Source organism: Mesoplodon mirus (assembly GCF_964341445.2).
Source record: "Mesoplodon mirus genome assembly, chromosome: 4".
Lineage (NCBI taxonomy): Eukaryota > Metazoa > Chordata > Mammalia > Artiodactyla > Ziphiidae > Mesoplodon > Mesoplodon mirus.
In genome coordinates this window covers 167,443,821-167,515,909 of record NC_138979.1, presented here as the reverse complement: position 1 = coordinate 167,515,909, position 72,089 = coordinate 167,443,821, and positions in this window count along the sequence as shown.

Sequence of the window (72,089 nt, the reverse complement as noted above, 5' to 3'; positions counted from 1 at the left end):
ACCTAATTTCCCTACCTTAAACTTTGCTTCTCCCTAAGGGATTTAGCTCCAACTCCCCATCCCCATCTACCACCCTGTCTGGATCTCTTTCCAATCTAATAGCACCAAGAAAACATGCAGTTAAAGCTGATGGACCCAAACTCTGACTTTGAGTTGTCTGGCCCATCCTGGTCATTTGAGAGAAGACAGGAGATGAAGAATATACTTTGATGACAAATAAGCAGAAGTCACTTATTACATGATAGTCTTACTTTTGGGCAGACAAAAGTAGCTTAAAAGATGAAGTACATAAAATTTATGAAGTACATAAAATTTTCTAATAAGAAATAGTTTGAGAATCACTATCATAATTCAGGTATTCATTTTGGCCTCATGGGAAAAATTTGGAAGAGATGAGTCTTTAAGGTCTGGTCAACTGAAACCTTTCAAAAAGTGATAGCCAATTTCGATTCTGGGTAATCACCAATAAAAAATTCCAAATCCAGAAAAATTTTAAGGCAGAAAAGCTATTTATACAGCCAAATATTAGAAACCATCTAAATAATAATCAATGGTAGACAATCAATTAAGTAGATTACAGTGTAGCCATATGATACAGTAATTAAAATAGTATTTTAGGGACTTTCCTGGTGGTCCAGTGGCTAAGACTCTGCGCTCCTAGTGCAGGGAACCCGTGTTTGATCCCTGGTCAAGGAATTAGATTCCCTGCTGCAACTAACACCTGGCACAGCCAAATAAATAAATAAATGAATATTTTCTAAAATAGTATTTTAGTATTTTATTAACATAAAAGTGCTGATTTGTTAATAAGGAAACAAAATATGGATAAGAAATTTATAATTTATTTTAAGAACCATATTTTAATAAGACCACATATAGAGAAAAGATGACAAGAAAATATTACTAAAATGAACAGTGACTTAATAATAGAAAAATGGGCAATTTTCGTCATCTTTTTATTTTTCAATACTTTCCAAATGTTCTTTTACAAACATTTATGAGCTGCTATACCCAAGGTCATTGCCACATTTGGTTTATTGGCAGCTTCCTTTCAGCCACAGCCTGACACTGGATACAGGGCTTGGCAAATGCTCCCAAGTAAATAAAGCATAATTAGTATGCATAACACCAAACCAGATGAAAACTGAAAGTTTCAAACCAAATAATCCAGATGTTCCAAATTCCCAGATGTTTGTTGGAAAGTAAACTAAATCACCAATCTTTAACTGCTTAGTTTTGTTTTCCATTAGAAGTTGTGGCTTTAAGAAGCCGGGTGTTGAAACAATAGCAGCTGAGATTTCTGAGAAAATGGAGTAGGAAGCTCTGGCAGAGAAGAACACAGACAAAAGTTTACCAAGCACCTGTCTAAACTGCATCTGTGCTAGAGCATAACTGCTGCCAAAGAAAGGTCCAGATTTTTAATAGAAGCATGTCTAGTACAGTAGTTTACAGGATGCCTCTACTGGTCTAGAGAGAAGGGAAGAAATATTGCCATTGACATAAGATGAAAGAATGGTTGCGTTCCATTAGGAATATATTATAAACCTCTAATCTTGTCTTCAAGGACTGTAAAGAGTCACTTAACCAACCACAGGGACTGGGGTTTCCCAGAATAGGCACAGATCCTCAGCTGCCTTCTAATCTCTCACTTGCCTGGAGAGGTGCCAAGGTATTAACATTTAAATCACTAAAAAGGCAATGTAGCCTCTCTCAGTTGTTTCTATCCCATTGAGGCTATTTCTCAATATAGCCTCAAACTTCCCAAGGGGATGGAAAACCTCACTTTATTAGTATCAGCATCAGCTTGCACAGAAACAGCTGCAGCATCCTGGAATAAGAATTAGATGGGGAATCTGGAAGCCTCACTTCTAATTCTAGCTGTGCTGGGAACAACTTTGACCTTAGGCAATCCACAAAAACTCTCAGATTCACAGATTCTTCATCTTTAGGAACTTGATGAGTTGATCTCTAAGGCCTCAATAATTCTATTTTCTTATCCTTAAATGTAACCACCTGGTGGATGTCTGCCACCTGCATGCTCACAGAATCCTCCCAGAGTCCCCTTTTACCTTAAAGTGTGGAAATTCTGGTGCTCTCTCCACATTTTCTGCAAGTTCTCTGGAAATATATATTCTCACAGTCACCTCTTGCTCTAATTTCCTGCATCGCTGCATTTTCAGTCACCTCATCTTAAATCCAGCCATACTTCCTTCCCTCTACACCTTTTCACCCCACAGTGTGGCACTTCCCTTTCTTTTTTATCCATCTCTCTCTGCCCTTTACTCTCCGCCCCCAAAACAGGCAAGGTAAGGTCTGGAGAAAATACAGAATTGAAAACAGAGTCAGTACCCAAAGGAAAGCAGACTGAGGAATCGGGATGTAGGCTGAACAAAATGTCCAGCCTAACAAGGGAGTCTAGGCAGGAGGATGAAAACTAGGTCCAGTTACATAAGTAAAGAATTGAATAAATAAATGTAGGAGAAGAGACAAATCTTTCTTACAGAAGCCTTCCAAATAATTTATGTAGAAACTATAAGGGAAGAAAAGCATTTTTCCCTCTACCCTCCTAAGTTTTTGGACTGGAACTCTGCAAACTAGACTGAAAAAAGACAAATTAACAAAAGAAAAACAAGAAGTTTACTAACACATGGAGAAAGCGTATACATGAAAGAAACTCAGTAATGAGTAACTCAAAGAAGTAGTTAGAATTGGGACTTATGTAGCATCTTGGCAAAGAACAATACATTTGTAGAGAAGTGACAAGACAAAGGAAAAGAGTTTAGGCTTCCAAGAGTGGCAAACCATGGTAACGTAAACACATGCGGGAATCCAGTGGGAGATGACGGTTGCTTTTGCAGGTCCATGTTGACACCAGCTTCCTGTCTTTCTCTTGGCCGTAAAATTCCCCCAGAAGAGAGAATTTATGGCCATCCTCATTTCTCAAAAGTTTCTTCTCTTAGTCAGATATAAGGGAAGCTCTGGGAAGGCTTCTTTGTGGAATCTCAAATGCCTTTAGCTCAAAATAACTCATATACCAAAGTGCTGTATTTGGGGTGGCATATTTTGATCCTATATGATACTTTCCCCTCCAAGATGTGCAGCTTAATCTCTTCCCCCCTTCTTTGAGTGTGGGTGAACCGAATCACTTACTTCTAAAGAACAGAGAATGAAAAGTAACTTTACAGTGGTTAAACCAAACAACCAGCTCAGGTGATCAAGGTCAACATCAACAGCGATAAGTCGTGTTGGTAGTATATGCACTTGATATGATGTGACAAAAAATGGTCCTTTACCTCTGTAATCTTCCTTCCAAAGACCTATAACCCCAGACTAATGATGAGAAAAACATTAGAAAATTTCAAATTGAGGAACACATTATGAAATACCTGACCAATGCTCCTCTAAACTGTCAAGGTCATCAAAAACAAGGAAAGCTGAGAAACTGTCAGTGCCAAGAGGAGCCCATGGAGACAAGATGACTACATATAATATGGTATCCTTAATGAATAAAGGGCATTATTGGGAAAACTGGTGAAATCCAAAATAACATGTGGAGTTCAGTTCATAGTAATGTACCAATGTTCATTTCTCAGTTACAGCAAGTAAACTACAGTAACTTAAGATGTAAAAAATAGGGGAAACTGAATGGGGGAATGTGGAGACTCTCTATGCTCTTTTTGCAACTTTTCTGTGAATCTAACACTATTCTAAAATTTAAAAGTTTATTTTTAAAAATTCAGGTTCATAGTCAATGGGCTGAATTTGGAGATGATCAAAGCAATCTCAGAGGTAAAATAGGAGGTGGGCCTGGAGTGGTTATAGAAAGCAACCTCCAGACCCTTTGAAGGGGACCAAGGATTTACTTAGGGATAAGGAAGAAGCTGGGAAGGCATGGTCACTAGAAATCAGAAAAAAAATTACTTATAGGTTTTTGCAAAATGATTTGCTCTTTTATGAATTCAAGGTGCAATATAAGGAACAATCCAAATGTCCAGAGAGCTGTATTTCCAATTTAGAAAGCCCAAGACAAGCCGTGTCCTCAGGAGCTAGCATTTACTTCCTTTAGCCATGCTTATAACAGAACTTTGCCCTTGAAAAGATTTTGAGGAAAACCAGACAGCCCTGAAAAAAATACCTCACTGAAACAAAGAGAAGTGACAGTGACTGAGTGGCTTGAACAATGTAAGATTAAGATCGTGCCTAAGGATAAAGTGACAGAAAAAGCCAGGTGGGAATCTGACAAAAATTGCCTTCTGTCTCAGAAAAGAGCCTGGGTAGAAACGTCACCTTTTCACTCAAGGCATTGGCTTCAGGCTCTCTTCAAGTCACACTGACTGAGCTTCTGGGCAAAAAACAGAAAAACCCAAAAAACTTTCCCAGCTATAAACCCCACGGCTCCCCATACTACTGTCTAGAGGCTGAGCTTTGCTGCCTTATTCACTGCCTTTCACATCGACTGACTGGAATGGGAGCTCTGTGGACAGAAGTGGGCCAGTTAGGCCTGAGGAACAACAATGTGAAAGGTCAGCTGCTTTTTCTCCCTTCTCTATTTCCAGGGCAGGGGCCAAATCCCTAAAAGGGGCAAAAAAAACCCATCTTATCTTTCTTAGTTAATACACCACCAGCCTAGTTACAGCAGTTGTCTGATTCACACTTCCCCTCATGCCCCAAACCTATCCCACTAGCAAATAACACCAATTTAAACGCTTGAACATTGCCTGAATCTGCCCACATGTCTGCACTTCCACTGTTACCTCCATAGTCCACCTCACCTGGACTTCTACAATAACCTTGTTTTGCCTTTGGGGTTCTCCAGCTTCCCTATATGTCTACATATGGATTTCTTTTCCTTTATTATGCTTGGGACTCACTGGCATTCCATAATCAGAAGATTGGAGCCATTCATCATTTTTGGAAAATTACAACCATATCTTCAACCAAATCCCAATGAAATTTTCTATTTATGTTTCATCCTATTTTCTCTATGATCTCCTGGAACACTGACTGGATTCATGTTGGGTCTTCTCATTCTCCTTCATGTTTCTTAAAGTCTCCTTTATATTTTCCAACTCTTTGTTGCTCTCTATGCAATTTCTTTAGCTCCATCTTTCAGTTCATTAATCTTCCCCTTCAGTTATGTCTAATCTACCATTTATATCATCTTTTGATTCTAATGTCAATTATTACCTTCTTTGATTTAAAATAGGCCCCCTGTATCCAAAGGTTTTGCATCCACAGGTCAACCAACCATGGATTGAAAATACTCAAAAAAATAAATTCCAGAAAGCTCCAAAAAGCAAAACTTAAATTTTCTGCATGCCAGCAACTATTTGTATAGTATTTACATTGTATTAGATATTATAAGTAATCTAGACACTATTTAAATCATACAGAAGGATGTGTGCAAGTTATATGCAAATACTACACCATTTTAATATCTGAGACGAGTATCCATGGATTTTGGGATCAGCAGGGGGCCCTGGAACCAATCTCCTATGGACATCTAGGGACGACTGTATAAGTTGCTGGTTCTTTTTCAAACCTACCAGATCAATGTTCATCATTTCTTCCTATTGTCCTATTTCTTTAAAAATTAAATATACTTATTGTATAATCTGTATTTAATCATTTCTACTATCTGTAGTTTATGCAATATGACTCTGTAGTTTGTTATTTCTGTTGATTCATACAAGCTTTTCTCCTATCTTTAGAATTTTGGGCTCATAACAATATTGTGAAATTTTTGAGGTTGGATTTTAAAATACACTCCTCCTGGGAGAGTTTGTATATGCATCTTCCAGAACCTTGGGAGTCTAACACTAAATTTTAGATTTCAGAGTTTCAGGGCATCCAAGCTGTTAGGAATTCAGAGACTAAGCCTGCACAAGTGTAGGCTTTGATCAGCAATTCTCAGGGTGAGGGAGACGTTTTTATTTTCAGCTGTACCCACAGCCAAAGTCAATATAGGTAAGTGTCCCATCACCCCTTCTCTGTGGGGGGCGGGGGGGGTAGGTTTTCCCTGGTTCACTCAATGAAGTCATTATCCCTTGAGACTCCTAGCTTTGTGCACAATTTGCAAATATGACCCCCTACCATGTTTTGGCTTGATTAAAATCCAAACCACTGGCTGTCAAAATGGCAGATAACACAGAACACCAGGGCCAACTACTACTCCAGAGACTGCTTACCCTGTAGATTCATATTTACTTTCTGACTTGGGAAGAATTCAATTATTTTTCCTCAAGGTCAGCCATACATTAAAGACAATGAGCCTTATTTTTTTTAATACCCAGTATTTTCAAGTATGCTATGCAAAGAAGACTTTCTATGAACGTCTAATCTGTCATAGTTTCCAACACAGAACTTGCAATAGCCTCCTAATGGGTCCCTGATTCCACTCTAACCTCATATAATCCATCTTCTACCTAGCAGCCAGAGCTATCTTCTTAAACACCCTGCCAAAGAGAGGTAATTAATAAAGATCTCACAGGCTGTTTTCAGAATCTTACTTGCAAACATCACTCTTCTCTTCCAGGTCTGCTTGAGGAAAGCCTCATGACTATGCACTACACTTTAGTGTCATATGTAACCTGACTGTCAGCCTTGGACTTTCCCATATCTTCCAGCTTGCTGAATTTCCTTGTCCTTTAGGATGGAAGTTAAAATCTGGCTTACATTTCTATCCCAGCACTAATCCTTGGGAGTCTTAGAGGACTTACTTTTCTCTTTAGTATCTCAGGGTCCACATTCCTGCACCTGTTGAGTTAACAAACTCTGCCTTTCATCTTACCTCCTGAGTGTATTCTCCCTTCTCTGTCCTCATGACCTGGTAGGACACCACCCCAATCCTGTCATTCTCTATCATATCACTGATAAGTCATTTAAAGGACATAAGCATTGAAAAGATTAGGCTGCCCATAAGCTCCTAATATTATAGATCAATAAAACCAAAATTTATTTTTGAAATGTCACAATTTACATGTATGCTGAAATAAAAAGTCTTCTTATTAAATTTTCATATTGGCAAATTCAGAATGTGTTCATGAAAATTAAACTTCTCGGTCTCTCAGCGTCTCAGAACGTCCATGTTGTGTAGCGTACCAAGTCAATGTTACGTGTAGAAGACAATCCTGTAGGCTTACGCCAGTTGGGAAGTTGAGCTGGGAAATTTATGTCACTTTTTCACAAGTATAGCCTGGCCAACAATTTAAATCTAAATAATCAACATTAATACCAGACAACACTGTTGTCAAGGTCCCTCGGCTATCCTCACTCACAGAATGGTTTTCCCGGTCACCTCTTCCTCCGCTTGCGTCTCACTTCTGCCCCATTGTTGGGCCCCAAGTTCCTCCCTGTTGAACTCCTCGTACTCCTCCTGGGGCCACTGCTCATTCCAGACACTCATAATTATCATTAACTCTGGTGAAGAGCCATTTACCCAACTCATAGCAAGTCTAGATTATGCTTGGAGGGACAAATTTTCAATATCAAACACTCCCATTACTTGGTATCCCAAAATAAAACCAGGCCTCTCCCTGAGAGGAATCCCAGCCTCAGTTGCCAACAAACAAACAACAATAACAACAACAAAAGAAAACCTTTTCTTCCTATTATGGGGGCTCAGTTGGAACCCCATAGTTAATATAAAGATTATTTTAAGCTGAAGACATCTGAGATTCAACAGATGCAGAAAGGAGTCTTCCCCGAACTTCCCTAATCTGACTAAAAGCAGCAACTTCTGAGAAATGGGGCTGCCACAAATTATCTTTTTAGGGTGGCTCCACTCCTAAGAGGAAGAAGGAGAACCTACCATAAGTCCCGCACTCTGGGGAGTTTTATAACCCTGAAGAAGACAGAAAGACCACTCGTACCTGCACAAACATCATCATAAACCTTCTTATCGCTTACTTGTTCTTCTAAGAACCCATTTCCCTCTCCTAAAGGGATCTATTCTTCCCTTAAAGGCCTTTTCTCGCCCTTCCCTTTCCCCTACTAAGCCTCTAACTTTAACCATTTAAAGAGCTACTTCTTTTGCAAGCTCCTATACACATACAAATAAATTTTTTCTCCTGTTTACCTGCTGTTTATCAGTTTAATTGGCATGCTCCAGTCACTAAACTTAGGAAGTCAGAGGAAAAGTTTTTATCACACAGGGCTAACGCCAATTTCTATATTTGGAAGCCATGGTTTTCTTTTTTTTTTTTTTTTTTTTTTTTTTGCCAGATGTGCTCTTTTTGTTTTGTTTTAACCAGCCTTACTGAGGTATAATTTACATACAATAAACTGCACACATTTAAATTATACAATTTGATGAGTTTTGACAGATATGTACACCCATGAATCTACCATTACATTCAAAGTATAGAGCATTTCCATAAGCCCCCAAACATTCCTCAAGCCATTTAGCAGTCAATCCCCTCCTCCAACCCTAGTACCCTGGCAAACAATGATCTTTCTGTCAATATAGTTTTCTATTCTTCTAATGTCTTTGTCTGGTTTTTGTATTAGGGTAGTGATGACCTCATCAAGTGAATTTGGAATTACTCTACCCTCTGCAAGCCACGGTTTTCTTTTAAACCTAATATTAGCCTAATATTAATATTAGCTTATAGCTATCACTTAGCACATACCACCTGATAGTTAGATTTGGCCCCAGAAAACATTAATTACCAGCCTCAAAATAAAACCAAAAATGCCTTCTAGGATCTCCATTCCCCCAAACACCTATATAGTTAGCAGCATTTAGCTTGGCTCTTTTGGACAATTCTTCCTTGATCTTATCAGACTGTGACCTCCTTGCAGGTGATGCCTTTTTTTAATTCACTGGTCTAAACCCAACACTAGTAAAGAAGCGGTACTCAATAAATATCTGCTGAATTGAATTGATCAGGACGTTAGTTGTAAATTTAATCTTGGCAGTAAAATGAATCCTGTGATAATCATTTTTAGACATTTTATAAATGTACTAAAAGATGCACTCACCCAAAATTAATATTTACTGATCGAATAATGCTATTTAAGTACAACTAAGGCCCTATTAACCAGGAACTGCAGGAAACAAAGTAACACAAATAGTACACTCCCTCCCACAGGTTATGGAAAACTGAAGAGCCCACCCCCAGGGCTAAGCATTTGCCTCTTCCACAGCTCAGCGTATGGAGAATGAAAAAGTGTTCTTGTAGCTTCTTCAAAAGAATAGACTTTTACAAAGAAAAAGCTTAAATCCCCCTTACTTATACCCAGCCCTTATCAAGGTGAAAAAAAGAGAATATTTGGAAATTAGTTACTTTCCTTGTATACTCCCTGCAAATTATGAATGCATCTCCTCTGATCAATTTTGCACTTTGTGAGATTTTTTTAAAATTTATTAAGTATCATATTCAAAAATATAGAATTGTTATCATCATAGTTGTTTTTTTAACCTAATTTCATCTCTGCACAAATTGGGTAAGGGACTGAGCTAAAAAGAGTCTCAAAATCTATACTTTCTCACCTTCTTTGGGACAGAAAGGAGGTCCAAAGGGAAAGGGCTGGTAAAATCTGTGTTTCAAACCCTTAATTCTATTTTTCAAATCTGCACCTACATCTATGATTCCTTAAGTGAAGCTGAAATAGAAAAATCAGGAGAGACAACTTCTAACCCTGCCCCAAATCCTCCTGTTCTGTCTACTAGAATCATGAGATAAATAGTCCATGTTATAAGCAATAAATCACACACACACACATAAAGACCCATGAAGAATGACAAAGAGGGAGGGGAAAAATGATTGTAATATTTGTCTGTTTAGCCAAAGGGCTGGAGGGAAAAAAGACACTGAACAAAGATTCTTTGAGAAGTTACTGATCTCCCACTGGAGGCTGTAGTTGCTAACTGAGCTGCTCATTCCCAGCATATCAATTCATTGTGGTAAGAGATTTGGCCCGTTTCCATAGTAAAAGGAGAAATTAAGAGCTTCACACAGCTTTTTTTTTTATTACATCTGAGATATATTTGGTTATTCTAGTCAGCCACTAAAGGCATTCACTGTTCTTCTCCCACTTAAGACTTGCAGTTGTAAAGACCCAAAAGGCTTAAACATGGGAAAAACTTCAGGGAACCTTCATGAACTTTCAGAGTCCTTAGTTTAACTCCGTAAAAGTTCCCAAAGTCCACAATAACTAGTGATAAGCAATTATTCAGGTTTAAATATTTTAGCACTAATTGATTCTCTCATTTTAATTGCAGAAGTAATTTCCCTGAAAGTTTACAATTTGTACTCATAGGGGAAAGTGGAAGAGAATGCCAAACCCGCTCAGGGACAGGACTTGAATGATTTCACCCTCAACAATTCTGCTAGTTATTTGTTTGAGGGTGACTCTAGCCTTAAGCATTGACAATTCCTTTTGATTTAGACTGTTGTTTTTGTGCTCGTGAATTTAGTCCCAGATGACTAAAATAATGAAAATTCCTTATAACGTATGATGACATATAGTTAGATTACTCTTGTAATAATGTTCAGACTTCTTGTCACAGCATAAAAGACCCTTCACCCATCACTCCCTACCTTACAGGCCCAGTTTCACTTCCCCATAAATACCACCACCTACCCTGCATCTAACTGCACTGGATCATTCAATGCTACCGAATGCTCACACGCCCTTTGGCAACTCCATATCTGTGCACAGGCTGTACCTTCTGCATGAAACGCTCTGCTCCACATTTTTTGCCAGACAAATTTATTCTTCAAAACAAAACTTAGATACCACCTCCTAGAGAAAGCCTTTTCAGATTTCTTTAGGGAGGGTTATTTGCCCCCTCTTCTGTGCTTTTGGAGTTCTATACATACCCCTCGATGTTTTACTGTCTGTCTCCTAAAACAGATCTCAACCTTTTTTAGCATAAGGTTTCTTCAAGCTCAAGACAGTGCCAGGCACATAGCAAGCATGCAAATGATCATTGAAGGCATTGTGGGTGACTCTCCCACTTGTGAAATTCTGTTAACAGCTCTCAACACTCACCGCTAAAAGAGGTGCTGTAACATTGCTTTTGTAATGTTTTCAATTAATACATGCTACCTGCCCTGTTTCAAAATGGCATTTTTAACGATTCAATTAACAACTTAAAAAATAAAAATGTCCTCCTAATTTACTCCTTCCACTTTTACTATTTTCAACTTTGCCTCTCACTTTAAGCCTGTCCTCCCTGGGCAAGTATATCGAACTTTGAACATGAATCCAATTATCTAGAAGCACAGTGGTGTTCTCACTGGGGCCCTGAGTATGACTGCACGAGGGACCCAAATACTAGGCAGTATCAGGAGACCTAGTAAATGCTTGCCTCTTCCAAGAAATTACTAGGACCTAATTAAATTTCTTTCACAAAGATAAAGCTTCCTAACATTTATTTTCAGAAAGCAAATAGAGAAGGGATTTTATTTTCATGGACGTTGGAAGTAGAGGAAAGCGACACTACGTGGATTCTCTTCTACAAAATTCTTCCATTCACGCCCAAGCAAAAAAAGTCAGGTCTCTCTTTCTATTCAATTATTCCACATTTTGCCCTTGTCTTTGTCTCATTTAAAACCAGTAGAGGGCTTCCCTGGTGGCGCAGTGGTTGAGAGTCTGCCTGCCGATGCAGGGGACACGGGTTCGTGCCCCAGTCCGGGAAGATCCCACATGCCGTGGAGCGGCTGAGCCCGTGAGCCATGGCCGCTGGGACTGCGTGTCCAGAGCCTGTGCTCCGCAACGGGAGAGGTCACAACAGTGAGAGGCCCGCGTACCGCAAAAAATAAATAAATAAATAAATAAATAAATAAATAAAACCAGTAGAAATCTGTGGGGAGCCTCCAGTTGGATGAGATAAATGACTGACCTTCAAAGAGTTTACAATCAGTGAGGAAAACCAGCATATAATGTAACTTACTCCAATATGGGATGGTGACATATGGTACACTTAACTGAAGGAAGAATCCAAAGAAGGGCATATTTAATTTTGACTATTAAGGAAGGCCTTTTAGAGAAAGTAGTGTGTCAGGACTTAAGGAGGAGAGGAATTTATGTAAGTGGTACCATGAACACAGACACAAGGCATGACATAACATTTTCAATAATAGTAAGTATTCCATTTGCAATTTCAGCTAAAGTGGGAATATATGTGAGAACATTTCTTAAAAAGCTAATTCTGGAAGGATCTTTGGAAGTCAAATATTTGAGCACTTAGATTTTATAAAGAGCACTTTGCCCATTTTTTTCCTGAAATTATTAACTGATTTTGAATAAACCTAATAGCTACTAATATATAGTCAAGTCAATGGTGGTACACAGACTACATTTAAATTGTCCCTTTTAAAATATATTCCCATTATAGTACCTCTATGGCTTTCCAGCATGCTAGTAGGAATATCAAAGGATAAATATGATCCAGTGGGGAAACACAGTTAAAATTAGGAGAGAAAAACAACAGTATTCTGAAATCCCAAATGGAATTCTTAGGGGTTTTTTGTGTTGCTGTTTTGTTTTTTTTGTTTGTTTTGTTTTTTGCGGTACGCGGGCCTCTCACCGTTGTGGCCTCTCCTGTTGCGGAGCACAGGCTCCAGACGCGCAGGCCCAGCGGCCATAGCCTACGGGCCCAGCCGCTCCGCAGCACGTGGGATCCTCCCAGACCGGGGCACGAACCCGTGTCCCCTGCATCGGCAGGCGGACTCTCAACCACTGCGCCACCAGGGAAGCCCAGTTTTTTTGTTTGTTTTTTTCAGGTAGAATTTTAATTATAGTTAAGATGCAAATTCCCTTTAATTAGAAGGAGGGGTGAGGGGGAAAATTTGGTTGAGTTATGCATATTTTTAATTGGCTTCAAAGCTTCAGTCCTTGCAGAAAGGCAACTTTCAAAATCAGAACCTGGAAATCCCTATTCCTCAAACTATTTTTCCACTCCAGTCCTAAGTTTCCTTTCTTCTATTCCTTGTCTACTTGAAAGTTGCATGGGGCCATACTGAATGATTGGGGCAATTTGCCATATTGACTGGCAAACATGCAATTTAACACAAAACCTCAGTCTCTCTCATCATTTAAAGAAACCAATAATTCATGAATTAAGTCCCATCCATAAGGAATAATTTGCACTAACTGTACTAAGTTGATAAATTATATAGGATTCAGACACAAAATCCTTGTTATGTCAATATGGAGATATTTTCCAATGTTTTGAAATGTAGAATTTTACTAGCAGGTGCTGACAACTCCACTCTGTGATGTTCTTTCCAAGAGATTAAACATTAGTCCTCAAAAGTAGTTGTGTGGCTTGGAGGTAATCAGGAGCCTTCTACAAGCAATCTGGAAGCACTGCTGTCTCTTAACTAGAACAGAATGTTACTTCCTAGATTCTGGGAGCTCCCTTGGAATTGAACAAACTCTAGCAAAACATGTCAAGCAAATTCTTCCATTAACACTCTAGGAATGGAGTAGTTTCTGGCTTTTTTTTTTTTTACCACCACCAGAAAACATTCAAAGCAGATTATTCTGCAGGCTACTAAGCAACATAGGATTGCCCTCTGAAGTACTCTGAACGTGGGTTGATTTCTTACTCAACAGAGCAGTTTTATAGTCCCTCCTGAATTTTGCCCTCTAGTAGCATAGCCACAATTTGAATAACATTTACAACTGCTCAGTTATGAGGCCCTGTCTGATCACAAAGGCCTGAGAATGGCAGCGTGAACAGTGTAGCACAGTAAAAATAATTTGGGCTTGGAACCAAGCAGAGCTAACTCTGACACTGTTGGTTTTCAGATTTGGGGCAAGACTACGACCACTGACCCTCTGTTTACTCATCCTTAAAACGGGGACAAATGATAGGATTTACTACAATTATTCTGAGTTAAATTAGATAATGCATGCAAATAATTACATGTAAATAATAACTGTTATGACATTATGCCCAGGTTATAGGAACAATCTCCTCTGGATGATAATCTACTGGATCATCCTAAGTGTGTAAATAAATACAAGTCAACACACCTAATATGCAGGGAGGGGAAGAAGTATTTCCTAGAATGAAGGACCTAGAAATCGTGTGTATCCAGCTTCTATCTGGTTAGTGAATGAATCGATTCCTTTTTTGATTGACATATATATGTATGTATGTATGTATATATGCATAAAATCCCAGTTTTAATAAAACAATAATTTATTAATCTCCATTAGGTGGGAGATATGTCCCAATGCCTAGTTTCAACACACTTATATAAATAAATACTTGCTAATCAATAAATGTAGATCAGGTTTGTATTATTTCCTACTTGGAATTCTATTTGGAAAATGTTATTTGCCAAGACATAGAGTAAGGTTTCTTCTAGTAAAATATCATATAGTGTGGTTTTATATACCCAGAAATGCTTTAAGTATTCATAAAAATATGAATTAATAACAGGATTTTAAAAAGTTAACTTGTAGACTGGTTTTACTTTGGGGAAAAGCAGGAAGCCAATCACACTGTGGAGAATTAAACATTACTTGACAAAGCAACTTAAGTTCTGGCAGGTACTGAGATTTCAGTTTCACCTACTCTCTCAAGTTCTCAGAAGAACTCTTGAGTTAACCCAAGCTGAAAATAAAATTCCAATTCCAATCTGTCATTTTCTTTTTTTTATTATAGTTCAACTTAAGGGGCATCATGGAGCTTTAGGGAAGGCAGCTGATGAGAATCCTTGAAGATATATAATTTAGAGGTGACATTTGGAAGTAAATAAAGTCCTTTGAGAGGCTGATTTAATGAAATGCAGTAGTTGTAGGACTGTCATCTAGGTGAAATAAATTTTAAAGGACATGGTTTCCTCCACCCTGAACAAAAACTCCTTACTCAGCCTCAATTTTAAAAGGTAATGGGAAACTTTTCAAAATTCCATAGTAAAGGTAATGCAAAACAGAACTTTTCAAGATAAAATTGGCAGCATGGAATAAAGTTCTGAAGAAGTATGGAAGCCAGGCTCTAGTGCACTAATGGCCAAAAAGCTCCCTATTTTTTTCTCATCTATTTATCCCCTTTGTTTCTTCTCCTAGTAAGAAGGGGATGAGAGATAATTCAAAAAGAGTCATGTACCACAATGTTCATCACAGCACTATTTACAATAGCCAGGACATGGAAGCAACCTAAGTGTCCATCGACAGACGAATGGATAAAGAAGATGTGACACATATATACAATGGAATATTACTCAGCCATAAAAAGAAATGAAATTGAATTATTTGTAGTGAGGTGGATGGACCCAGAGTCTGTCATACAGAGTGAAGTAAGTCAGAAAGAGAAAAACAAATACCGTATGCTAACACATATATATGGAATCTAAAAAAAAATAAAAATGGTTCTGAAGAAACTAGGGGCAGGACAAGAATAAAGATGCAGACGTAGAGAATGGACTTGAGGACATGGGGAGGGGGAAGGGTAAGCTGGGACGAAGTGAGAGTGTGTCATCGACACATATACACTACCAAATGTAAAATAGATAGCTAGTGGGAAGCAGCCGCATAGCACAGGGAGATCAGCTCGGTGCTTTGTGACCACCTAGAGGGGTGGGATAGGGAAGGTGGGAGGGAGACACAAGAGGGAGGAGATATGGGGATATATGTATATGTATAGCTGATTCACTTTGTTATACAGCAGAAACCAACACACCATTGTAAAGCAATTACACTCCAATAAAGATGTTAAAAAAAAAAAAGAAGGGGGTGAGAGGATGGAAAATGGCAAGAAGGGTGGAATTAAATAAAATCTTCATGATTGATTATCTCCTCATTGGTCTCCTTCAGCTCCATTAAGAAACAGGGAAAGGTGAGAGAAAGAGACTGAATATTTAAGGTTGTCTTCTTCAAATTCAGGAGGGTGACTCACTATCACTATAGGTAAAGTTTCCATTTATTCATATATTCTCAGATGGGAAAATGTCTCAGAGATACCTAGTCCTCATCCAAAGCTTAATATTTAATGATGTTCAAGCAGTGTTCCATGGAACCCTGGGATTCCTCAGTGGTACTTTAGCCCCAGTCCAACCTGAGAAGTACGTTGTTTACCTGATTTATATACTGGAATTCCTTCCAGGACATATTTTATGTGGGGTGGCGGGGGTGTCAAGAGTTACACTTACAAAAAAATAAAAATCTACTTTGAAGTCACTGAAGCCCAAGTAGTAACAGTCCCATATATGAGCACAAACACCTTCAGTGGTAAGGAGCTCACTACCTATGAGTCAGCCCATGCAAATTTTATAAAGCTAAGTTGTTAGGAAATTCATTCTTATGGAGAGAAGAAATGTTCCTTCTTATAATTTCCACTCTACTTTTGTCCTCTTAGAGCACAGAAAGAAAGTCTAAGCCTTTCAACATGGCAGTTTTTCATTATCGGAAGATGATTCAAGGGATGTCTCTATCCTCTCTCTGTTCCTCAACGAGAGATTTCCAGGTCCTTAGTGCTTGGTAGAGTTTTAGGTCTTTCCATCTTCCAAACCACTCTGCTCTGGGCACACTCAGGGTGTTGAACCCTACTCTGTGTTATTTTATGTACAATGTAAGAGAGGTGGGGTTGACTGTCAGATCTTTTTTGCCTCCTTCAGTTCCCTTCAGACAAAGACAGAAGGACAATATCGGCCAAACACTTGAGGCTCTTTGATTCGTCCATGGTCTAGCTTGTAACGTGATTGGCAATAGTGTTAACACAATGACACTTTTTTGAAGACAAATTTTGTTACCAACAGAAAACTATTTTGCTCTGGGGCAGAACAAGAAATTCCATAGAAGTATAGCTGTCCATCTCCAGACCTTTAATGAGCAAATAGGTCTCCACCTGTTCACCACACATGTTCCTTTCTCCCAGAAAATGATGAGGAGAGAGAGCCTCATAATCATTCTTATCATCTCTCATAAGTCCCAGACTTTAGCAAGTAGGCTAATCAAGAGGAACCTAGTATTACAGTGTTGTGAGGGGAAAAGATAAGGTTTGGGGGCCAGACAAAACTGGGTTCAAATTTTGTCTGTTCAATAACTTTGGTAGCTCACTCTACCCTTCTGAACTTCAGTTAACTCATCATGCTATTGAATTGTTATATTTGGAATAATGTATGTTAGAGCCTGATACTGAGTCAGGCTTTATTAGAGTGTAATTGCTTTACAATGGTGTGTTGGTTTCTGCTGTATAACAAAGTGAATCAGCTATACAAATACATATATCCCCATACCTCCTCCCTCTTGTGTCTCCCTCCCACCCTCCCTATCCCATCCCTCTACGTGGTCACAAAGCACTGAGCTGATCTCCCTGTGCTATGCAGCTGCTTTCCACTAGCTCACCTAGCACTGAGCCTGACACTTAGTAGGCTCTCAATAAATATTATTAAAATTACTGTAATTTAAAGTACTTAGATATCCTTTATTTCAATAGCACTGTTTTCAGTGGCATCTCATTTCTATGCATCAGCATCAGAGAACGGGAAATTTCCATGCAAATTTCCAGAGATTTGAAGCTTACACTTTTAGGAACAATGTATTTTAATTGTAATTTATCCTAGAAAATATTATCTCCTTTTGTGACTGTAAAAAAGAGTGATAAACAAAATTTAAGGATTTATTGATTTTTTACTGTAATACCTATATTGCAGTATTAACAGTATTATGTGGTAATACTGCGATACCTCCAAGAAAATTTGAGATGGAAAGGACCATTTCCCTCTTCACTAAAGGGTCTCTGGCTTTTACAATATTTGAGATTTTATTCTTTTTTTTTTCTCAATATGTCTAATGGTCCTGGCTAGGTCATACCTGTGACTCCTATACAGTAGCAAATGGAATTAGATGACACACTTCAGTAGTATCTGTTTACTTTATGGTTCTCCTATTTTCATGAGGCTAATCAATATTTTGTTTGGAAAAGTTTGGGGACTATGATATCTGAAGCGAGGCCTGCCCCCTGGAATCAAATTTTGTAGCTTCTTTTCCTCAGCCCTGGGAATTCTCACTACAGTGGATTTGGTCACATCCCTTGACTTATAGAATTGCATGACTATAAAATACTGTGGGTTACAGCATGGTCAGCAGCCCATGGATAGGGAGACCAATTGTTTAACTGTAATTAGTAGCTCAGAAGGTGAGAGTAGGCAGCATCAGTGACGGTCAATAGAGCAACAGCAAGCCCTGGCTAAAAGCAGAGTGTCAAGAGAAGCACTTGGAGCAGAGAAGCCAAGAGGTCCACGCAGTTGACTTCAAATGTGGCTAACTCCTCCCTCCCACCCAGCGCCACCTCAAGGGCATCGTAGAGGAAAGCAAAGAAGGAGGATGGCTGAGGTTCTGCTGTTTCACACAAGGGGCTATTGATGGAGCAGACTTAGAGGAAACTGTTTAAAATATCATGTCTAAGGTCTACCAACAAGTAAAACTTAAGTGAGACTGAGGTAATACACTCAACTCTCTTGTGATGATTTTCCCCAAACTGCTAAAAAAGCTTTCTGACCATTCTATTGTCAGAACAATTTCTTCTAGTGTTTTTCTGCCTCTGACCTTCAATGAACTCTAAAAACAAGTAAATAAGCTTTATAACATTACCTAGAACGAGTCTGCTGACACTGTATGAGCACTAGGGACTACTTTGAGTATAGCCTAGCATCTTAATTCAGAGACCACATGGCATCTGTTTTTAACTACTCAGGACAAATTTAGAGTTGGAAGAAAAGGGCAAATAAAGCCAAGATCAAACTAAACCAACTTGTCTTTCTTTGCCTCCTAAAAAGATACTAGTTCTACAATTTCACCAGGAATCTAAGAGCCATGAAAGACATCCATTATATCATTTTCAAAAATTACAACAGCCTATATTTTACAAATATACCTAGAACTATGAAAACATTTGACTTTGAAAATCAGAGAAAAATCAGCTAGGGGACTGACAGCTCTCTAAGCATTTCCAGGTCTCTTTAAGTAACACATATTCAATTTTCAGACCAATAAGCCATCATTGCAGCTTAATGGTCTCTCTAGGGTCCTATCTTCTATAATAGGGATGCTGTATAGTTGCATAACTATGATAAGATTAATTAAAAATGACAAATTTTAAAATAGATTTGAGCTGAACTGCATAAACTTCTAATATGCAACATTTAAACATTACCTGATTTCATTAAAACAGCTGGTGGGCTATAGCATAAAAAGAGACTTTAAAATATGGCATTTAAGTTTTGTGTGCATTTGAGAATGGTAATTGTTTTAGGAAGCCTCTGTCCTAAATTACTGACCCAGTGATAAAGTCATCAAATGAGGTATCAATAAAAACTTAAGTGAACATCTATTACATGAAAAGCTATTTTGCTAGGCATTGGGTAAATGAAGAGGTATGGAGTCAATCGCTAAATTAATCTCTAAATTAAATTTTATAAAGCAAGTTGTAATTCAAATATTAATATAAATTACCATCAATGCTTAATAATGATTCTTAGCTACTAGATCATCTTGAAGACCTTTGAATTTTTTTTTTTTTTTTTGCGGTACGCGGGCCTCTCACTGTTGTGGCCTCCCCCGTTGCGGGGCAACAGGCTCTGGACGCACAGGCTCAGCGTCCATGGCTCATGGGCCTAGCTGCTCCACAGCATGTGGGATCTTCCTGGACCGGGGCATGAACCCATATCCCCTGCATCGGCAGGCGGACTCTCAACCACTGCACCACCAGGGAAGCCCACCTTTGAATTTTTGACTCATAAATTTAGAAGAGAATAATTTAGAGTCCAACACTCTCTTTAAAAGTAAAAAAACTGAGGCCAGGGAAGTGAACGATTTCCAGTAAGTAATCCAGAACCTGGCTCAAAGAAGGAACGCAGAAAATACTTACTAAGCAAATGAATAAATGAAATTATTTGTACAGAGTCATTCAGTAAGAGGGAAACATATCTGACCATAGAATCCAGATGTCCTGACTCAGCCCTGTGGTTAAATGTTCTAGACTTCCACTTTGGGTCTATAACATTAAGCCACGCTTTTTTTTTTTTAATTTAAACTTTTCATTTTGGGATCATTGTCGATTCACATGCATTTGCAAAAAATAATACATAGGGATCCCATGTAAAGGTATGCTTTCTTTCCCCTTATTGTTTCCCCTTAATGGTAACATCTTGCAAAACTATAGTACAGTATCACAACTAGGATATTGAGATTGATAGCTAAGATACAGAATATTTCCATCATCACAGGACTTCTCCTATTGCACTTTCATAGCCACACCCACCTCCTTAACTCCTGGAAACCAACAATTTCTTCTGCATTTCTATAATTTTGTCATTTCAATAACATCATGTAAGTGGAATCATATAGTACATAACATTTAGGGATTGTCTTTTTCTTCATTTGGCATAATTCCTATAGAGATTCATTGAAGTTGTTTCATGTATCAGTAGTGTTGTTCCTTTTCATTGCTGGATAGCAAGCCATGGTAAAGATGTATTACAGTTTGCTTAATCATTCACTCATTATAGGATACCTGAGCTATTTCCAGTATTTGGTTATTATGCTGCTATAGACATTCATGTACAGGTTTTGATGTAAATAAAAGTCTTCATTTCTCTAGGATAAATGCCCAAGAGTGCAATTTCTGGGTTGTATGTTAGTTGCATGTTTAGTTTTTTAAGAAACTACTAAAATGTTTTCCAAAGTAGCTGTACCATTTTATATTCTCGTCAGCAATGTATGAGTAATCCAGTTTCTCCACAACCTTATCAGCTTTTGGTGTTATTACTATCACTATTCTATAGATGTATAGTAATAGCTCATTGTGGTCTTAAATTGTATCTCCTTAATAGCTAATGATGTTGAACATCTTTCCTTGTGCTTATCTGGCATCACATATCATCTCTGGTGAAATGCCTGTTCATGTCTTTTGCCTATATTCTAATCAGACTCTTTGGATTTGTGTTTTTTTCTGTCACTTAGCTCTCTTGAATGTATAGCTTTTCCAAAGTGGGGAAGTTTTCAGCCATTATTTCTTTGAGCACTTTTTCAGCCCTGCCCTCTTTCTTCTCCCCTATGAGACTCCAAAGACATAAATGTTAAATATTTTGTTACAGTACCACAGGTTCCTAAGGCTCCATTTAACTTTTTCTTTTTTAGTCTATTTTCTTTTTGCATATTGGGTCATTTCTATTGTTCTTTTAATTCACTGACTCTTTTCTCTATCCCTTCCCTTCCACTGTTGAATCTATCCAGTAAGTGTTTAATTATGGTCATTGTATTTTTTAATTCCAAAATTTCCATTTGGCTCTTTTTTAAACCTTCTATTTCTTTGCTGAGACATTTTATTTTTTTATTTGTTTCAAGCATGTTCATAACGGCTCCTTGAAGCATTTTTATGGCTGCTTTAAATTCTTTGTCAGATAATTCTAAGACCTCTGATATCTCAGTGTTGGAATCTCTTGATTGTCTTTTATCATTCAGTTTGAGATCTTCCTTGATCTTGCTATAATGAGTGAATTTCAATAAACACCTGGACATTTGGGAGTTACGCCATGACACTGAATCTTACTTGAACCTTCTTCTGGTCTACCTGGCTTCTTTTGACACCACTCTTGCTGAATGGAGGTGGGGGTTCTGGCTCGCAATAGGCCTTCACGGGTACCTCACTGGCTAGGAGTACGAGGACCACCTTACTGCTCCCCACATGTTCTCCACTAACACCACGGTGGGGAGGGGTGGCCTCATGATTGTTGAGTGGTGATAAAAGTCCAAGATCTCTACTTGGTCTTCTCTGACACTACCCCAGTGGTGGGTGTGGGGCACTCCTCATTTAAGCTTGGAGAATTTTTGAAGTCTAGGATGCCCACTTTGTTACTGAGTCCAAGCTTGTACTGCTTGCGGCACAAGCCAATAAATTGAGAGACAAAGTTTTGGGGCAAGGACTAGCAACTTTTATTCAGAAAGACAGCAAACCAAGAAGATGGCAGACTAGTGCATCAAAGACCCATCTTATCCAGGTTAGAATTCAGACTTCTTTTATACTAAAAAGGAAGAGGTGTGGCTAGTTGTTTCAGACTTCTTGGTGCCAGCCAGACCCAGGAGAGGATGTGATAATCCTTTGTTCTTGCAGCTGTCCAGGTAGTGCTTTTGACAATGTTCCTATAAAGCCCCAACAAGACAACTGTTATTTTCTGTTCTGCAACTTTTTATCTCTATGTGAATGAAAAGTGTTATAGCTTTAAGAGTCAAGCCTGGGAGGCAGAGCCCTGAGAAGGAGCTATTATGTATATTTCAGGCTATAGGCAACATTCTTTAACTGACTGATGAAAACAAGGTGCAGAGCCAGCATGACTAAGCAAGGGCGCCCAAAGGTTAGAGCTTCAATATGGAGTCAGGTTTGTTCTTCTCTGTTACAACTTGGCCTTTGTAGCTGGATAGGTGGGTGAGAGTGGGGACACAAATTTCTCTGTGATATTTGTCAGGAATAGAATCCACAGGTTGTCTACCTTTCTAGGCTTTACTTTCATGGCCCTGTAGCTAGAGAGAGTGGAATCTTATCAGTGAGGGGGGCGGGAGAGAGTGGTGGTGGTGAGGGATAAGAGGGGGGTGATGGGGGCAGAGGGAGGTCTGCACTTGTTAGCACTTCTAGGTTGCTGGCTTCTTCAGTTCCACGTCAAAACCCACCAAATCCTTACCATGATGATGTTCCTTGGGTCCTGAGGTCCCTAGCCTTTTTCTTTCCACCTCTAAGATTTTTTGATGTTTGTCCTAAGATTTTAGTTTTACTTAATGTGAGGGATAGGGAAAAGTATGTCTACTTCATGTTCCCTGAGCAGAAGTTCAGTTTCACACTTGTTTTTGTGACTTTTTTGGGAAAGCATAATTCCGCAATACCCAAATGCCAAAAATTAGACTTTTTCATATTATGGCCTGGAGTCCTAAAAAGCCATATAATTGTGCCCTCAAACAATTCCATCAGATGCAGCCACCATGAGGAACCCTCGATTGTCAAACAGAAACCCCATATCCTCACACTTGTCTTGTGCATTGCTGCTAGGAGCTGGCCACAGTCTTCACCACTCCTACCACCTGTTGTAAGAGGGTCAATGTCCATCATTGAGTGTGACCTCAGTATGTTCCAAAGCTTTCAATCATTAGTATCTCTGAGTACTGTTGAGCTCCCTAGAAATGTAACAACAGCTTCTCTCCTAATTATGCCTTGTTTTTACATTTGGACCCCAACACAATTCCATTTATTCACCAGCCAGCCTCCACCCTCTTCACTCCCCATAAGCTGGAAACCACTCAAGGTAACAAGTGAGAGCCATTTCCCATTTTACTCCTCCCACCCTGCCCTCTCAGTCTTGCTCCCAAACAAAACTCCTCCATCCTCTCTTAGACAGAAAAATGCCTTATGTATATCCACAGGCACAAATAGCTAAAGAGAGTGATTTCATTCCTTACATTATCTCTACTCACTCCTGTCCTAAGCCAGTCCAAATATTGCCAAACATTTTGCTAGCATATGAAATGCAGTAGGGGATTTTAAAAAGTATGCGACAATATTTATGACATCAAAGACCTATTAATCTAGTTTGGAGGACAAAATTCATACTTCCAAAGAAAGTCTAAATAAAATTAATTGAACTAGTATTAATATGCCAGGTGTGAGGGTCTGAAAAGAATCCTCATTTTTTTTTCTCTTAATTTTCAAAGGAAAATCTAAAAATATGAGAAACCTAACCCCAGGAAATTTAAGTGGCTTGTCCAATGTTATTTGACTAATAAATAATGATTCTGAGACTAAAACCTGGGTGTCTCTGCTCTGAGCATGAGACCATGTGAAGACACTTCTAATGAGATCAGTAAATATTTTAGCTCATACAAATAAAAATCATCTGAAGATTAAAATAGAGACTAGTAACAGGAAGAAAAGTTAGCAAAGTGACTGCTGCAACAAATTTTAACTACAAAAATAAGCAGCCTCTAGAAACGTCCACAGATAAGATTAGAGCTGTTCATTTTACAGTGGCATATATTTTTTTAAAAAAAAGAAGGAAAAAAGATCTATGTCTTCTAACAATCTAACAAGATAAAATTCTGTTTATTCTTGCTGTAATGCCTAAAGCTTTTACTGTCTGGTAGTTCCTGATTCAATAATTAGTAAGCAGTAAACAAGAGAGATTTAAAGTAGCCTAATAAAAATTTCCTTATAGCAGGCACTAAAAGTATCAAGAAGCTGTAACTAGTAAAAATGGTTTTTAAATAGTAGTCTATAAGCAAAAGCATTTGATGGGTGAAAAAAAATACATGAAAAACATTTTAAAGGCAGGGACTCATAAATTTTATTACTATATTTCCTTTGCTTAGAACAATGTATGGCACATAGTAGGAACTCATTAGATATTTGTTAAATTAATTCTAGGAAATTATTTCTGTTATTAGCAACAAAACTCTTTTAGAAACTCATATAATGTCACTTGATGTTGCTGCAGGGCAATTTTCCTGAGCCAAAAACTAACGTCTGAGCCCCTGATTACAACCTTTTTGTCCAAGCAAACAACAGGGTATAAAACTTATTAGCAACACTGACAAATATGGTTTTATCATTTATTGGAAGAAGCTGCCCTCAGTTAACCAAAGCCAAGTTCCCATATCCATGTAAGTTCTAATCCCAGTTGTGTCACTTGTTCACTGAATAACTCTGATCTTCAGGGCTTTTTAATCTGAGAAATAAGAATTTTATCTCTTAAGGTACTTGTGATGATTTTTTTTAAGATAGAAAAAAGAGCTACATTATAGATCTGCCAACACATAGTATGTCCACAATACTTGCAAAATATTTAAATCAGATGCTGAAAATTCACCCCTTTTCTATGATGCTTACCAAGAGATTTATCAGTTAACCCAGAGTAATTTTATTAAATTCTAATAGCTGAGAAATAGATGTAGGGTTATTTCCATGGACAATTTATACCTATGTAACTCTAACTTCCTCCATGTCTGCTAAATCCTGTAGCCTTTGATAGTCAGTACATGGGACAAATATCACCCTCCTAGTTATCCAAAGCTTACAGGTAAAAATTTCCAAAATATGTAAGCTATAGCAGCTTAGTAAACAATCAATATTATCACCTATTGTGTAGCTAACAACATGAAAACATGGCTTCATATCTTCCACTAAAGCTCAAATATAATCACTCTGGAAAACAATGTCTCAGGACTGGTTTATTCTGAGCTCCAGATAAATATAGCCAGAGAAGAAATGTTGTCAGTGTGGTCAGCACTGAATCTGGATGATTGGAGCTAACAAGAAAGAAAAAAGAAAAGAAAGAAAAATTATCCCTCGATCACCCTGAGTCTCCCATCATACATAGGGAACTAGATAAGACTTAAATGAGATGCCTTCAATCTTCTTTCACTGGGAGCTAGTTCTTTACCCTTATTTTCAGCATCCTTTATGTATATGAAATTGTGCAGTTACTTAAGGGTGCCCCCAAACAACAGCTGATAGATGAGTTCTAAGGGCCTCCATGCTCTGATATCCTTAGTTCTGTGAATCTCTGAATGGTAGGTGATGTGAATATCATAACAATGGCTAATATTTCTTTGCTATGTGCCAGTCATTATGCTAAGCACTTTCCTTTAATCTTCTTTAATAACCCAAGGACAAAGGTGCTACTAATACTCCTGTTTTATTAATGAGGAAACCAAGGCATAGAGAAGTTTCATCACTTTTCTAAGGTTCACAGTGAGCAAGTGCAGAGGGGAGACATGAACCTAGGCTGTCAGCTCGCAAAGTCCACACTCTTAACCAATTCCTGCCAACCAGGACATCGTTTAGAGAATTAATGAGGCAGGCTTAGAGGTCAGATAAATTCAAGGAATTATTGAGCCCAGCTTCTGGAATATGCGATGGCATAATCGTCTTACTGATCATCTTTAAAACAAAGGGAAAGGGGACGTCAAAGAGACAAATCAGAATGATTTTCTTCATGTGATTTAATAAAAGGTTCTTTCCTAACTTCCCCCTATATGCTTTCTGAGCACAGAAACAAGAGTAGAATGAAATGGGGAAGAAAGCATTGAGCCAGGGGAATGTGTTTTCCAAGCATAAAGTGCACCCAACCTCATCCCTCAAGTCACCCACAATCATGAGCAGTTTAAAAATAAAAAACATATATATACCTGTATATGTGTATATATATATATGTGTGTGTGTGTGTGTATATATATATGTATGTGTGTATGTGTGTGTGTGTGTGTGTGTGTATATATATATATATATATATATATATATATATATATTATCTTCCACTTTTGTGCATTTTGCTTTTCAGGCTTATTAAAAATAGCACTCGGGCTTCCCTGGTGGCACAGTGGTTGAGAGTCCGCCTGCCGATGCAGGGGACACAGGTTTGTGCCCCGGTCCAGGAGGATCCCACATGCCGCGGAGCGGCTGGGCCCGTGAGCCATGGCCGCTGAGCCTGCGTGTCTGGAGCCTGTGCTCCACAACGGGAGAGGCAACAGTGAGAGGCCTGCGTACCGCAAAAAAAAAAAGAAAAAAAAATAGCACCCATTAACACCAAATAGGAATTTATATCTATTGTACATAAATTAGCATATCAATTTCAACAACCTTCACTCTGTGGCGATGAAATAAAGTTAAAAAGAAAAATCAGACCAGCTTTAGTCTTTCTATTCCTTCTCTCTTCCACATTTTCATTTTATTTCTTGTCTTCTCTAACCCCATTCCCAGCTGCCAACCCCAAGCTGTAGGAGTGTCAAACCTCAAGCATAGCGTGGTATTTATCCAGAGGCTGCCTGCTATAGCTGAACAGGACTGCAACCAGTCACCCACTCCAGGTTCAGAGAAACCCATGCAAAGACCCCACTCCTGTTGCAGTCGTGCTTGTGCTCTCTCTGTGCAATGTACCCTCTGAACGCTCTCAGGGCACACATTTCAGTAATGTTCATGCAGGAGAACTTCCCAGATGCCAGGGTCCTGCATTTTTCATGTTTTTAAAAAATATTTTTGCTGTGTCTTCACTGAAAGTCCCAATTCTATTCTAGATGCAGTATCAGTATGCGTTCAAGTGGGAACTCTGTCATTTCTGGGTCTACTTTGTTAATGGATCCCTTCCACAGTAAACATGGGGAAAAGGAATTGGTCAGGAAACAAACTATTTACTTATAGTTGTGGAAATTAGTCCAAAGACTGAGTGATGAGACTGATACAAATTAGAGGCTACTTATATTTAATGTTTAGCTTTGCATACTAAATAAAATTACTTATCCTACCTTGAAAAACCTGAAAATGGGGAAAAGATGGAATGGAATGGTACTGTATCTTGAGATTTTAATTAAGTGTTTAAAAAGGCTTAGGTCCACTGTTGATTTCTTTAATGTTAAAACTTTTATAATCATTACATTTCCATAAGGAAGACAGTCATTTGTTTATTCATCTATTCATCAAGAATGAACTAAGCAACAACTAGGGAAAGTCAGAGTATTAAATGCTGTGGGTGCTACGTAACTGTCTAAGGCAGGGATGCTATTCCCAAGAGATGTGTGGTATATAATGGAGACATACAGTCAGTCCTCCTCTTTGCATGGACCACAGCAGTACTGGTTAAAGGTAAACTCAAGAGCATCTAGTCCAGTGTTTCTCAAACATTAAGATACATACAAATCACTTGAGGAGCTATTTCAAATGCAGATTCTAATGCAGCAGACCTCAGATGGTACCTGAGATTCTGTATCTCTAACAAGTACTCAAGTGATGCAAAAGCTGGTGGTTCATGGACCACACTTTAAGAAGCAGAGTTAGACAACAATCCCTGCCTATAACACCAAGGTATTTAGTTCAATGCAGCTGGAGTCAATGTGCATTAATCCTTTATATACCAATAAATATTACCCTAAAAGAGCAACCTCGTAATATCTTTACAACATAATATTCCTCAGAGAAGCATCGTATCCACATCTGTGACTCACCAGCTATTTTGCCTTTGCAAGCTATTTACCTATAAGCCTGTTTATCTGTCTAAAAGATGGGAGCAATAATGCCTAACTAAAAGAGCTGTGGAGGGGCTTCCCTGGTGGCGCAGTGGTTAAGAGTCCGCCTGCCAATGCAGGGGACACAGGTTCGTGCCCCAGTCCGGGAAGATCCCACATGCCACGGAGCGGCTGGGCCCGTGAGCCATGGCCGCTGAGCCTGCGCGTCCGGAGCCTGTGCTCCACAACGGGAGAGGCCACAACAGTGAGAGGCCCACGTACTGCAAAAAAAAAAAAAAAAAAAAAAAAAAAAAAAAAAAAGAGCTGTGGAGAGGATGAAAGAGATCATGTTAGTATAGTGCCTAGTACATAAAAGCTGGCACCCATAATAAGGAGCTTTTTTTTCTACCATTATTATGAGTTTAGGAAAATGAGTATTTCTTTTTAAATTTTAATAATTAAAATTTATCTTTTCTAGTCATAAAAGGCAATATCATTAAGAAAAGTAAACTTCAGTAGGCATTTGAGAGTTGAGTCATTTTTAAAGCATTGGTGAAGGACATGTTCCAGCATAAGCACTTGGTCAGAGGCTCCCATCAGTAATTAAGGACTGCTTGCCATCATCAGTGTGAATCTGCATTATGTAAGACATACTGATTTCTGGAAGAAGTCAACCCCAATCTCTCCCCTGCTAATAAGAAATTGGGAGGCACGAAACAACCCCAGATGGTACATGTTTGTAGTAGTGAATGAGGAATTTTAATGGTGTGAGTTAAGTTTTACTTTGCGTTTTTAACGAGAGACTCACTGCCCACGACATTTTCATTGTAAACTAGATTGCCCCATTAGGTCTTAAACTATTTTATGTTAAACATAAAATTTTGTAATCTTGTGTGGGTGATATTATTCATCCCCTGAAGCACAAGGGGATATAAAAATATTTCATAATGAGCCATGAATACATAACATAACCCCAGAAGTTTAATAATACTAACACATATTTTATTTCACCAAAAGATTCCTTCTTCCACCTGCATGAAGCCATTTTCAATAGAGAAGATTCAAAGTCGGTTTCAAAAAATATCAAGAGTTATTTTCCTGAAATTCTAAGTGAAAATAACCAAACAGGAAGTGGGATGAGATTATTTAACATTCTTTTGAAAGAATAGTCTGGATGGATAGGTAAGTCATTTACCTAAATCTCTTTTCCTTGATTACCTGAAAAGTAACATTACTTTGAGAAGACTTGTTTAATGAGATTCAGTCTCCATCTCCCAAGAACCATTTTAATTTTAAAATTCTCATCTTTTATTTGGTAGAACATTTTCTTACAACTGAAGACTTGGGGAAAGAAAGTCAGCTGGAACATTTTTAGAGCCTTTACCAGAGACGACTGTGAAAATAAGACACACCTTCAGATACACTGAGTCACTAGTACTCCATACCAAGGAAGGGAAATTAGTTTCTAGTATCTAAACATGGTTGTTTAAACTTGGGTAAGTTAATGAGTCCCTAGACCTCTCTTTCCTTGTCTGCCAAGAGTTCTTCAAAATCTGTTTGAGGATCACCTATATGCAATAGCACCTGGTGAGCTTCTTAAAACTTCCTATTCCTGAGTCACAGCAACTCCTACTGAATCAGGTTCCAAGGATTTCATTTTTCTTGACAAGTTTCCCAGGTGATTCTCATGTTCAAAAGTATGAGAACTACTGGACTAGTTTAGTTCCAAAGTCTTCTAACTTCAGTATTCTTTGCTCTGGAACACACACCCAATATGAACTACAACTCTTGATAAATCCCACCCCCAGCCCACTCCACCATTTTCCTATGATCTTGTATTTCAGTCTGCATGTAAGACTTGAGTTCTGTCATCCATTTGGCAACTATCAATTGTGTACCTACAACATGCAATCTCCTCTTCATCTCTATCCTAACTGAAATAGAGCATGTGAAGGACATTAGGGGAAGCATATGGAAGAGAGTATAGGCAACTAGCAAGAGACTAGAAACTGACTAAGATTAATAATCCAAAACTTCTTGAATTTATAATCAAATAAATCATACCTATATTAAAATATGAGAGATAAACAAGAAGCCAAAAGCAAATTGTATCAAAGTGCGTCTAATATGATCTATTTTTGTAACATAAAATCAAAAAGCCTATTTAGGGAGGTGTATATGTGTGCCATGTCTATATAGAAGCACTGATGATTTTTATATAACATATAAGCATGAGAATAAAAGGAAGTAACTACTTTTCCTGAAAGGCTGGGAGATAGGGATGATTTGTTAGAAAGAAACAGGGAGAAAGAAGAAAAAAAAGAATAGGTTAGATATAGCAGTTATGCATTTATAGAAAATTATAAATCTATGTATGTATGTATATATATATAAATACACTTTTTTTTTTTTTGGTTGCGCTGGGTCTTAGTTGCTGCAGGCAGGCTCCTTAGTTGTGGCATGCAAACTCTTAGTTGCGACATGCATGTGGGATCTAGTTCCCTGACCAGGGATTGAACCCAGCCCCCCTGCACTGGGAGCACAGAGTCTTAAGCACTGCGCCACCAGGGAAGTCCAATAAATACACTTTTAAAGTAAAATAGAATAAATTTGAATACGGAACAACTAAGTAAGCCAAAGGTTATGCAAATAACAAGTCATACATGTTTAAAATATATCACATAAAACTGGCCATCTGCACCGTTTTTCTGAATACTACGGCTCTATTCTAATTAGACATTTTCTAATTTAAAACCTAGAAATCAGGAGTTCCTTATAAAGAAGGAATTTGGCTCTGTTCAAGGCAGAGTATCAGTATCAAAGCTTTGATATGGATTAGACTAACGTTGCCAAAAATTATTTGCACAATTCTAAGCAGTCCCTGTTGTCACTCTGGTCTTCACGCAATCATTTGTAAGATGAAGAGATAGAGCTAGATTTTTTAAATTTTTTCATGATTGCTCTGCTGTCTTCCAATTCTGCCTCTGTAGGAATCTAAGTTTATTTTTCCCTTTCATCAAGTTTTGAGATTAAAAAAAAACTGCTTTGTAAAAAACTTTTAAAGTAATTTCTTTTAGTTATCTCTAAAGGGAGAGCCACTACAAATACCATAAGCTATTCAGAAGACAATGAAAAGATAAAATCCTTTCTTGCTAGGGAGAGGTGGAAGTGTAAGGGGATCCTAAAGATTTTTCTCTAAGAATTGGGCAAAGAAAGAGACGGAGAAGGAAGAAAGGGATGAGAAGAAAAGGAAGGGGTGGGGAGGGGGAAAAAAAGAGAAAAGGAAGAAAAGCTAAGCATCTGCAGTGTAAGAAGGGGTCTTTTCAACCAAGCAGGTATATGCCAGTTGAGTGTAGCCTGCAAGAAAAGTAAACTATCCCAGAGAAAGTGGCAGTCTTACATTCTTATCCTAGCCAAGATATGGGTAATAATGCTATCTGTAAGGGAGATGATGAAATATGAGGCAAAGAAAATGAGTTCATGAATTTGAGATCGAGAAAAAGAGAGAGAGAGAGAGAGAGCTCATTCAATATCTCAGAACGGCCTAAAGCTTTCTTTGAGCCAAGTTTAATTTCCTTTGTCAAGTTCAATTTGCAGATCTTATAGGACATCACCCATGGGACATCACCCTCCTCCTAGTACGTATTGTACTATTCTGTCCATCTGCAGCTCAGCAGGGTGAACATATGAAGTAATTTACCTAAAGGCTCAAATTCCTTGCTGTAATGTTGGAATTTTCAAGTCCGAGCAAGTCTGCAGAAGACATCATCAGTCAGTTTTCTGCTTAATAAAAAGCAATGATTTTCTTCACCTTGCAGTGTCTTTATTTCCCAGTTCCCAAAATAGAAGTCATTCATCTCAGATTCAAAGCAGAGACACAAAGATGTGAAGTGACATACTCAAGGTCCCATTATCTGGTTACTAGCTGTGTCCAGAAGGACTCTTTCAGTTGCAAGTGACAGCATACCCAAACCAAACTAGCTTAAGCAAAAGGAAGAGTTACTGGTTCAAGTTGAAGAATAAGACCAACTTCAGGCTTAACTTGATGCCAAGTTTCAAAAAATTTCACCAGGACCTAATTTTCTCCTAGGTTCTTGATCCCCATCTTCTCAGTTGGCTCCGTCCTCAGCTGTCAATAGATCCAGATCCTATTCTCTTGGATTGAAATCCACTGGGAAGTAGCATCTGCTTCTGCATCAAAATTACCAGCAAAAAAATTTCATTGTGGGGACTTCCCTGGTGGTGCAGTGATTAAGAATCCGCCTGCCAATGCAGGGGACATGGGTTCAATCCCTGGTCCAGGGAGATCCCACATGCGGCGGAGCAACTAAGCCCATGCGCCACAACTACTGAGCCTGCACTCTAGAGCCTACAAGCCACAACTACTGAAGCCCACGTGCCTAGAGCCCATGCTCCGCAATAAGCGAAGCCACCACAATGAGAAGCTCACACACCGCAACAAAGGGTAGCCCCCCAGCACCACAACTAGAGAAAGCCCACGCATAGTAACGAAGATCCAACGCAGCCAAAAAAAAAAAAAAAAAAAAAAATTCATTGTGTCTTGATGACTCTGTAGCCAGAACTATTGTGTGACTCGATCACATGCCATACTCTGCAGGTAGCACATGGACTAAGAACAGAGTAGGCAGAGTCTCAAATAGCAAAGGCTGTTAACAGAAGGAAGGAAAATGGATGACAGCAAGGTCCACAAGTATTTGCCATACCAGTACAGCCTGAAACAGAAGTCAAGTCTTCTGTCTCTACCTCAACACACTTTTTTTTCATTCTGTGCATGGCTGTGGTCTTAACAACTGATAGAGAGGTTAATGGAGAGGTTAATGACATGGTGATCCCTAGGGTTTAAATGAAAATAAATGTTTGCTGGTAATCCAAGAAACAAAAAACATTCATGCAGTGTCAAAGTTGTAAAAGTCAAGCACACTGTCATCTTCATGACCTTGGGTTTGGCAATGTATTCTCAGATATGACACAAAACCATGAACAATAAAGGGAAAAATTAATTAGACTTCATCAAAATTTAAAATTTGGGTAGTTCTATTTTTAGTTTTTTAAGGAACCTCCATACTGTTCTCCATAGTGCCTGTATCAATTTACATTCCCACCAACAGTGAAAGAGGGTTCCCTTTTCTCCACACCCTCTCCAGCATTTATTGTTTGTAGAGTTTTTGATGATGGCCATTCTGACCATACAACCCAGCAATCCCACTATTGGGCATATACCCTGAGAAAACCATAATTCAAAAAGAGTCATGTACCACAATGATCACTGCAGCACTATTTACAATAGCCAGGACATGGAAGCAACCTAAGTGTCCATCGACAGATGAATGGATAAAGAAGATGTGACACATATATACAATGGAATATTACTCAGCCATAAAAAGAAATGAAACTGAGCTATTTGTAATGAGGTGGATGGACCTAGAGTCTATCATACAGAGTGAAGTAAGTCAGAAAGAGAAAAACAAATACCATATGCTAACACATATATATGGAATCTAAAAAAAAAAAAAGAGGTTCTGAAAAACCTAGGTGCAGGACAGGAATAAAGATGCAGATGTAGAGAATGGACTTGAGGACATGGGGAGAGGGAAGGGTAAGCTGGGATGAAGTGAGAGAGTGGCATGGACATATATACACTACCAAATGTAAAACAGATAGCTAGTGGGAAGCAGCCACATAACACAGGGAGATCAGCTCAGTGCTTTGTGATGACCTGGAGGGGTGGGAGGGAGACACAAGAGGGAGGAGATATGGGGCTATATGTATATGTATAGCTGATTCACTTTGTTATAAAGCAGAAACTAACATAACATTGTAAAGCAATTATACTCCAATAAAGATGTTAAAAATTTTTTTTAATTTTGTGTATTGAAGGACACTATCAACAGAGTGAAAAGGTAGCTCATATGATGGGAGAAAATATAAGGGTTTAATATTCAGAATATATAAAGGATTCCTACAACTCAATTAAACAACAAAAACTTGAACACATTATGGATGAAACTTGAACACATTATGCTTTATCAAGTAAGTCAGATGCCAAAGGACAAATATTGCATGATTCCACTTGTATGGAATGTTTAAATAGGTAAATAGGTAAATTTATAGTGATAGTAAGTTAGAGGTTATCAGGGGCTGGGGGTAGGGGGGGATAGGAAATTAGTCTTTAATGGGTACAGAGATTCCATTTAGGGTGGTGGAAAAGTCTTATAAATAGATAGTCTATAACAAAAGACAAAAAAGGACATTATATAATGCTAAAGGGATCACTACAAGAAGAGGATATAACACTCATTAGCATACATGCACCTAATAGAGGAGCACCTAAAAATATAAAGCAAATATTAACAGACATAAAGGGAGAAATTGACAATAATACAATGACAGTAGGAGAGTTTAACACACCACTTTCATCAATGGGCAGATCATCCAGACAGAAAATCAATCAGGAGACAGTAGTCTTAACACATCTGACCAGGCGATTTAATAGATATTTACAGGATGTTCCATCCAAAAATAGCAAAATACTGGGGGAGGGATGGATTGGGAGTTTGGGGTTAACAGATGCAAACTACTATACATAGAATGGATAAACAACAAGGTCCTACTGTATAGCACAGAGAACTATATTCAATATCCTGTGATAAGCCATAATAGAAAAGGATATGAAAAAGAATGTATATATATGTATAACTGAATCACTTTGCTGTACAGCAGAAATTAACACAATTTGTAAATCAAGTATACTTCAATAAAATAAATTTTAAAAACACAGAAATAGCAAAATACACTCTCTTCAAGTGCACATGGAATGTTTTTGAGGATAGGTCACATGCTAGGTCACAAAACAAGTCTCAAAAAATAAGAGAATGGAAATTATATCAAGCATTTTTTATGACCACAATGGTATGAAACTAGAAATCAATTACAGGAAGAAAAATGGGAAAAACACCATGTGGAGACTAAACAACACATTACTAAAAACCAGTGGGTCGATGAGGAAATCAGAAAATACCTCAAGACAATGAAAGTAAAAACACAACTTTTCAAACCCTCTGGGATGCAGCCAGTACAGTTTTAAGAGGGAAGTTTATAGCAAAACAAGTCTATCTCAGGATACAAGAAAAATATCAAATAAATAACCTAAAATACCATCTAAAGGAATTAGAAAAAAAAGAACAAAGCCCAAAGTCAGCGTAAGTAAGGAAATAATAAGATCAGAAAGGAAATAAAATAGAAGCCAAAAAAAATTGGAAAAGATCAATGACGCCAAGAGCTGGTTTTTTGAAAAGTAAACAAAATTGATAAGCCTTTAGCCAAGCTCATCAGGAAAAATAGATGGAGGACACAAATAAACAAAATAAGAAATGAAAGGGAAGAAATACCAACCAACATCACAGAAATTCAAAAAATCATGAGAATATTATGAAGAGTTATATGCCAACAAATTGGAAAACCTAGAATGGACAAATTTCTAGAAACCTACAAACTTCCAAGACTGAATCAGGAAGAAATAGACAATCTGAACAGACAATCACAATAACTGAATTGAGTTTGTTAAAAAAAAAAAAAAAACTCTCCATGAACAAAATCCAAGACTGGATGGCTTCACAAGAGAACTCTACCAAACATATAAAGAAGAGGTAATACCTATCATTCTCAAACTACTCCAAAAATTGAAGAGGCGGGAACACTCCCAAATTCATTCTACAAAGCCAACATTACCCTGATAGCAAAACCAAACAAAGAAACAACAAAAAAAGAAAATTACAGGCCAATATCTTTCATGGACATAGATGCAAAATCCTCAATAAAATATTAGCAAACTGAATTCAACAATATATAAAAAAGATAATACACCATGATCAAGTGGGATTTATTCCAGGGTCACAAGGATGGTTCAATATCTGCAGTCAATCAATCTGATATATCACATTAATGAAAGGAAGATTAAAAATCACATAATCATCTCAACAGACACAGAAAATGCATTTGACAAAATTCAATATCCATTCATGATAAAAACTCTCATCAAAGTAGGTAGAGGGAACATATCTCAACATAATAAAGGCCATTTATGAAAAATCCACAGCTAACATCATACTTAAACGTGAAAAGCCAAAGCTTTCCCTCTACAATCAGGAAGAAGAAAAAAGATGTCCACTCTCATCACTTCTACTTAACAAAACATTGAAAGTCCTAGCCACAGCAATCAGACAAGAGAAAGAAATAAAAAGCATCCAAATTGGAAGGGAAGAAGTAAAACTGTCACTATTTGCAGATGACATGATAGTATATATAGAAAACCCTAAAGTCACTACCAAAAAGCTATTAGAACTAATAAATGAATTCAGTAAAGTTTCAGGACTCAAGATTAACATACAGAAATCTGTTGCTTTTCTATACACTAAAAACCAACTATCAGGAAGAGAAAGCAAGATTACAATCTCATTTAAAATCACATCAAAAAGTATAAAATACCTAAGGAAGTGAAAGACCTATACTCTGAAAACTATAAACTACTGAAGGAAATTGAAGATTATACCAAAAAATGGAAAGATATCCCATGTTCGTGGGTTGGAAGAATTAATATTGTTAAAATGTCCATACTATCCAAAGCAAACTACAGATTTAATGCCATCTGTATCAAAAATATAATATTTTTCACAGAACTAGAACAAATTATCTAGAACCACAAAAGACCCCAAATCACCAAAGCAATCTTGAGAAAAAAGAACAGGGTTGGAGGTATCATGCTTCCTAACTTATACTATACTACAAAGCTACAGAAACCAAAACAGCATGGTATTGGCACAAAAATAGACACATAGATCAATGGAACAATAAATAAATGCAGAAATAAATGCACACACTTATGGTCAATTAATCTATGAGGGGGAAATATACAGTAGGGAAAAGACAGTCACTTCAATAAGTGGTGCTGGGGGGCCTCCCTGGTGGCGCAGTGGTTGAGGGTCCGCCTGCCGATGCAGGGGATACGGGTTCGTGCCCCGGTCTGGGAGGATCCCGTGTGCCGCGGAGCGGCTGGGCCCGTGAGCCGTGGCCGCTGGGCCTGCGCATCCAGAGCCTGTGCTCCGCAACGGGAGAGGCCACAACAGTGAGAGGCCCGCGTACGGAAAAAAAAAAAAAAAAAAAAAATAAGTGGTGCTGGGAAAACTGGACAGCTACATGTAAAAGAATGAAATTAGAACACGTTCTCACACCACACACAAAACCTCAAAATGGATTAAAGACCTAAATGTAAGACCTGAAACCATAACACTCCTAGAAGAAAACAGAACCCTCTGACAAAAACTGTAGCAATATGTTCTTGGATCTGGTTTCCTAAGGCAAAGGAAACAAAAGGAAAAAATAAACAAATGGGACAGAATCCAACTTAAAAGCTTTTGCACAGCAAAAGGAACCAATGACAAAACAAAAATACAACCTACTGAATGGGAGAAAATATTTGCAAATGATATGGCCAATAAGGGGTTAATATCCAAAATATAGAAACAGCTCAGACAACTCAATATCAAAAAATAACCCTATTAAAAAAAATGGGCAGGGCTTCCCTGGTGGTGCAGTGGTTGAGAGTCCGCCTGCCAATGTAGGGGACACAGGTTCGTGCCCCGGTCCGGGAAGATCCCACATGCCGCGGAGCGGCTAGGCCCGTGAGCCATGGCCACTGAGCCTGCTCATCCAGAGCCTGTGCTCCACAACGGTAGAGGCCACAACAGTGAGAGGCCAGTGTACTGCAAAAAAAACAAAAAAACAAAAAAACAAAAAAAATGGGCAGAAGACCTGAATAGACATTTTTCTAAAGGAGATATACAGATTACCAACAGGCACATGAAAAGATGCTCACTGTCACTAATCATCAGAGAAATGCAAATCAAAACAACAAGATATCACCTCACACCTGTCAGAATGGCTATCATTAAAAAGCCTACAAAGATCAATGTTGGTGAGGATGTGGAGAAAACAGAACCCTAGTACACTGTTAGTGGGAATGTAAATTGGTGCAGCCACTGTGGAAAACAATATGGAGGTTCTTCGAAAAACTAAAGCTAGAACTACCACATGATTCAGCAATTCCACTCCTAGGTAGATACCTGAAGAAAACAAAAACACTAATTCAAAAAGATACATGTACTCCAATGTTCACAGCAGCAGTATTTACAATAGGCAAGGTACAAAAGCGACCTAAGTGTCCATCAACAAATGAATGAAGAATATGTGATATACATACATACATACACACACACACACACACAATTGAATATTACTCAGCCATAAAAAGAATGGAATTCTGCCACTTACAAAATTGTTGATGGATCTAGAGTGTATTACACTTAATGAAATGAAATATAAAAAGACATATACAGTATGATATCACTTATATGTGGAATCTAAAAAAATAAAACAATTTAGTGAATATTACAAAAGAGAAACAGACTCACAGATATAGTGAACCAACTAGTGGTTACCAGTGGAGAGAGGGAAGGGGAAAAGGTACAGGATTGGAGTAGGGAATTAAGAGGTACAAACTACAATATATAAAATAAATAAGCAGCAAGGATATGTTGTACAGCACAGGGAAATATAGCCATTATTTGATAATAACTTTAAATGGAGTATAATCTATAAAAATAGTGAATCACTATTTTGTACACCTGAAACTAATATAATATTGTAAATCAACTGTACTACAATAAAAAGGTGAAAAAATTATTAAAATGGCAAATTTTGTTATATATGATTTATCATAATAAAATAAAAACAAGAACAAAGTCAAGCATATTTTCAACTTGCATATTTGTAGCTAGCAGCTCCCTCTTAGGTTTCATCAGTTCCCAACTATCACTTGGTCAGCCAGCTGCAAATGAGGCTAGAAATTTTGTTCTTACATGAGTACATGGCAAACCAAAAAATTGGGCCAAATTAGTAAGTAAGAAGCAGAGAGTGGGTATCCAGTAGGAAACCAGTAGCATCCAATGTTTCTGCTCAATTTTTTTTCTTCTCTTTCCTCTCAAGCATCCAAAACTCCATCAGCATGGTAGCAATCACTATGTCCCATTCATGAGGCAATATAGATACCACATATCTAGAGACTGTCAGTGACATATATGGCAAAATTGCAACTGTCATTTTTGTTGGATATTGAAACCAGCTGAGCCTAAGATTTACTAACTTTAATGAGAAATTCCTGTCCCTTTCTGATATAGAGCCAAAAAAACCCCACTCATCCAATGGATATATTCTGTATTGCGCAGCTACACATCTGTAATTCCCTACTTTGCATTCATTTATCCTGATAGTTTTTAACCTGGAAATTTTTTATTGATCTATTGATTCACTCACTCCTTCAACCATCATAATGCAGCTACCTGTGTGTGCAAGACATACAAGGTGATGGAAGTACTGGGTTGGCCAAAAAGTTCATAAGATGTTACGGAAAAACCCGAACCCGAACGAACCTTTTGGCCAACCCAGTATCAATCAGAAAAAGTATCCACCTTTAAGGAGCCTCCAATCATGCTGGAAAAGTGAGAGAGGCTGTCAAATAACTATGAAGACCTCACAACTCCTCTGACTCCGTATCTCCACCGCCAAGGAGGGGTCACCCAACTTACACTTTCCAACACAGACTCCTTCAGGGCTGAGCTTCTCCACCTCAAATCTCTGTGTCCCATGGGATTCAATCTGACCTTGTGTGCAATTCTTGACAAAAGCTTCAGCTTCAGCTGTACCCATGCTCTTCCACTCTCACTAGTACTTCCCAACCCCCAAAGGCCTAACCCTAAAATAAATTCATTCATTCATTTACTATATACGTATTTGTTTCAAATATTTTATGAAGCCAGGCCCTACAATAGGTCTAGGGGTACTATAATGAACAGAAGCAGCCATAGCCACCGTCCTCATGGAGCTTAGTCTTCAGGAAGGAGGAGGCGCACAGCAGTCACACATTCTCCCAAATGTAACATCCCTATGGCAGAGTGGCCCTGGCCCCGGGGGAATCTGTAGTGAGGGGGTGTGGGTCCAGGCTCTGTTAACTGCAATCAGGTCTATTTGATGCTAAAGGCTAAATCCACACGTTCATGTTATCAACAAATATACTGTAGGCAACTTTAATGGCATTAACCATTTATTAAGTGCTTAGTGTATGCTTAGTTTCCTTGATTTCCATCTGCCTCTAGGCATCTGGCATTCCCTGATTCTGAGTATTTCTGTGTGGTGAAACTATCCCCAGAATGACTGACTGTTGGATTTTCCCTGCCTGATTTTCTTCTCATTACATGAAACACAGCCTAAGTCACAGAAGTATCCCGTCCTAATAAACCTGACCAGTTTCCAGACCCAAATGTTTCTGATGTGGCTATCTCAATTACATTCCAAGCTCCTTATCTCCTGCAGGAATTCTGATTTTTTTCCCCAAATATATGCAACTTATGATTTGTTTCTTCATGTCAAAGATTCTGGGGGCATTCCTCTAACTTGTCAACCCTAAAGTTTGATCTCTTAAAATTGACAGCTTCAACTTCAGCTCTTGATTGTTAATACCTAATTTTCCAAGAAGCATAATGTACCACTGCACCTGAAATGAGATTCAGATAGGTGGACAATCTCCTGCCAGAGAAGGCTGGGTTGGAGAGGCATAGGTATCTGCTTTCAACGCCAACTCCAGGGCCTGGATCTGATCTCCATAAAGAAAGGACTTCAGGCATTGCAGAAGGGGCTCTTTGTGTGAGGAAACTTGTGAGGCGTGGATACAACAAAGCTACTTTAGAAAAGAGACCACAATCTCCCTATTTTTGGGTGGAACACAACTTTGCTCCAGCACAGAGAAACCTGAGAGAAAGCCGCCCGGTATCCTGAAGGCCTTCATGCCCCTGCACCCCAAGCAGGAAGCCATGATAACCTAGAGGACAAGAGAGGCTTAGAGACTTTCCAAAGAGACCGTGGTTAGGAAGTAGCTGTGACCACAAATTCTGGGTGCCTTACCATCACCTATTCTTCCCATTCTTCCAGGCCATTAGAACCCCAATTTGTCCAAGGGCAATGCACTCAGTTCCAGGGGAAGAATCACAATTGGTGTAAGCCAATTCTAGTAATTTTACAGCTCTTTGAAAGTGACTATTGTAGGGGTGGGTGTGAGACCTAGTTCCGGCCGAAGGAAAATCTAGTAGCAGCTTCTGAAATTTTTTTCTTCCTTTTCAAATAAGAGAGGAACACACAGAGAAATGCTCCCTGTCTCTCCCTTTCTGCTTTTGTACATTTTCTATGTAAAGGAAGAAAATAGGGGTGGAAAGCAAAGAAGGGACCAAGGCTTGAGAGGGAAGGTGTAACAGCAATCTGTGTGGCGCTGGATTCCTAGAGTCCCGATGATCACAGTGGTCAGGCCACGTGCCCTCTCTGTTGTAGAATCATGATTGGTAAACTTTGCCTATTAACCTCTGCCCCTTGTGGGCCCGTACATGATGAGGATAACGGGAGGGTCTGAGTGAGGTCCTCTGTTCTACCACGATGGAGCCATGGTTCAAATGGAAAGCATTATCATCTTGTTATCCCGTATTGCAGGAGGGGTCCACGTTAACAACTGGAAGCTGTATCCTGCCATAGCCATAAAGCAAGAAATGGTACAGAAATGAGCCATAAATTACTCCTAATTGCACTATCCAATCACATCAGAACCAAGGGGGCTCCAAATTAACAGGCAGCAAATTTAAAGCATATATAGGGATATCATTTTCTGTCTTTTTTTTTTTTTTTGCAGTACACGGGCCTCTCACTGCTATGGCATCTCCCGTTGTGGAGCACAGGCTCCAAACGCGCAGGCTCAGCGGCCATGGCTCATGGGCCCAGCCGCTCCATGGCATGTGGGATCTTCCCGGACCGGGACACGAACCCGCGTCCCCTGCATCGGCAGGCGGACTCTCAACCACTGCGCCACCAGGGAAGCCCTAGGGATATCATTTTCTATGTAATAATTAGCCTCTAGAAACTGCTACCATGGGGCACTGCTACCTCAGAGCCCTAGACACATCTCCAGAAGAGCTACTGCAGTCACTGTGCGTAGTACAAAAGGCAAGTATAGCCTCTCCCAGAGTTTGCAACCTACTCTAATTGCTCACACACTGTAATCAGAAAAGACATCCCTTACTGGCATGCTGTGCAATTGGCCTCTTACTTAATCAAGTGGTCCATAGCTGCTCCTTTATGGCTAAGTTATGCCACAGCAAGCCCTTCACTGCCCCTCCATGGTCTTGTCAACGATCTGACTGAGACAGGGTGGCTCTTCATGTGTATAGTTTAGAACAACATTGAGACCAACTGAAAACTCTAGCTGCCAATGAAGGAAAGGTGATCTTGGTGGAGGACTCTACAGCCTTCTGTTTAATAACTACTTAGAGTGTCATTGTGTTCAATATTAGGGTTTAAGCTGTACCAGAGTGGAGAAAGTGTAACACTCACAAGGCAAAGCACAACTTACAGCAGGGCCAGTCATCCCTGCCAATGACAAAGGAAGCACGGAGTTTATTTTTTCCTCCACTGGCTCAGTAGCTGAAAAAGGCCTTTGCAATTGGCTTTAGCACACTTGTCATTGGATTCTCTTTTGAGATACAAGATGTTCAGTGTCTAATCCTCCTTACTTCCTTGGATTCTGGACATTGTTGCTTGGGAGATATAATTATACTTATTAGAATATACAAGACCTAAAGCCAGCTGGAAAAGTCTCTCCTTCAAATTCTTCAAAAAAATAAAAAATTATACCACAGAAGCGAAAACATGGTAACTAAAATGACCATTATGTAGCAGGCTTCCTGTAATTACTGTTATTCATTTTGGCAATGGGGAGTTTGAGCATTTCAATTTTATTTTCCAAGCAATAAGTGGTAAAAAAGCAACTTATTTATTTTACTTTTGATCACAAGGTATTAATTTTCAGCCATTTCTTCAGACTTTAAGGACTACATCATTCTACTTTATCCTGGTCATTCATTTTTTAGGGATAGTTTTCATGTCTATTCTTCACAGGCCACACTGACAAATACTCTTCCTGCCCTGTGCCAGTCACCGAACTTGATGCAGAGCCTCTTCTAGCTCCTCACATTCTCCAAATACTTTTTTTTTTCCCATCTGGAGCAGGAAAAAAATTAACTCTACAGAATTGCTTGAAACCATCTGGATAATTTTTAAATTCTCCAGTATTGACTGCCACAATCATTAGTGATTATTGCTAAACCTACGTCTAAGTCATTAGATTTCATCTACTCACCACTCTGTATAATAGTGTCAATCCCAGGACTGAAGGATGTAATGTAACATGTGAAAATTAAAACTTGTAAAGCAAAATCATAGGAGAGGAACTCAGAAATTTTACAAAATAGAAAGATGAAGACCAAGGAAAGGAGATTATGAAAAGCCAGAGGAAAAATAGGTGTTACTGTATGCAACTATTATAAATCAGATATGATGCTGAGCATGCTGTATGCATTAATCATGAACATAGGAACAATCCTAACAGCTATTTTTGTCTGCCTTTTACAATTGAGGCAAACAGAGGTTAAGTAACTTGCCCACATTCATTAACAGAACTGTAATCCATGTCAGATTTCTCGATTCAAAGGTCAAAACAATCATCATTTTTTAATACATATTAGCATGGTATATCTTTCTCCACCTCTTTGCTCTTAGCTTATCTGAATTTTTGTAATTAAAGTAGGTTTCTTGGAGACCCACTTTAGTTTGTCTTTTTATCCACTCTGGGAATCTCAAACTTTTAATTGGTGCATTAAACCATCCATATTTAAAGTAATTATTGATTTACTTGGATTAATACTGACCATCTTTGCAACTGTTTTCTATTTGTTGCATTTTTTTCTTTGATTCCTTTTCCCCTCTTTTTTTCTGCCTTATCTAATTTTAGTTTAGCATTTTGCATAATTCCATCATATCTCCCCTCTCATCATATAATCTATACTTCCTTTGAAAAAATGTTGATGGTTACCCTAGAGTTTAAAACACACATTTTTAAATAACCAAAGCCAACCAACCTTCAAATAACACAACACTGTTTCACATGCATTCACATGTACCTTGTAAGACAGTATCCCCAATTCCTCCCTCCCATCCTTTGTGACACTGATGTCATTTGTTTCATGTATCCATCTGCTATAATCAACCAACACATTGTTACTATTATTGTTTTAAACAAATCATTACCTTTTGAATTAAGAATAAGAAAAGTAAAAATATTTATTTTACCTTCATTAATTCTTGCTCTGACGTTCTTCCTTTCTCTAAAGCAGATCCAAGTTTCTAACCTATATTATTTTTCTTCTGTCTGAAGAACTTTTTTAAACATTTCCTGCAGAGCAGGTCTGAGGGTAGTGATTTTTGTTTGAGAAAGTCCTTATTTCTTTTTCACTTTTGAAGAATAATATTTTTAAATATGGAATTCTAGGGTGGTGGGTTTGTTTTTCTTTCAACATTGTAAAGATTTCACTGCACTTTTCTTTCTTGTATGATTTCTGATGAGAAGTCTGCTACAATTTGTATCCTTTTTCCTCTAAAGGCAAGGTGATTTTCCCCCTCTGGCTTCCATGAAGCTTTTCTGTCTGTCTTTGATTTATTTGCAGTTTGAATGTGATACACCTAGATGTAGGTTTTCTCATCTTTATTTTGCTTGGTGTTCTCTGAGCTTCTTGGATTAGTGGATTGTGTCTGTCATTAATTTGGGGAAATTCTCAGCCATTATTATTTAAACCATTTCTTCTCTGTTCTCTCTTCCATCTCCTTCTAGTATTCCAATTAAGTTTATGTTACACCTTTTGACATTGTCTCACAGGTCTTTTTCATTCCTTTTTTTTTTTTCTCTTTGAATTTCAGCTTGTGAACTTTCTATTGACCTATCTTCAATTTCACTGATTTTTATCCTCACTGTCAAGCCTACTGATGAGGCCACCAAATCATTCTTGATCTCTACTACTGTGCTTTTTATTTCTAGCATTTCCTTTTGACTCTTTCTTATAGCTTCTATCCCTCTGCTTATATTGCGCATCTGTTTTTGCATATTATCTACTTTTACCATTAGAGCCCTTAACATATTAATCATTATTATTTTAAATTCCCCATCTAATAATTCCAGCATCTGTGGCATACCTGAGTCTGGTACGATGACTGTTTTCTCTTCAGACTCTGTATTTTTCTTGCCTGTTGGCATACCTTGTAGTTTTTTGTTGAAAGCTGGACATACAGCATCAAGTAACAGGAACTGAAGATTCAAGTCAGCTGTTAGTGTCAGAATTTATGTTAAACTGGCCAGGAGGTGGGCTGTGTTAAATGTTTGCTGTAACTATAAGCAACAGAGGCTTCAACTCCCTCTAGAGTCCTTGTTTTTGTCTCTCCTCTTGGCTTTGGGGCTTCTCTGTGTCCTTATAGCTATAATCCACTGTTGTGGTACTGGAGTATGTGGTGTGGTATTAGGTCAGATATGAGGGAGAGGGATCTTTCTATAGTGTTTAAATTATGTCTCTATCTTTCAGCAGGCCTGTGTGTCAGGGCTGTGGCCTTCACAAGTGTTTCTGTCCCTCATCCAATGGTATAACTCTTCCCTCCTGATCTCTACTCCCTTCTCCAGCTGCAACATTCCCAATCTATTTCCTTGAACCCCCTCCTCCTGTTGACTGTATGTTTTGTTCCCCATTTAGATGAGACAGGAAGAATGAGGGTTGAAGGAAATAGGGAGAATTTACCTTATCCCTGTGCTGTGGCAAAGTCCTTTCCCCTGGAGAAAACACCCATGTTACAAGAAGTCTCAAGGCATATTTCACAATGGTTACTTTCCCCCTCTCCCTGCCAGGGTCACCAGAAGATCTTACACAAGGCTGGGCTCCAGGAGTTTCTCACTCTCAAGCTAGTCCACTTGGCCTGCATCAATCTGTCAAAATCACCATCTAAGTGTTCCTACCAGTTTACAATTCCAGTGGCTTCTGCTCCAGGTAAGATCTCAGTTGCTGTATCTCTCTGGATGCTCCTGACTCTACAGATGTCAGGGTAGTAGTTTGCCCTATAACCTCAGTTCTCTGACAGGTCCAAGCAAAGGAGATGATTTTTCAATTTGTCCAGGTTTTTCTTGTTTTAAGGATGGGAGTGACAACTTTCAAGCTCTTTACGTATCAGAGCTTAAACTGGAAGGAATTGTCCTTTTTGGATAAGGACAGTTTGGTGAGGAAACTAATAAAGAATAAATTAAAGTTTGATTCATCAGACCTAGCCAAAATCTAAAGAACTAAGGTCATTTGAGAAATTTTATTATTCATTTTAGGTATCTAAGTTCTGTCTGTAAGTAATGGAAAGCAATCAACGTTTCCAGATTTCTTTTCCACTTTTACCCATGACTTTACCACAAACACTAGTCTATTAAATACTCTTTGGGGAAAAAAAAGAGATCTGTTACCAAAAAGGTTAGGAATAAAGGCTCAGGAAAAGTCTGAGCCTGCATTAAAAGTCTCATGTTTTCTGTTATTTATGCCGAAGTTTACCAAATTCATCTGACTATGGAATCCTTTTATTCCCTTTGTATTACCTATTAATATCTATGATAGACAGAATAGTGGTGCTCCAAAGTCCACATCCTAATCCCCAGATATTTTGACTATGTTACTTTATAGATGTGATCAAATTAAGGATATTGAGATGGGTAAATAATTCAGGATTATCTAGGCAGACCCAATATAATCCCAAGGGTTCTTGAGGGAGGCAGGAAGAGTCAGAAACAGAGAGACGGCAATGCTGCCATGGAAGCAGAGAGAGATTTGAATATGCTATGCTGAGGGCTTTAAAGATGGAAGAAGAGACCACAAGCCAAGGAATGTGGGCAGCCTCTAGAAGATGAAGAAAGGTAAGAAACAGATTCTCTTCTGGAGCCTCAGAAGGAAATAACTCTCCTAACACTTTGATTTTATTTAGCACAGTGGGACAGATTTTTGACTTCTGACTTTCAGAACTGTAAGATAATAAATTCAGGTGGTTTTAAGCCACATATCTGTGGCAATTTATTCTAGCAGCAAATATAATACTAATATAATAGCCTATTATGTTAGTTTTTGGTGAAACAACCTCTGGGAAATGCTATGCTATAGGCAAGCCGTGGTGGTAGCCATCATGACAGACACAAGTGAAAGACTCTGTCTCTGCTCTAAGTAAGCCTACAAGTTAGCAGAGTAGGCAGAAATGTAAAGAGCTGATATAAGACAGAATATGAAAGAAAAAATCTACTTCATAAGATATCAAAAAGAGATTAATTTTTACCAGGTATATTTAAGGAATTTCACAAATATTTATTCAAAACTTACTGTAAGATAGGCACAGTACCAGCCAGAGTAGCTACTACAGAGATGAATAAGAAATGGTTCATGCTCTTCCTTTGATAATCTCCTTTGCACAAGAGTCAAGTCAACCAAAACAAGATTGGTTGTAGTCTATGTTAGAAGTGAAAAATGCCTTATTAGTTTTATATAGTTGAAAGTATCTAAATTATTGAATGAGAGAATTCAATGGAAAAAAAATTCATTTCTCTAGTCCAAAACATTAATTTTTTCTAGGCATATTAACAATATGAAAACAGAAGTGGCATTTTAATCTCTCATCCTATTCATAAATGCTTCAGAGGCATTATTTCATTTCACCAACAAAATATCTGGAAATAAAAATATTGATCCTATCATCCCCACCTTAGAAACAGGGAAACTGGCACTCTATGAGTTAGCACCCCAAACCTGCCACTTCTGTATCGGTAAAATCTTTATTCATAGGCAATTGACAGTTGGTGAGGTTTGTGAGCACTGGTGTGGGATGATCAAACCTGTAAATGTCTTTGTCCTTTCTATCGTGACTCATTAGTGATACCAAATAGAGATTAGCAGTAATAGCTCCCTTCGCCCTGAAGAGAGTTTTCCACTTACTACAGAAAACTAAATATAGGTAGCACACAATTGCTTAGCAGTGAATAAGTCACAAAACACTGAGGCTACATAGTTTATGTTAAAACTGCTTGTATTTCCAGGTAAAGGAAAACATTTAATTTACCTACATACTCTAGTCCCCAGAAGACAAATACACGTTATCATTTAGAGTGTTTCCTTGGTACATGGCAGTTACAGACTCTGTAACTCATCTTTCCCTGGAGATTCTAATACAAACACCAGAGCCCTAAAACAAAATGCAGGGGGTTCAAGTCTACAGATATTTCTTAACCAATATTACTCATTTTATCCCTAAATTCTGAGTTCCTATGAAACTTTGTTTTAATCCAGATAAAAGAATAAAAGTCATTATTTAAGTAATTATTTAAGTCATAAACTTTGAGAAATGGTTATCAGAGGCAGTTAATGACCTAGCCTCTCAGTTAATGGAGGTCAACACTCTAATAAACCGCTTGTTAACTGCAGCAATTGACTGATTGCAAGAGAACTACAGCTATTATATCTCTTTTATGAGTGATGGGGGGAAAGACACAGTTGGATGGGGACAGCACGTACAAGCACACCAAAAGGTGACTATACAGAAAATGATTGCTACCTGTCAATAAAAGGTTCCCCTTACAATAAATGAGAAGGGGAGAGGAGTCACCATGATATAAGTACATAGTGAATAACACTATGGGAAATGTTAGTCTTGGTATAAAGTAAAAGTGCCCAAAACTAAGCCTGCCTGAAGCATTCAAATGTATCCTCAGTAAAAATGGACACAATACTCTGATGGAAGTAAGTCTGGATCCGCTCAAACACTGAGCATGGAGAGAACTTTTCCTTTAGAAGGAAATGTGTTTCCCAATGCATTAAGATACTTCTCAAAAATGTGTACTTTGAAGATTGAAAATTGGAGTCATATATCCCTGACAGTTAGTGAGACTTTTTTTTAAATGAGGACAGTTTTAAAGTAAGAAAGTAGGCATTATCTTTCTAAATCAGAAAGTCAAGAATATGCAGTTTTGGTTAGGATTATATTTAATGATGTGAAGAGGGAAAAAAGTAAAAACTAAAATGACTTAAGTCAGATATTTTTATTCCTCACTGTATAAAAAAAGTTTAGAGTCAGTCCATGCTGGTGGATGACTTCAGCGACATGAAGTCATCAGAGGCTTGGGTTCCTTCTCAGACACCATTCCATTAACTCTAGGATGTGGTTTCTTCCTCAAAATGATGGTTGTGAGAGCTCAGTCACTAAAGTGGTGTTTCAGATAGAAGGATGAAGGAAAAGTCCTGACCCTCTGTGTAGTGGTGAATTGATCTTACCCAAAGACAGTTCTGGCTTTTGCCCTCAGCTACTGGGAGGTGATCTCTTGGTCCCTGAAATCCCCCACATGATAAAATGTCTTCATTTGCCTGGAGAATTTGGCCACTGGACAGTCTAACAACATGATTTATGATGGGGTCCCCACAGTATCAGGTCCAACCACCAGAGAAACTAGAGACTATAAGTATATTAGCCCAACTTCCAGGAGGGGCTAGAGACTTCAGGTTAGCCAATGAGCAGTATGTGATGGAGCCCCAATAAAACTCTGGACACCAAGGTTTGGGTGAGCTTCTCCCAAGACTCTGTGTATTGTCACACGTTATGGCCGGGAGGCATTTTACAACATTCATAACTCCAAGAGAAGATAACAACAGGAAGCTCTGTATTTGGATCCCTACTGGATTCTGACTTATGCATCTCTTTCCCTGTATTTAACTGTAAGAATAACAGCTTTACTCTGTGGGTTTTATGAGTCCTTCAGTGAACAATCAAACCTGAAGGTGGTTTGGGAGCCCCCTGAACTTGCAATTGGTGCCAGCTGTGAGTAAGTTTTGTGTGAACTGTGTACCCTCTAAACTGTATAGTTGGCTAAAACTCACACCCTCCATTTTGAGGGGCATTCCAGAAGTACCATATAACCCTTCCACTCACATTTCATTGGCTATAACCTAGACATATGGACACACCTATCTGCAAAGGAGACTGAGAAATACAGATTTTCCGTTGGGTATACTTCAACTCAATAAATCAGAGGTTCTATGACTTAGAAAGAGAAAGATAATGGACCCACATATTGTGAGTCATACATTCTGTAAAAACAGACAGTAAAATATCTATAGTTGAAAAAGTTCTTCATTCCTACATACTAGATGATGAGCAAAATTGAGAATGTTAATGTAAAGAAAATCAAGAATTTTCTATTTCACTGAAAGTAGTTTTCATGTCAAAGTTTACTTTTTTGCCATATAATTTATATTCTTGCTTCCAAGCATGATCACTCTGCCTTTTACTTTAAGTCAAATATATTATTCTTGAAATTATCACAAAACAGAACAAACATGGTGTCAGCTACACGAGGAGGGTGATGTGTTTGGCGTCACATAAAAGTCGAACTACTCTATCAGGGATGTAGTATTTCCATTTTATATGTAAGGAAACTATAGCTCACACATGCTAATGACTAGCCCTCTGGGGCTTGATAGATGGGGGTGGGGGTGTCCTATGTTCTTACAAAGTACAGGCTTTCCACAGAGGTCCTAAGTCACTGCTTTACCAAAGTCAAGACAGATTCCATTTCGAGTGGGTAATGGCCTCCCACTACCTTGCTGGTCTGGGCTGATGCCACTCCAAGCCCCCTTTGCTTCCCAAGGAAAGAAAGGCTGAGCCCTAGATGAACTACCAGTAAACTCTTACACTCCCTGTCTCCTTTCAGCCACCTGTTTTATTTCTGCTTTGTAAATTTAAAGCATTTGGTTGTCCTCTTTCAGACTAAGTTTCTTTACAATACAATAATGGTATTTCTGAAGTTTACTGAGACATCTCTGGATACCAGTCCTCTCACAGGGTCACCTCTATTGATTCACAATGGTTTGGTTTTATCTGTCCCTGGGTTTCTCTGTTAGGCACAGATATCCCTTGCATTAGCATTCTTTAAATTTCTACACAGCAACCAATGTGTAGAGAGTACAGATTTCATCCCATGAACTCATACATAAGAAATGTAGCTCTCTTCATATTTATATAACCAAACGTAACAGATTTTATTACGCTTCTTTTCCTCAAGATGCTGGAAACAACCCACCCCACCTCCTTTTCCCCAGGAAGCCTCTGAGGTCTGGGGGGTTTATATGGTTTGGGGGGTGGGAGAGGCGGCAGAGGGTAGGTTTCTAGTCCTCTGTGTCATCACCTGTGCACACAGCATCCAGGGGACATCCTCATCCTGCTATGGTTTTTGGTCATTCAGCAGTGCAGATCACTGCTATGAGCCTCATCCCAACACCACAGTCTCATCAAGTCAGCTGCTCTCTGCCAGACACATCTGAGTCCTCCTAAATGCCCACGAGGATACTTTTCTTGCTTCTGCCCCTTGCTGAGGCTCCAAGAAACCCTGTAATGATATCCCAAGCGTGTCCACCAAGACACTAAACACAGTCTCTTCCCCAGCATGCTGAGCTATGGGAACTCTAAGGCTTTGCAGCTTCCACGGGCAAAGCACACAGGCTTTCTCTGTTCTCAGGTCTACCAACCCTACCTGTGGGTTCTGGGGAGTTCTATTTTTTTTCCCCATTTCCTCTCAGCCTCCCCTGGGGAAGAGTCCAGCAGAGACAGATTCAAAGGAAACCACCAATGTCTGTGCTTTTCTCCATTCCCTCTATCCTGGGAAGTTTTTCTAGTCTTAGGATCCAAAAAAGCCAGAAAAGAGTGATCACACATCTTCCTATACCTTAAGTGGCCTCACAGTCTGAACTTTCAAAATGGAAAAGCCTTGACTGTTTTTCTGCCATAACAACTTTTTTCTGGTTTATGAGTATATTACAGAGAGGCATAGTACAGTGGTCTTAAAGTGTGGCCTTCAGACCAGTAGCATCAGAATCACCTGAGAAACTGATAGAATGCAGATTTTCAGATCTCACCCCAGACTTACTCAAAAATTCTGGGGGTGGCACCTATCAATCTGTGACTCAAGGAGCCCTCCAGGTGATTCCGAGGCATGCTCAAGTTTGACAAACATAGTACAAGGTGAACCTATAGGGTCAGACTGCTGAAGTCTTGGGAGCTGTGTGATCCTGGGAAAGTGTCTTAACATCTCTGTAAAATGGGGATGATACTTGTATCTACCTCATGTTGAGGCTTTTGTAATTTTACATGGGCTACTATAAATATAAAGTACTTTGAACAGGGCCTGGCATATAGTAGGTACTATTAAAATAGGTGCTGCTTTTATTTTTGTATCTTTTAACTGAAACTCAAATTGCAGAAAGGGCTGGGGCAACAGGAAATGTCAGGGAAAGAAGCAATTTCAAATACACCAGCCCACAAAATGTAAAGGAACTAAAACTTTTCCTTCAATTCTTTTAACTTCATTCTATAACTCACATTTTGTATTATTTGACTCTCTCACTGTCTATTTTAATGAAAGACTACCTTGAACCATACAAAAGAGGTTTTCTAAATCATTCAGTACTTTTACCAAAAGAATGGAACAAATATGTGGGAACTAATTTTGATACCCCAATAAACACTGTTTCATCCACCTACAGGCTGCTGACCAGAGCACTTGTTTACTGGTTTTACGCATTCAGATATTGTGTGAAAGAATCATGCTACTGGCTGAAAAATTGGAAAGTGTTTTAAAATGCATATTCTTTTTCTTCAATAGGATTTGACCTGTATTACTGTATACTGGCTGTGCTTACTGTCAAATAAATTACCTGTTGAAAGAAATTGCTCACTCAGTCACACGAGACAAATTTAATTCTTCAAGGAATCCAATGTCCCATTTAGTAATTTAGGTAATTTAGTAAGCATTAGTTATTTACTCTAGTTTCCAGAAAACACTCGCCTCATTTGATTCATCAGCACACTTCTAGAGATGAAGTCAGCCACAGTTTTGGAAACTAATACCTTTCACAACTTGTTGAAGCTACCACCCATATGACTAATGACCCATCTCTTATTTTAGAGGGAGTGTTATCCTGGTGTCAACACTCTCTGATGGTTTTCCACAAGGGAAGGGTAGCTCCATTAATGAAAATGAAAATCAAGAACAATTGATAACAGCTGGATATCTCTGCCTTTACTACTTTCTTACGAAGAATATTCAAGAATGCACGTAACAGACAAAATTACAGGGGTTTCCCTGGTGGCACAGTGGTTAAGAATCTGCCTGCCAATGCAGAAGACACTGGTTCAAGCCCTGGTCCGGGAAGATCCCACATGCTGCAGAGCAACTAGGCCTGTGTGCCACAACTACTGAGCCTGCGAGCCACAACTACTGAGCTCTCACGCCACAACTACTGAGCCGGCACTTGAGAAGCCACCTCAATGAGAAGCCCGCGCACTGCAACAAAGAGTAGCCCCTGCTCACCGCAACTAGAGAAAGCACACGCGCAGCAACAAAGACCCGATGCAGCCAAAAATAAATAAAATAAAAAAAATTTAAATTATACGTCTTCTATATAATATGAAACATCTGGACATTTGAAATTATCACTATTTTGGCTAATCTTTCAGGCTTAATGTTGGTGATGCTTGGCATCATGGAAACATGACAACAATGAAATTAAGACAGATTAAATAAAATCACAATATTTTTAAGTTGGAGAGAGCCCTATTGATGAATCATCTCATCCAACTCTTTCATTTCACCTACAGGAAAACTCAAGGCCAAACTGGTGTCCTACCCACAAGCTTAAACCCTTTTTAAAACACTATGTATTTACAAACACATGGGCTTAAATTAACAGACTTTGCAAACCTACTCTTTTCATAAGTAGGGATGCATCTGCATTTTATAAGGACTCTTCTGGTCACTGGGAGTTCTGAAACTAAGATCTCATCTCTTACCCAAAAAGGGCTTACCAGTTAACAGAGGAAGTGGGACACGCGACAGATTACAATACATGGTACTGGTTTAGTTGGAGGAAAGGCATCCTGGAGTAGAATGGCCAGGCATCCTGCTTAAAGACAGGTGGATGCAAGATGGTAAAAGACCTTAAATGCTGTGCCAAGAAAAATGTAGCTCCTCTATTAATAACAACAAACATTGAGTGATTTTGTTATGTCACTGTGCTAAGAGTGTTACCTACATTATTTCATGTAATCCTTATAATCACCCTGTGAGGTAGGATCCATCACTATACCTTTTTAACGCATGAAAGCACCGAAGCATCAAGAGGTTAGTGCATTGCCGAAGGTCAAATGGACAAATGGCAAAACTGGGACTCAGAACTGTCCCAATTCCCTTAACTGTCTGTTCTTGGGCAGGGGAATGATATGATCAAGATATTCTTCTAAGAGATTAATTTGGCAACAGCACAGAGCATGCACTGTCTTTTTCCTGGCCCACGGCACAAGCAGGAATTACTTAACTACGGTTTCTTTTAGCCATTTAGAGATTTATGACAAAGTCGTTTCATACTTCTTGGGTTTAAAACTTTCATTTCTTTTTGCTTCAACATTTTTTAAGTCATGAGCTGTGACCTGAGCCTTATTCTCAGGCTCTTCCTCCCTCTCCTCCTTTATCTCTCAATAGAGCCAATTTCTGTCTCGGCGACCATTATTGCTTTCCTAAGGCCTTGGGCAAACAAACAAGGCATCTCCTACCAGGCTAATCACCAGAAGACACAAAAAGGGTAGAGGGGAAGGCGGGAATGTGCTCAATATAACTGCACACAAAGCTTCCTCCATCACTTAGTGCTGAAATGTATCCGTTCAAACTAATTATTTGGGGGGGGGGGCTCACTAATAAATCCTAATATTTCTCAAAGAGAGATGGCTTGTAATTTAATTTATATTAAGCTGTTACTGAAGTTTATGCTAATTAAATGTGGGCTTCAACAGCAATTAATCCCAGGAACAATCTAAAAATGTAAATAATGTAAAAAAGTAAGTAACTCTGCATGCCCCCCAACCCCGCAGAAGCAACAGGCAGCATGAGACGGGGCACTGCAGAGTGGTGCGCGTGACAGCGAAAGGAGAGGGGAACTGTTTCTTGCCCTCTCAGAACATTTGCTCTTTAACAAGCATAGCTATATTCTGCATGTATTTCCTGCAGGGAATGGATCCTCCATTGTAAATGTTGAAGGTTATCTCTGAAGAGTCTTCCATGAACAAATGACTTGTCAAGTCCCACCCTGGGAAGAAGATGAACTAAACAGCTTGGAGGCACAAGGCAATCTCCAAGGACAATGCCAGGCCTAAAGTCACCTCCCAGCATATGCACGCAGCTCTCCTTGGATGTCAAACGGCCTTCCCGTCTTCACACAGGTGAAAATACTTAACTTGGGTGTGATTTCCCCCTTTACGCCCGTTCACCGAACCATCAGCGCAAAGGGGATGAGGTGAGCCCTGTTATGTACGTGGTGGATCCCTGCGTGCCATTTTTCCAATCCAGACTGTCTGGGTTTTACGGTATTATTTCTCAAAGTTTTGCAAAGTCTTCCAAGTAAAACTTCACAGAGCCACAAAAGGCACTAAAATTTTAAAAGACTGTTTAAGGACTAAAATTTATACCTGACAAAGCAGTTTTCCTTTGCATTCTGTCTTTGGAACCCTTTCAGCACATTAAAAGCTAAAACTCCTGCCCAGTGTTGCTTTGGTGATAATGTAGTTCTCAGACTTACAGCTTTCCCAGCGTGCAGGAGACAGGCTATTAGCCAAATCCCCTCCGGGATGAAGTGAGCAAGGCCTGTGTCTTTCTTGACAGCCCCACTGTCTTTGCAGGAGCCAGCCCCTGTCCACTCTGCTGGTTCTCCTTTACTGGAATTCTCTGTCCACTTCCCAGTGTTGTGAGAATCAAATGAGATGATACACATTGGAGAGTGCTCTAAATGACAAAACCCTCCAAAAACATAAGGCTACTGTCTTTGAAGGATAAATGTAGTAAATCCCACTTCTTTCCAGATATGTTTCCCCAAGCAATCAGTGTCTAAACGAGGAGGTAAGAGAGAGGGCATGGAATTAAAGATTTGAAGGATCATCATAAAGCAAGTACAGAGTTACATACAAAATGTCATAGTAGACATCTCCATTTATAACACCAAATTTAACTCTAAAAACCTTCCTCTGAAAGAGGGAAAACTGAATCACCAAGGGGGTAAGAATCTTGCTCAGTATCACACACTAGCCAAACTTTAGGTTCAAACTCCAGGATCATGAATTTGGGTCCCAGATGCATAACACTTGAAAGGGAGACAATTTTTCTATCTTTGGATTGACCATATTTTTGATAACTGTAATGACTGTGACTGGAACAAGGTCTAAAAGCAGCAAGTCTTTTCTCACGAGTTCAGACCTTTATCACTAGATCTCGTTAGGGCATGGTTTCCATCTTCCCAGCCAAAAATGTCCTTACCTCAGTGCCCTCTTCCTCTCCTACCTGTCTATTAAATTCTGAAAGACTCAGATCAAACACTGACCTGAAGAAACCCTCCCAGATAACTCCATTCTGCTAGTGAAATGTTCCTCCTTGGAATCCTTAATGCACTTTCAGTTGATCACATTTATTCCTGGGACACTAAAATGATACACATTTGGATGCTGTTCCTGACATTATTCCTGCGGTTGGGGCTTCTGTCTCCAGAAAGATCACCACCTCCTTGAAAGCAGGCTGAATATTTTTTGTACTCTCTTAGAAGGAGTGTATGCTATTCTTTGACTATTTAATGATATTTATTGAGTGTCTATGATGGGCCAGGCATTGTACTAAACATTGTATATGTGCTAAGCATTACATATGATTTACTTCATTGGATTTCCCCTAGAATGTACAATTTTTATACCCATTTTAAAGAGAGGGAAGCTGAGGTTCAGAGACTATAATAGCTTACTCAAGTTTGCTCAGCTAGTAGAGAACACAGCTGGGATTAAAACCAGATACGTCTAATTCTAGAGCTGATTTCTCATCCCCTGGGTGGTACTGCCCCTTCATAGCACAGGCAATTTACGTTGACCTTAATAGACTATGAATCAAGGGTCTACAAAACCCCAAGATTATACACAAAACTCTTTGAGTTTAAATTTGGTTCCAATTTTCAAACTATGTCTAAGGATTTGGAATTTAACATATTGTGCTCCTTTTGTACAGTTTGTTCCTTCAGTGGGTTTCTGATATAACATGATGGAGGTTTCTGGACTCATACTTGGCGTCATTGGGCTTTATAGTCCCTACAACTTCTACACTATGAAGCTGTGAACCTAATATCATTGTGTCTTATGGTCTCCTCTAACTAAAGCTAAACCTAGCAACAACTATGTCGGGACTCTGTGGTGTATATCTAATGGGAAAAACTTTTGTTAGTATTGACCCATCACTAAAAGCTTTTTTATCACCCTATGGATTATAGAGAAACATTAGGCTGGTCTCACCCGAAGGTAAATTTCTTGAGCATGGCTGCCAATATCACAGACAAGCATCCAAATCAGAAAAGATTAGGCATGTTATTAACAAGAGTATAATAATATTAAAAATATAGAAGAATGAAAAAGGATAAGGATCATGTGAATATACAGTGAGAGTAGAAAAAGTAAGAACAAGTGACCAGAGATGCCAGCACTGTGAAAATGAGTGTCAGACGTGGGAAATATAAAACGTAACATCATCATAATCCATGACATCTACACTGTCATAGCAGTGCTTGGAGAGTTAACTGAAATCAGCCAGATGTAGCATATATTGGGGGTTGGTATTAAAATACTACATTTTCCTTCTTACATTTCTCATTTCTCAAAATAACTATACAAACTAGACTGCAAAGCCCAGAAGGAAAATTCAACTGTTATGAAGAAAACATGAAAAAGCTTACACAAGAAAAATATGTTTAAATGTCTTTCTCCTCTGCTTCCCTGGTTTCTCATCTTTTTAAATTAAAACTCTCCATTTAGGGGACAAGTGATTTCATATCCTAAGAAACATAAACAAAAATTTACCCTTTTCACAATGTTTTCTAGTCTTTCATTGAATTATTTCATGCAGGTCAAACAAAAAAGTATTTTATGAAATCAATTAAACTAAAATGAAACAAACTGAATGATGTTAAGATGAACATTTTCACTCTTGGAATTATCCCCCCATTGTAGAATATTGTATATATCCTTTCACTTCCATTTACACACAGCCACATACACAAGCACACATATAATCATTTGTTGCCAATGACTTCCTGAACAGCAGAAAGTCAAAAAGACATCTTTCCTATCTTGTCAATTAGTACTCTTTCAATATTAGGAAGAACCAGTTGTATGGAGGCCTTTGTCTTTAATCCAACTCTCAATCCGTTATTTTATATATCTTTCTATGCATGAGATGCATGCAGGTATATTTCACCCGCCCTTGCCCATCTATGAGTTTGCAATAAATCAGAGAAAACAATATTCTAAACGAAACAGCAGTTTGTAACACGGTTTTAAAAGATTTACACATGGCAAGATTGCTATTGTTGCTAAATATAAAATATTCAGGATAGATCATTTTTCTCTTCAGATCATCCCTGCATGAATATAAAAATATCCATCTATATTTATCCATTTATGTAGCAGTATTTTCCCACACAATTGCTGAGAGAAATTATAATCATAATTATAATAAGCCAGCCCAAGAACTTTTGGGATACTCCTGCAAAATTATTCTACACACATGTAGCACTTGATCTTTTCCAGGAATTTTCTGGAGTATAATTTCATTTGGTTTTTTGTAACAGCCTTATAAGGATGGGAGAGCCAGAATTATTCCCATTTTAGAGGTGAGAAAATCTAAGTAATAAGCCCTTGCTTAGTGTCAGAGCCAAGCAGAAAATCCTAGACTCTCACAAACTTGATCAGTCATCTTTCTATGTGCTATAACAACATGCTTTATTTTTCTTTCATTGTTTTAAAATTACCCACTTACAAAGATGCTCATTGTAAATAAACTGTGGTTTTGAATTCCATATATAAGGATAGAAACATAAGTTATTTCATAACTCTAAAATTCTAGAATCCAGCAATATCTACAATAATGTTTATGAAATATTTACACTTTCATTATTTATGTCTGTATCTTAAAAAGTAAAAGTCAGCAAACTACAGCCTATAGGTCAAATCTGGTCTGCCATCTTGTGTTTTACTGTTGTTCTTTTTAACAGCCTGCAAGTTAAGAATGATTTTTTTTACATTTTTAAATATTTGAAAAACATCAAAAAAGAACATTCATCACAACTGTATATTATGTGAAATTCAAATTTTAGTGTCCACAAATAAAGTCTATTGGAACACAGGCACACTCATTCATCTATACATTATTTTGCCTTTGTTACCAATTTGAGTAGTTACAACAGAGATCACATGGTTCAAAAGCCGAAAATATTTATTATCTGACAGTTACAGAAAAGGTTTGCCATGCCTATTATAGATTATACCTTTGTATTTCTACCAACTTATCTTTTCTTGACCAGGGAACAAGACAATGTGCATATCTGAAACACCCTCCGTGCAACACTCATAGTATTTCTGTCCTTAGAAAGGGACGTGAAAATTGAGAGACCTTTTCTGGAAATGTGATTATCTTACTAAAAATCACAGTAAATTTTATATGACATAGGAATCACATATTGGGTAATTTTGAAGGCTCCAGAACCTAACCAGCCCCGTTATGTAGAGAGGGAACTACAAGATGTAGGCTGAGTCATTCCTCTGTATCCACAGGGGATTTGGTTCCAGGACCCAAAATCTGTGGATGCTCAAGTGTCTTATCTAAAATGGCGTCCTGTTTGCATATATAACCTTCACACATCCTCCCATATACTTTAAATCATCTCTCGATTACATATAACACCTAATAAAATGTAAATGCTATGTAAATAGTTGCCAGCACAGGACAAATTCAAGTTTTGCTTTTTGGAACTTTCTGGAATTTTATTTTCAAATATTTTTGACCCTCAGTTGAATATGTGAATTCAGAACCTGTGGATTCAGAGGGCAACTGTATAGGAAATTTTAACAGGCTGTACCTGGGAGCTCCTACCCAGCTCTTTGGAGTAGCAGGATTGAAACACCTTCCAAAGTAGAACAAGAAGGTCCCCTAATTCCTAGCCTCTCAAAGAGGAGGTTTCCAGGGAGAGGAACTCCCACTTCTCTTTCTCCAAATCTATTAAAACTACAAAACATCCAAGTAACCCCACAGACCACTGGGCCCAATTACTTTTGGACATCGGCCCACTACAAGTCACAGCATATAACAAAATTGAAATTTCAGGCCTTCACCTCGAACTTCTGGCCCAGTCTGTTAAAGGGGCCAACACATCTGTTAAAGATACGATGGCAAGCTGCCATGTTTTGCAGTAGTCAAAAGTTCAGTGTCATGTAAAAGACTTTTGTCCCTAGTGCTCAGATAATGAGCTTGTTCCTTCTTGATGATTTATGGGATGCAGATGAGAAACTGGCTGATTGAGGCTTTGGAAGATGAAAGTTTTCCACTCTTGGCAGTAGTACTGGTACCCTGGAGAACATGGTATAACTGTTCCAGTTCCATTACTGCCATTTGTAAAAGTCGAATAACAAATTATGCCAGGTGATATAAATAAATACTTATTTCACTCAATTTGCTGTTTGGAAAGCACTCTGAACTTCTTTGTTACACCAAACTATAGTATTCCAATAAATAGTTACTGACACGCTCCAGGATCTTTTCTGTCCAGGGCAACCGTCTAGTTCCTAAATTACTACCCTCCTTCAGTCTTAAGTCTTATATGCTTATATTTAGGCCTCTACATTTGCTCCCTATTAGCCAAAAGCCTAACTTTTTCTCCTACCTCCTAATGTAACTCAATAACCAACTGAATTTTGCTAGAATGTGAAAGAATTTCAAGGTACCAATGTTACACACCTGAGGTTAATGAGTACCATCTTGTATTACAGACTTTGCTTCAAATCAGTATTAAGTAAATCCTTTTATCCAGTAAAGTAACCAGCAGCCACAAGAGGCTATTTAAACTTAAATCTGAATTGAGTAAAATTAAACAAAATTTAAAACTTACTGCTTCAGGCACACCAGCAGATTTCAAGGGCTCAAAGGCTCCACGTGGTCAGCGGTTAGTAGAATGAACAGTGCAGATGTGTCACCAGCAAAGCCCATTAACAATTCATGGGAAACAAAAATAGAATCTGGGTAATAAAATAAAGTCTAACCTTTTATTTTCCTTGGTGCGAAGTCTAGTTTCACTTGCTCATAGGGTGCAGCATGCAGAGGCCTTGAACCCAGAGCTTCAGACCATAGTTCCCAGTGCAAAACAACTTTGCCTGACGCTTCAACTCGGGGAACCGTGTGCAGAAGCGCTGGACCCCGCACTGCAATTCAAGATGGCGGCGGCAGGCAGGCTGTGCGCAGAGACGCTGCAGCCCAGCCCTGTATTCTGGAGCCTGAGCAGCGCAGCTGTGCCAGCATCGCGAGACTCTGCTCTCCCACTTCACTGCCCGAGATCCCTATAAAGCAGCCCCGCCCATGGCCTGTCGGGGGCAGGGTGTGCTCTAGAGCCGAAGCTCACACCTTTCCGTTCTTTGATCAAAGAGTAAAACCTCAGTGTGTGTGTGGGAAAAAAAAAAAAAAAAAAAAAAGAGCAAAACGTTCCTTTGCTTCTGAACCAAACTCGGTCTCATTATATTGGCTCAAATGATACCGGGCAGGAGGACCCTTGTTGGGGCTGGACTCAAAAGGGTCAGTAACAGATGAAGAATATTTCCATCATTGCACAAAGCTCTATTGGACAGCTCTGCTCTATATTTTAACCCACAAAGGTAAAACCATCCTTTAATCCTACTCTTATTCTCCACTTACTGTTACCGTCCAAAGCGAAGCTTTTGTCTTGTTTCTACTTTTGAAGAAAAAATAGAATGCAACTAATATTTTTTGAGAATCTGCCATGTACTAAGCATGGGTTCTTGGTTCACCCAAATGATTCCATTTAATTTTCCCCAATAATCTAAAAGTTCCTTTATTCCCAGGTCTGCTTTCTAAGGTGCCTGATCTAAGCCATCTCCACAGTCATCTCTTCACTAATTTCTTTGTCATTGAATAAATGCTGAGCACCTACAATGTGCCTAGAACTGTTTTAGAAGTTGTCATTTCCCTGGTGCTAACCTCTAGGAATCCTGTTTTCTCTACCTTTGATTTCTATGCCTTTCTCGGGAATTCAACAGCTCCTCCTGTTGGAATGAATGTAACGCACTTTCTCTCTGAGTATCTCTCCATGGTTTTCCTTTAGCGACCTAGAGTTTCCTTCCCAAAGCTGCCTCCGCCCCATCGGAACCCTTAGCCAATGGGCTGTGAAACTATTTACTCCCTCTGCCAAAAATGCACGGAAAATCTAAATATCCCTATTCCTTTTGACAATATCATTTGGAAATCCACAATTTGTATGTGTATGTGAAAAGGCAATCACTCTACATTCATTGCTCTGAGAAAGTCTAGTTATCTTATATGAACACTAAATATACATTAAAGGTTGTAGCCACTCAGGTTCAATCAGTCTTCAGAGGCAATATTTTACTAGAAATACGTTGAATCCTTCATGCAAATTCAACGCAAAGTGAACTAGCAATTGTGGCAGATGAAAGATGGCCACAAATTCTTTGACATTCCTCACAACCAAAGGTGGAGTATACTTTTCTTCTCCTTGGCTCTGGGCTAGCCTGTAGCTGATTTAACCAAAGGGGAATGGTGAAAGTCATTCCATGCCAGTTCTTTAGAGCTGGCTGCTTCAACAATGGTCCCTCTTGGTAGGTGAGTCACCTTGTTAAGAATTCTGACTACCTGCTAGAAAGCCACATGGGGAAGTCCTGAAACTACAAGGAGAAGAAGTTCAGCCTTCCACATGTCCCTGCAAGATGCCAGGCATGTAAGTGAAGCCATGGTAGACCCTCCAGAGCAGCCCAGCCATCAACTGTGTACCACCCAGTGAGCCAAGTCGCTGCCAGGTGGAGCAGAACAGCCCAGCTAAAATTAAACAAACAGTCCTGCTAAATTCCTGTCCCAGAATATCATGACAGACACCAAAAAGGCTGTTTGTAAGCCATTACCTTTTGGAGTAGTTTGTTATACAATGATAGATAATTAGAGCTTAGGGCAACAAATTAGCTGTTAAAACTGGCTGCCTCATTTGAACATGTTTCAAGATGGCCCCCTAAAAGAATCATGAGGAGATGGGAAACAGACAGATTTTATGGAGAGAGTGAGTCACACAAAGCAGATGATGCTGCTGGAGAGACAAAAATGATGTGAGTGAGGAAGGAGAAGGAAAGACCTATTTGTTCCTCTGGATGCTCTGTCCCGATATGCCACCTGCACTTTATCCCTTACTGATATCTTTGTTTTACTTGCCTATCTCCCTACTAGGCTGTAAGTTTCCTGAGGTCAGGGATCTCTTGTCTCGACATGTCCCCAGCATCTAGAGAAAATACTATAAGGGCGTTAGGACAGCACTCAGTTTCTAATCCAGCCCTGCTTCTCACAATTTAGCCTTGGGCAACTTAACCTCCATGTACTTCAGTTTTGTCATCTATAAGATGGGGATAACAGTATGGTACCTACCTCTTTGGGTACTAAGAATTGAATGACAAAATATTGTGTTTTGTGGATGAATTAAAATACCAACTACCTGATAATCTTGCCCTAGGCTAGCCCTGGTGGATTTATAAGACCCAACAAAAGTATCCAATTATATACCAAAGATCATTAGAAGGGATCTCAGAGACCAGACCAGGCAGGTTCCTCAAAGACCAGGCTTTCCGGGAAAGCACATTGTGATGCTAATTGGAGATCTCCAATCTAGCTCTCTTTCAGCTATAGCCATCTCATAATAGGAGCTGACTCGGAGTGGCTCCAAACTGCTATTGAACTTGGGGCCTTTGTGCAGGAGAGGGCAGGAATTGCTTTGTAATCCTCAGGCTGGAGAGTCATAGCCCAGCTTCAAAAGCTGGTCCCTACAATGGCTTCTGCTGGCCCAAGACCCAGTTTCCATGAGGCATAATAGGTGCAAATGTGGTTCAGTAACCAGGAGACCTGACAAATGGTAGAGAAAACAGGAGAAACGAATGCTGAATCCCAGAGGCTGCACACATACGGTTCTGTTGGGCTAAAGGTAGCTTCTGGTGGGCAGATGGTGGGGGCTGAAGCTGCTGAAGCTCTTGTGGCCTTTGCTGGGGACTCCGTAGATGAGGCTGAGCTGGACCAATAGAGAAGGGACTCAGCAAGTTGTAGGGAAGGTCAAGCAGGTCCCTGACAGCCAAACTAAACTAATACAGCTAAACTAGTTTCTAGAAGAATAAGGAGAAGAAAAATTTTAAAAGCCTACTGGGGAGTGAGAACAGCATAGGGATTGGGAATACAGGTTCTGGAGTCCATACACCCAAGTTGGTATCCCAGTTCTACTACTTTCTTGAGAATCTAGTTAACCTCTTTAAGCCTTTTTTCCCCATTTGAAAAGGGGACACAGAAATAGTACCTGCCTCAAAAGCGTTGTGAGGATTCAAAGAGGTAGTTTAGGACAACTTATTTCATGATTACCCCATTTAAACTACCTCTTGCCCTCCTCCACTCTTTTTCCGTTGTGTTTAATGCCCTCTAACATTTAAAAATGTGTGTATATATGAATATATGTGTGAGTGTGTGTGTGTATAAACTATACATGTATAGTTTATTCTTTGTTTCTCGTTACTACAGTGCAAGATTCAAGAAGGCAGGTATATTTATCTGTTTCATTTTTTTTAATGGATCCCACATTCTTAGAAAGGTGCCAGATGCATGGTAGGTGCGCAGTAAATATTTTTTAAATGAATGACTAAATGGAGGTAAAACACCTGACTCAGTAAACACTCAATAGCTGCCACTATTATTTGCTTACTACTGCTGCTTAAATCCTGTCTGAATTTCATTCCCAGAAGCTCCCTGTTCCATAATGCTGAGCTCACTCCTTTCTTACAGTGTTTATCCCATTTTTCTCATATTATCACTTCTGTATTTGTGTATCTTATTTCCTCTACTAGGATAAAAGTGGAACAATTCAAGTATGAGGTTCAGTGGCTAAAGACCAGGCCAATATGTACAGAAGTTAGGAGAATAGGCTTTTGAATCAGACCTCAGTTTGAATATCCAGCTGTGCCACTTACTGGGTGCCCCTCGGCATCTACTGTCATGAAACTTAAGTGTCCTCATCAGTTTAATGAGTGTCCTACTTGTTCTGCACTCATGGAATTGTTTTGAGGATTAAATGAGATACTGCTTTAACACTGCTCAGCACAGTGTCTGCCACATAATAAAGAGGAAGGAAATGTCAGCTGTGATTAGTCGTTGCCTCTCTCTTGGTATTTTGCGTAGTGGCTTTGCACAAAGCATCCAGTAGAGCAAACAATCACTGAACAAATGCATCTTAGATTTAACCTGAAACAACCTGAGGCTTCACAGTTCTCCTAATGTTCTCTCACTCTGCCCTGCCTCGCCCTCTGTCCCAGTCCTCGAAGCCAGCTAAGTTCCAATCTCCCCTGTAGACTGACCACACACCCCCCTCATGATGCCCTGCTCGCATTCATGTGCCAAAGCTGTCATTCTTATAGCAGTCTGACGGGGCTGCAGGTTAGTTTTCAGGCTGGTTCTCCTCCGGCTTCTCAGAGGTCAGGTCAAGCTACAAAGGGAGAGAATAGATGCCAAGGACTTACTGCATTTTAATGCTTGGTTCCTGGCCCGTATTTATGCTGAGGGACAACAATTACAACAATATGACCTTGCATAACAAATGGATCTGTCAAACTAGGCCTTGCAAAATGACTTGCATGAATTCAAGCTTAACTTGTGATATTCCAACACACAGTTATTATACACACACCAGCCCACCATACTCATTTGTCAAAATTGAAAGGAAAGAGAGGCATTCACTCACTCGTTTATTCATTCATTTATTTCTCTCTCTGTACAACAATCACTTGCTAAGTGCTAGGTTAGGACTACTGAATAAAACATAGTTTGCACTTCAGAGGAGCTTTTAGCATAGGGGTAGAGGCTACAGAAAAGTCAGTATTCTATGTAGAACAGACTGAACACAAAGACTTCTAATTCATTCTGGAAAGCTGAGCTAATGTCTTAGCTTGGGCTGCTATAACACAATTCCACAATTCCAACCTGGGTGACTTACGAACAGCAGAAATTTTTATGGGTGACTTACAAACAACAGAAATTTATTTCTCACTATGCTGGGAAGTCCAAGATCAAAGTGGCAGCAGATTCAGTATCTGGTGAGAGCTTTCTTCCTGGTTCTCAGACAGCCAGCTTCTCTCTGTGTCCTCACATGGCAGAAAGACAAGAGAGCATTCTGAGATCTCTTTTATAAGGGCACTAATCCCATTCATGTGGACTCTGCCCTCATGATCTAATCACCTCCCAAAGGCCCATCTCCTCATACCATCATATTACGGGTTAGAATTTCAACATATGAATTTGGAGGGTTCACAAACATTCAGTCTATAGCAACTGTTAACTGAGGCAAGGATTTGGAAAATTGGAAGAAACATGGAATTTTATTGATATATGTTCCGCTCAAGCATCTAGGTAATTGTCTCACTTTAGGTTCCCTCTGCCAAGTCATATTTGATGTCTCCTCTACATATAAGAGGACAAATGTGTTCTATCATCACTCTACTCCATGCAAGACATCCTGCTGGTTTTATCTACTTCTATGTTGGTCAGTGTCTTGATTTTCCATTACTGCTCTAACAAATTACTACAAATTTAGTATCTTATAACCACACAACACAAATTTAGTATCTTATAGTTACAGAGGTCAGGAGTCTGAAATGAGCTAAAGTTAAGTTGTCAGTAGAGCTGTTTTCCTTTCTGGAGCCTTGAAGAAAGAATCTGTTTTCTTGTCTTTTCCAGCTTCTAGTGGCCATCTGCATCCCTTGGCTTGTTACTCCCTTCCATCTCCAAAGCAGACTGAGGCTTTCTCCCACCACATCACTCTGGTGCTAATTTATCTGCCTCCATCTTCCACATTTAAAAAACCCTATGAGTACATTGGACCCACCTTGATAATCCAGGAAAATCTTATGCTGAGATCAGCCTATTAGCAACATTGACTCCATCTGCAGCCTTAATTTCCCTCTGCCATCCATCATAACATATTCATAGGTCCTAGGGATTAGGATGTAGACATCTCTGGGGGACTACTTACCTGCCTATCACACCTATGGGGCCTTTGCCATCCATTGTTACTAACACACTCTAAATATTCAGGCTGAGGAAGAGGGGATACTTCAGAGTCCCGAGCCATTGAAGGCAGATAGTTGTTCATATGGGTTGGGATGGATGCAGAGCTAAGTCTCAGAACTCAAGTCCCAGAACAAAGCCAACACTTTGCTACCTGTTAGCAACTGACAGTTCTCATCAGAAAGCTGCAAGGGCAAGTGTGACTCAGCTTCCACACAGCTCCCTGGAGGCTCTGAATGATGAGAACTCCATCAGTCTTAACAACTTTCCATTTCAAACGGCTATTCCTCCCTGTCTCCCCATTTCTTCTCCAGCCTATCTTGTATCTGTCTTCAACTGGAAAATCTCTGTGTACATTTGAATAAACATGTGTCATTCCTACTGACATTAGCATCTTTTGAAATGGTTGCTCAGGCCAAACAAAAGCCTTGGAATCATTTTCGATTCTTCTTTTCACAACACCCCACATGAAATCCTCTGGTAATTCTTGTTGGTTCTACTTTTTAAATATATACCAAATCTAAGTTCTTCTCATCACCTCCACCATGCACACTCCCCTTCAAGCCCCACCATCTTATGCCAGTTCTATTGTAACAGACTCCTCCACTTGCTTTTCTGTGGAGGGGTTCAGAGTATGCCACTCCCAAAATATGCTACTTTGACATAAGGATTAATTTGAGCTGAAGGTTTAAGAAGAAGCAAACACAAGAAAACCCTCTGTCCACCCCCTCTCTACTTGGAAAGGCAGGATGACTCAATCACTGGAGACAACCCTAGACTTTTATCAACCAAAGGCAGCAAGATCTACATAAGGTTAAACAATCTACATAACAAACTTGCTAAAACAATATTTATCTTTTACCAGTTTCCTCCGTATATTTACCTTCCCACAATTTGCCACCCCTAGAAGCTCAAAGTCCCTTTCTTTTATCTAGTGTCTTCGCTGCAAATTTATTATTCCTTTGTTAAGATGCTATATATGCCCAAGTTCTAGCCACCCTTCTGAGTTACTTATCACTGAGTACTCCTGTGTATATTTGTGATGCGTGCAATAAACTTCTATTTGTTTTTCTCATTAATTGGTCTTTTGTCAGTCTAATTTACAGGGCCTCAGCTAATGAACCTAAGATGGCCAGAAGAAAGAAAAGAAAGAATTTTTCCTCCCCTACATCTACTTTCTCTCTTTCCTCTGGGATGTTCTCAACCCTGAAGCCAAAGTGATATTTTTAAAGTAAAAGGCAGATAATGCCACTCTTCTTCCCAAATGACTTCATCAGTGGTTTTCTATCATACTTAAAATCCACAAACTATACCATGGCTCACAAGGCTCTACACAACCTATACAATGACTCACAAGGCCCTACACAATCCATACCATGGCTCACAACACCCTACACAATCCATACCATGGCTCACAAGGCCCTACACAGTCTGATCCAGACAACTTCTCATCCCCATCCCCAAACATTGTCCCCTCCTTCTTCCTGATTTAGGGCATTTTACACATGCTAATCTCCTACCCATGCAGCTCTTTCTCCACAGCTTCCTATACCCAGTTTCTTCACATTATTCAAGGTGCAATTTAAAGATAGGGTTGCAAGATAAAAGAGAAGCCTTACAGTTACATTTGAATTCCAGTTAACAACAAATATTTGAGTTTATGTAGGTCCCATGAATTCATATACTGAGCGTCTTGTATTTTTATTTGCCAAATCTGGCAATACTATTTAAATGACACCTTAAATCATTAAGGTTGAAGTATCTAAATACCCTCACCTACTTCCCTTTCTATCTTTTCAACATGATTTTACTATTAATACTATCATTATTGTTATAGTACTTTTATTGATTACTTATTAGTTTCTGTGTATTATTTACCTACACAGGTAGAATGTAAAGTCCATGAGGTAGGGACCATGTTTTAATCACACTGTATCTCTAGAACCAGAACTCCTAGTACAACTTAGGATTTGTACTAAATATTTGTTAAATAAATTAATGAATAGATAGCTATGTTTCTTTGACCTTTGTGTTCTGACTATATGGTGACCTTCCTCTTCCTCTCAAGCAGTGTACAGCTTTCTGGGCTGGGATACAGAAGACACCAGGAATTTGATTACCACAGAAGGTAGTTAAAAAAAGAAAAAGCCCCATGTGATGTTTCAAAATATGTTCCCATCACATGTGTGTATGCAGGTTAGCACTGGCCAAACACTGTAGACTCTCAGTCAATGTCAGACCCACTGCCCTAGGAGTACAGACACCGTGAATGGCATTTCCCTTTCTGTTTGTGAGGGATGAGGGGCAGCTAGCACAGGCCCCTGCACAAATCCATTTGATTTTAATTGTCTGGTCACTTAGGAAGGAATAGGGTCACTTTTCCAGTTCTGCTTTTCCTGTTCATTTAAATGCATAAATTTAAATCAGGTCCTTCTCTCTGCCTAGCTGATAATTACCATATTTGACAGTTGCTGGTCCTCAGCTATGCCTGAAGCTTGTGAATAATTTAGGAATGCTGGGTTATTCCCTAATCAAGACAACCAAATAAAAGTGAGATCTGGACTTGTAGCATCAGCAACTCCTTGCGGAAAATGACAGAATTAAAATAAAGGAAGTGATAGGCACATTTAGAAGGAGAAGCATTATTCCACAGCATTCTGCAATATATGCTCATATTTTGATGTAATCTCTTTCTGATATTCATATCACAATAGCTACATATACCAACTTGATTCATGGTTAACAAGAATGAAAAGGAAATGCACCAGTCCTATATCCTGGCTTTTATGAAGTCTTTACCCAAATAGACTGGATCCTTGTCTTCCAAAACCACATACCATAGTGTTTGGTTTGGAAAATATGGTCACTGTTCATTTGTTCAATTATCAAAATTGTATCAGGTACTCACTATTTGTTAAATATTGTGCTAGGCACCAGGATAAAATGATTTTTTTTTAAAGATACAGTTCCAAGCAGGACACACAGAAGTCTATCAATTGGTAGAAATAGATATCAAGCAAACAATGCCACAAGTATATATATATATATATATATATATATATATATATATATATAAAATTATCCATTGTAATAAGTTCTATGAAGAAAAAGTTTAAAATGAAATGAGACCTCAGTATAGGGAAAACTGATTTGGATTAGTAGGAGAAGAGAGGGCTGGTATCACAGAAGGTTTCTTTGAGGAAATTATGTGAAAATTAGTCAGGTGAGGACTAGAAGAAAGCCTTCAAACTAACTTATATGAAACCTCAGTGACAGGCAAGAGATTGCAGCATTTGAGAAACTCAGTGAAAACCAATATGGCAGGAACCTAATGAGTCAGGGCCTGAGTGGCAGAAAGCAGCTGCAGAAGGAGACAGGCCAGACTGGAATAGGGCAGGAGGGCTTGTTGCCCTCCAGTAACAGGATTTCATTCTTAGTGCAAAGGGAAGCCACCTGAGTCAGAAGCAGATGAGTAATGAGATTAGATTTACATTTTATAACATTTCCTCTGGCTCTTGAAAGAAGACTATCTCGGAGCCAGCTCTTCAGAGTGGGATGAGGGTTCAAAGATCCATCAGAGAGTTAAGAAAGAAATATCAGAATACTGACATTTTGTATTTAAAATTTCTATTTCTATGTATATTTTATAATGAACAGAAATACTGATGCAGCATTACAAGTATAAGTAAATAAATATATATTGGAGGTATATGCTTACTGTAAGTTGATAAGACTAGAGGATTAAAAAGAAATTTGATAACTAATGGCTTAGGCAAGTTAGAAGTCCATAGAGAAAAAGATAGATGGGGCTTCCCTGGTGGCGCAGTGATTGAGAGTCCGCCTGCCGATACAGGGGACACGGGTTCGTGCCCCTGTCCGGGAAGATCCCACATGCCACGGAGTGGCTGGGCCCGTGAGCCATGGCCGCTGAGCCTGCATGTCCAGAGCCTGTGCTCCGCAACGGGAGAGGCCACAACAGTGAGAGGCCCGCGTACCGCAAAAAAAAAAAAAAAAAAAAAAAAAAAAAAAGATAGATGGATTTTGAGCTAGTACCTAAAAGGGGGGGAAAAACCTTTTCTCTACCCTCTTAGATTCTACATCTGGACCTGCAAATTAGACCTTCAAAAGTCAGATTAACAGGAGAAAAGGCATATGAATTTTATTTGATGTTAATATTTTAATTTTTACATTTAGGAAGGCCTTCAAAGAAAAGAAATATAGTCCCAAGAATCAGTTAAACCCAAGGAGTTATATATCATTTTAACAAAGGGCAATAAATTTGTGGAGAAGTGACAAACCAAAGGAAAGGGGGTTTGAATTCTAGGAACAATAATTGTGGGAAGGTAAATATATGGAGGAAACTAATGGAGGATAATGGTTATTCTAGTAAGACTTGTTTATACAGACCAATCTCAGTACTTACTTTTTCTCTCCAGTGATACGGGAGAGAGAAGGGGGAATATTTATGACTTGCTTTTAAGCAGATTGGGAGGACAAAGAGCTTTTTCTTCATTTGTTGCTTAATTGTTTTCATCTTAAAATAATTCTTATGCCAAAGGGGCATATTTTAGAGTGGCATATTCTAATTCCCTTTTATACCCATGCCACCCCTCACCCTGGAAGATGCCACATAGAGTTGCCCATGTGGGAAAAACAAAACCCTAAATCATAAACAAGTAGCCACAATCAGAGTGTCCTCCCAGGACTTTGGATCTTGGAGTCACACTGTAGACATCATTTGCTTTCTCTGCCTTACACATTTCAACATGTCTGGCATGTGTCTTCAGACATGGCCCACAATGGGACTCCAAATTATATCTCAGTTTCAGCTTCTCCAGGAAAGGACTGTTAATCTCAAGGTGCTCCT